The following is a 72089-nucleotide window of genomic DNA, read 5'->3' as shown; positions in this document are numbered from 1 at the left end:
GCCGTTGCCAGGCGAAGATGCCTGGTGTGTCTCCCACCGGCCGGTTGTAGGCGCACCGGCGTTGTCACGAGTCCACGAGCGAGAACTGGACGACACGGCATGCGCCTGCTGCATGTTGGTCGCCTCGACGAGAAGACGGATGCGGTCCACCTGCGCCTCGCAAGCCAAACCATCGAGCTCGCTCAGCTCGGCGATTGCGGCCTGTGCAGCCCGCATGTTTTGGACAGGGGTGTCGTCGAGGGGGCGGCCTCCTGCCAGCTCCTGGCCAACGATGGCCCCACAATGTGTCATGAAGGCGATCCGGCTCGGCCCAGGGTTGACCGGCGTGATGCATTGGGCGGCAGTAAACTCGCGCCGCGTGGCCTTGAAGCCGTGCTGGGTTGCCTCCAGCGCCTCCGCCTCGCGAAGTAGTTGCTGATGGTGTTTGTCGAGCTCTTGGGTGGCGACCGTCGGGTCGTCCACCTACAGCACACGGGTTTGGAGCGACTCGACGACCGCACGGATCAGGTTCCCATGGCCTGACGCCCCAGCTGCCGAAGCAGTAGTGAGCTCCTCAACACGATGGCAGAGGTCGTCGACGTCGCTGGAGAGGCTGTTGTGGCCTACCGGTGGTAGCGCATCGTCGCTGGCCACGTCAGCAGGGTAGTGCTCCTCCACAACCGCAACGTAGACGCGGTGTGAGCCGAAAGAGATGATGGAGTCGTCGATGGGGAATCGCGTCCTCCAGACGACAGGCGTTGTCATTGACCCAGTCAAATGCACCGTAGCGCACAACAAAGCCGTGTAGGGTCCCTCCCGGAACGTCACTTCGGCTGGCGTCGCTGTCGGCCCCATGGTGGGCGGCAATTGTCGTGGTATTTCGGGGACAGGTGCCATAGGGTGGCTTATCTCATGGTTTGGGGCCGATGGGCGCATGCGGCATCTAGGAACGGGTTTGGGCGCAAGACACATGACGCTGGTGTTGCTAGGTTCAGGGCCCTCCGATGGGTCACAGTACAATGGCGCTCCTGGAGCTGTATCGGTGTAATATACGTGTGTGCTAATGCGAAGGGAACCAACCTCTCTCTCAGGGGCCTGGGGGCTTTATAGTGCAGCCAGAGGGGTACAGTGTTGATGATAAGATTGCCGGTGGGACCCGTCCGTCGGCCTCTAGCCGGCCTGGGGGACCCACCGGCAGCCGGATCTTGTCATAGAGCCCGCTGGCCTACACTACCAGCGGTTTATGTGCCCGACCGCCATGACGCGTGACGGGAGGTACGAGGGCTACAGAGTCGCGCCGTCTAGCCAGCATCCGGGTCGTTTATGGCCCCTGTAGCTATGCTGACTACACCATCATCCCGCTACGGCCTAGCCTGCACCACGGGTACTGTTGCCATGCGGTGTGGTCTTGTCGGCATACCACTGTACGACTCGATGGGACGGAGCAGTCCGTCCGGCTAGCTACCGGCCAGCCGACCGGCCGTACTGCATCCCACCGTTAGAGGAGGGGGCGGCTACCGCCAGCCGGCCGTACGTATGACTCGAAGGGACCGACTACCTCCAGCCGGTCATGTGGATGGGTTGGCTGTCGCCAGCCGTCCCGGGGGGCAGGCGCCCCCCTAATTGTCCTGGAGAGTGATAATCTCCGCCTTTGGTACCCCGGGGTAGTATCCCGGAAACCCCCTACAAGTATCCTACCTTCTCTATTTATAGCGGAGGCCTGGGTCTTCTTCCCTCATAGCTTCGGCGGGAAGGGATCCAACAGCGGCCAATTTTGAAGGGGAGCAAGGGAACATGCCCCCCTGCCCAAAGGTGGTCTTCGCCTGCAAAGTAACTGTCTGCGCCGCAGATACGAGCCCGTGGCTGACGTTTACCCTACTGGTGGGAGGTTGCGGCTTTGTTGCACCAGAAGAGAAACCTTTGGAACATGCCTTTGGGGAACATGTACGCTCTTGCCTCCTTTGCACCAAAGGGGAAACTTCCCCGTCCTACCATGTGCTGCTCGCCTGTCCTTTCCTGGCATCACCCTTGACTCCTGAGGCTCGTCCTTGCCTCGGAATATCTACCGCTCCGGAGGGTCCTGAGGAGGCCCCCTACGGGTCTTGACGCTCCTCCTCCTCGTGAGTCTTGTCCCATCACGATGGCCTTTCCTTGAGTTGTGTTGGGCCCATTGGTTTTCTCTGATGAGGCGGGACCGCCCTGGGCCACACGCAGGAAGGTCTGGGTACCCCCAATCCTAGAACGCCGACAACAACTTTTTAGGTTAGGCTCCTTCCCCTTCTACTTTACTTTAGGTTACCGATACAACCATGTACTTATTGTAATATACTTTTATTAAAGGTTTGTGGCTGTGGGGGGCTTTGCCCTTGTAGTGTTCCATAAAAAAAATCCTTCTAATGATTTCAGTTGGCTTGAGATCATGTAGTTTGGAATCGTTTGGATTAATGTGCACACGGTGTCGTATCTTCCATCCAAGGCTCTAAGTATCTTCGTGATGATGAATTTGTTGGTCATCTCTTCGCTTCCTAAGCCGGCAATCTCATTTGTGATGAGAGCTAGCCTAGAGTACATCTCACCAACTCCTTCACCATCCTTCATCGTGAACTTGTCAAGCTAACTTTGACGCATATGCAACTTAGATTTCCCTGACAGAAGCAGTACCTTCGTGCATATCAATCAAGGTATCCCAAATTTCCTTTGCATTCGCAAGGTGGCCGATTTTGTTGAATTCTTTGGGGCACAAGGAGTTGAACAAGATATCACGGGCTTGAGCATTGTATTGCAATATCTTCAATCCATCCGTTGTAGCATCATGATTCGGTTATCTTCCTTCTCCGAAGAAATCACCTTGCACACCAACACGAGCAACAACCCAAACGGGAGGATTATGACAAACAATATGCGTTTTCATCTTATGCTTCCAACTAGCAAAGTTTGGACCAACAAAATATGGACATCTACGTTGATAATTTCCCTCACTAGATGCCATACTCTCCTAGGTTGTGAAACTAATGCAATGGAGACCAAAGCTCTCATATCACTTGTAGGATCTGAAGTATATCTAGAGGATGTGATTAGACTACTTGACAAGTTGAAAACTTAGCCTTTTCCCAATTTTAGTTCTGGACCAGTTTTAGCAATTATGACTAGTCAAGTTCACCCTACACATGCATATCTAAGAGTGTATTAGTGAAAAGTAAACACATGCAAATGAAATGTAGAGGGTAAGGTAGGAAGATCAAATGCAAAGGTTGACGCGGAAATTTTTGGCCTGGTTCCGATAGGTGGTGCTATTGTATGTCCACGTTAGTGGAGACTTCAATGCACAGAGGGTAACGGCTGTGAGAGTCCACGGAGGGCTCCACCCACTAGGGTTCCATGAAGAAGCGGCATTGTCTATTCCACCATGGCCTACATCCACACAGGACTAGCCTCACTCATGGTAGATCTTCACGAAGTAGGCGATCTCCTTGCCCTTGCAAACTTCTTGGTTCAACTCCACAACACGAAGTAGGAGGATCTCAAGCGACACCTGACCAATCTAGGAGGCACCACCCTCTAAGAGGTAATAGATGTGGTAGTACGATGAACTCCTTGCTCTTGTGCTTGAAAAGATAGTCTCCTCAACACTCAATCACTCTCTCATATATTTGGCATGGGTAAGAGAGATTGATCTTGTGGAAAACAACTTGGGGACGCTAAAGATCAAGTTTCAAATGGTTCGATTGGAATCTCTTGATCTCAACACATGAGTAGGTGGCTCTCTCTCAAAAACTGGATCTGGCTTCCTCTACGAATGAGAGGAGGTGGAGGGGTTCATATAGGTAACCCCCAAAATCCAACCATTACAACTTTATAGCCAAACTCGGTGACACCGAATTGAATCTCGATGGTACCAAGTTGCACTAAATGTGGCAACTTTTGTATTCTCGGTGAGACCAATATATGAATCTCGGTGGTACTGCTACGATGACCTAGAGAGGTTTCCAAATCTCAGTGAGACCGATTAAAATCTCGGAAATTCATATTCTTGGAATTAACTCAACAGAAAGTTGGTCACTGATCTCGGTGGCATCGATATAGAATGTTGGTTGTACTGAGATCGTAGGGTTTGTCATAGGATCTGTCTGGTGGAAAATCGGTAAGGTCGAGTGGAAAAAGTTGGTGGCACCGATTTTAGTGGTTTAGCTTTGGACAGAGATTTTTTGTGGGAGAATGAGTGAATATATTTGGTGACTATCTCTAAGCACTTGAGCAACCAATTCATCATAATACCTCACTCCATTTTAATAGTATTGGCTTTCCTATGGACTCAAAAGTGATTTCCCACAAATGTAAAATATAGAGTCTTCTATCTTGAAGCTTGAGCCAAGCCTATTCCTTTCCTTTGTCAAGGGGTTTATCCTCACAATCATATGGCCAAGACATATTTGAATTTTTGTGAAATATACTTGGATAAGGTCATTAGTCCAATAATGCACATGTTGTGATCAATTATCAAAACCACCTTAGGGAACAATTGTGCTTTCTCTCCCTCTCTCTCTCTCTCCCTCTCTCTCTCTCTCTCTCCCTCTCTCTCAGCCCAGATCCCATGTTTTCCTCTGTCTTCATTTGTTGTTTCCAATCAGCTCCGGCCATCTCCACTGGCGCCAAGCACACTTCAGTGATGCGTCGATTCTCTCTCTTACCAACTAGAATGAATCATTGATTGTCTCCTTACCACATTGTATCATCTAACCCTACTTCCCTATGTACATGCAGATGTGATGGTGCTCCGATCCAGGTATATGTGAGTGCAACGGCGGATGTCGGTCCATGCTGGTAATGATGCTCCAGTGGTGGCACCAAGGTCACGTACAACATGCTCGACCCGGGAGCGCCTGCCTCGTATAGGTGGAGAGGCGGAAGGGCGGACGAAGGCGACGACGGGAGGTGGATCCCACATGCACGGTGGCGTTGCTAACCTACATGTTGGTTTCCTCCATTCTAGCCGCCCAAGCTTGGGAAGGGTCGCCGCTACACCGTCGAGAGGTCCATCCTATTTTTTGATTTCTAAAATCACACCAGTAGCATGCAGGAAAACAATACCACCACATGTGACGGAGCTAACTCTTGAAGATCTCAGGTAGGGGGCCCCGAGCTGGTATTCTTGGCTAGATGGTAGTAGGATGAAAGCGAGAGACATGACCTTTACACATGTTCAGGCCCTGTTGAAGAGTTAAAGGCCTACGTCATGCTTAGTTATATTGATTGTGTTGGAGGAGAAAGTACATGATGATGTACCTCGAGATCGTATGTTAGTACCTAACTTAAGTCTATGAACTAAACCCCTCTAACTAGATAAGGTTCTAGGTTACCTAGGATTACAGGATGTCTGTTACATTTAGGGGTAAACTTGCAGATGAATTCAATATGTCTTGAAATATGCGCCAAGTCTTCTGAGGATTCCATCTTGAGAACGTCGGGGACCATGATAAACATGGCCCATTTTTCAGTTGTCACGGGGGTACTCGGCCAAGCCCATGACCGACTGGCTGACGTAGCTAGCACCCCTTAATCCAGGACACCGTCAACATGTACGTATCCCAGCTAGTTCTAGATGAATATTGACGCCCGACATTTATAGTGTGTGTTGTCAATGGCGGGAAACTCAATAAAATCCACCCTTTGTAAAAAAATTGAGCCTAGTTGTGAAGAGAAGGAAAGAAGATAAGCCACAAAGAATTAGAGCATTTTTATTTTGAAATAGAGGCGAACGTTTTGCCCCGTTTATTAATTAAGGAGATAATAGAATTTATTTGTTTTACAAGACATGTGTTAAGTAAAAGTTTTACTTGAGAAAGATAGGTGGTGGCGAGCTTTTTATCAAAAGACAAGGGCAATCCTTTTGTTACATATAGTCCAACAAATGAACATAGCGAGAGATGTCATGGATTTTCTATTGGGGATGTTAGTGCCGAAGAGATTCACCCACCATTTCTTGATAGATTGCTCGTGATGGAGTAGATGTGTGAAAGTTTTTGAGTTGAAGGCACTCGTGTGTCAAATTCCATAGGTAGGGTGTAACAACACTTAAAGAAAAGAAGAGGTGTATTTTGCACTGTTGCTCCCACTTGCAAAGGGAGGAAAGATCGCAATTTGACCAATCACACCTTTTCAATCTACAGGTGTGATTGGTGTGATTGGTCAAATTACAATCTTTCCTCCCTTTGAGATCTTTGATTTCACTTGCAAAGGCAGGAGTATATATGATGAATATATTAATATTGATTTTGTATTATTTTTCTTAATAATTTTATGTACATTTTGTCAACATAGAAAGCATTGTCTTTTTTACTTATTTTATACGCCATGTATTCCATGACATAGGAAGTATATAATATGCCAGACAAAGTATGTTATTAGAAACTTCATTTGATAACAAATATGAAGGTGTACTTTTTTGTAAAATATAATACATACATGCTTCGATAGTTAAATTAAAGCCTTAAAGATTCATGCCTAACCTATATACCTAACCGGAGGGAAGTTCACTCTCTTTACCTAGAAAGGATTTCCCCCGCTTTCTATTCCGAAGCAACCAACACCGATACATAGCATTGCTCGGACAAGCAGTACATCAAGACCAAAATAAAAAGAAGAAGAAATAAATGCTAACAACGACAGCTAACAAAGAGCGGATGACATGCCAGCACTGCGTCCTCCAAAGACAAACCACCAGAGCCAGAGGCTCCGATCCACCGAGTATCAAGCAGCACCTCCAAGAAGGGATGCGACGCCGATGATGCTTCTGCCCGAACAAGACCTAGGGTTTCCCCCGGGACACGGAGGCAAGTAGGGGATGGATACCCTAATAACCTCCACGAAGGAATGGTGGCACCTGCCGGTGTCACCACATCGGAGCCGGACGAACCGACAAGGATTTCTCCCGCACACGAAACCCCACCGCCCAGCCGGAGCCGACCAGCGAGACCACCGCCCATCCTCATGCGCCACCGTGGTAGCGCCGCCACACAGCTTGTCACACTATGAACACCAACACAAGGCCAAGAAGTCCGAAGAGAAGTGCCAAGAGACATAGCAGCAACACTGAAACCAAGCGGGAGGGAACAACCTCCATCGCCGTCGTTCGTGATGTCCATGCCTCCGACACCATCGCCATCGCCGTCCGGACAAGGCAGCAGGGAAATAAAAGGCCCCCTGGGCCTAGCCATGCAAGAAACGAGCCCCCTAAGCCCCGCCGGCCAAGCTACAGCAGGCAGGCGTCGGTGCCGCCAACACCCATCAGCTCGTCTTCGCTCGCATGCCTCCCAGAAGTCCCACCGCAGGCCCGCACTGTCGTCGGCCCGCCCAAGCCCAGATGGGCCCCAAAGGGACCACATCTAGGCCGAGTGGCTACAGCCAGGTCATGCCACAGCGACACCTCGCCGCCAATGGCGATGCCGCTGTCCAGCCGTCCGCACGCGACCCTTGTCGCCCCATGAACCGTCGCCGACTAAGAGCAGCCCAGTTATAACGCCCAAGATGCGACCCTATCCTTATTTTGGCACGAGGGCCTCGACAGGGATAGAAACGCATCTCGTCATTTCGCAAAAATGGATATCGTTAAAAGTACATATACTGAAAAGATGAGTATAAGGAGCTGGCTTACACTCACCACAAGCTACATCAATATCACATCAATATAGAAGTATACAGTCACCATAAAGAAGAGCGGGGTCCGACTATGGAGAAAAGAAAGATAAAAGAACGACGTCCATCCTTGCTATCCCAGGATGCCGGCCTAGAACCCATCCCAGATCGATGATGAAGAAGAAGAAGAACTCCAAATAGCACAATCAGCGCGCTCACGTCAAAGTAACTCTTTAACTGTACCTGGAACTAGTGTTGTAGTAATCTGTGAGCCATAGGGGACTCAGCAATCTCATTTCCAAAGGTATCAAGACTAGCAAAGCTTAATGGGTGATGTATGGTGAAGTGGTGAGACTGCAGCAAGCGGCTAAGCATTTATTTGAGGTGGCTAACTTACGAGTACAAGAATAAGAGGGGGGATGATCTACGCATAGTGGATGTGAACTACTGATCATCAAATGAACGATCCTGAACACCTACTTACGTCAGACATAACCCCATCGTGTCCTCGATCTAAGAAGGAGCTCACGAAAGAGACAGTCACGGTTACGCAATCAGTTGACAAGTTTTTAATTAAGTTACTTCAAGTTATCTAGAACCGAATGTTAAACAAAGTTTCCACGTTGCCACATAACCACGGGCACGGCTTTCCGAAAGATTTAACCCTGCAAGGGTGCTCCAACTAATCCATCACAAACTACCACATGCTGCGACAGAATAACCTTGATCAGGGAAACCCGTGATCTCCTCAGGTCCCTATTGGAAAACCTCAACTTCAAGATAGCCCAAAGTATCATTGGAATCCCTCGCACAAGTTGCTCGAGAAAGGTAAAACAAGTCAAGCAAGGGCGACCGGCGTGTAGACGACCCCGATAGGAGCCGCGTATCTCATTCTCAGGACACGACGGATGAGCTAAGCATACAATAATTGAAATCCCGGGTTGCCCCAGGTAGCCCGCACGGTGCTCAAGTTTGGGACCAACACCATCAGCACTGGCACGCCCTGTATTATGTTTAATTACTCCTCAGTTTCATGATGCCCTATGTTTTCAGTATTAACAGAAGTATTATGTTGGGCAAATATAATACCAATGTTGGGACTTTCTAAACAAGTTTTATCCCAAAACGAGAATCTAGGGGGTCCCCATAACAACCCCAAGCATGTTAGGAGCGCTCATTTATAGAACATAACACCGGTAGCCGAAACTTAGGCGACAAAGGTGGAACAAAACACCAGGCTAGAAGGCCAAGCCTTCCACCTTTTGCCCATTATATAGGTGCATTTATTTAAATAGGGTTAATATGGTGATATAACAAGGAACCCATGTTAGCACATGGAAGCAACTGCACCTGCAACTAGCAACGCTATCAAAAGGCTGAGTAAGCGGTAACATAGTCAAAAAGGTTTGCTAGGTAGTGGACAGTTTAGATGTTTTCATAGCAATGTTGGGAGGCTAATATTTAATAGGTGGTAGGCAGCGAGACATAGCGAAAGACATGAGACAACTAGTATGGCAATGATAGTAATGGTATCTAGGGAAATGAGCATCTTGCGTGTGATCCCGCTTGGAAGAATAAAGACTCCGTGAAGCAGACGAACCGACGTAGTCGAACGGATCCTCACATTCCGACACGCTTGCGGAACTCTATCGTGAAGAAGCAAACGGGAAACAAGAATCAACACACAATATTCACCACGACACATGCACTATATGATGCACAACCTAATATGATGCATGCCCATTTCAAATATGCAAGGCATGGCATGGCAATCACAACAATCGAACACTACACTTTAAGTGAGGCTCAATATGCAACGAATTGCATATTGACGAAACTCCACAAACAAATTATTTAGTTCACTCCCGATTAGGTACACGGTAATGTTAAATTTTGTTGAAACATGGCAAGATGTTTAGCACAAATAAACTACATATCTAGACATTTTAAATGAGGCCGGAAAGGACATATAGCATTTCCGAAACGACCCCACACATTAACTTCAAATTCTGTCCAAATCTGTCCTAAACTCATTTGATGTTTGTTAAACGACAAAATAAAGTTGTTCACGTAAAACTACGCGTCATTCTAGTCGGTTTACATATATTGCTCATCTCCAACGGAGCTACGGTTAACTAGCTACGAATCAAACCGTCTTTATCACGTTATTATGCAAATCAATGCAAACAACACGTTTAACAGTTTTAAATATGCATGGGAGTTGGAAGATATTAACCTATGCAAAAATCTGGTCATTTTCCATATACAACTTGTTGCGATCACGTGCACGGTTTATAAGTTACGGACGATTTAAAATTATGCATCCTTCTCAAATTGAAGAAAATCGCACGTGTTAAAAAAATACTCGGGCTGAATCTGGCTAATGGGACGAATCCAACCACGAGCGCAACATAGTAAGCAGGGCCTAGGGCGCGAAGTAGAGAGGCTCGGGATGGCTCACCTTGGGCCGGGCCCGGCTGGAGAGGAAGGAGTTGGAGATGGGCCGAAGGGGCGCTGGCTAGTGGCTCGGTCGCTAGGCCGACTCACGCAGCCCACGAGGCGAGGCGCTAGCGCAGCCCGCCTCACACTGGTCAACGACGAGCGAGAGGAGTTGATCTCCTCGAGATCCCGTGCTGGAGGCGGGTTGCAGGCGGCGGCACGAGGCACCAAAGTGGCCGGCATGGCATGGGGGCAACGGGAGATAGCGGATCCAGGCTCGAGGATCTCAGATCCGACGATGGAAGACGCCTCGGACGGCCATGGTAGGGACACCTGTGGGAGAGAGAGTAAATGGAGCGAGAGAGAGAAATGGGGCGAGGAGGAAAAGTGAGTGAGAGAGAGAGGAGCAGGGGAAGCTCCGCCTGGTGGTCTGGCGGCAGTCCTGCGTGGTACAGCTCCGATGACCGCATCGCGGCTGGGCTCAGGGCGCCGGCAGGAGGGAGCCATGAAAGACACACGAGGGGGAGATTTGGGGCGCTCGGGCACCATGCGCGGGGCAAGGCCGAGGGAGCGGGAGGCGTGGCGTACGGGCCGGGGCTTGCTGCTTGATCTCGGCCAGAGAGGGCCGGATCTGGGCCTCGCGGGCATGCTCCCGGCTGGGAGAAAGTGAGAGAGAGAGGGCGCTCACTGCTGGCTGCGGGGGCGCGGAGTTCGAGGGGGATTAGGGTTTTTGTCTATTTAAAGACAAGGGGTTAGGTTTAGGGTTTGTAACTCCGATATCGAGCGTAGGATCGCAATCGGACAGTCTCGGCTGCACCTTGGGGCTAGGTGGGCTTAGTGGTTGTGCAGAGTGGTGGTGGGCTAAGAAGAGAGGGAGGCTTGCGGCCCGGGAACGAGATTGTAAACACCAAAAAATGTCTCACGATAAAACGAAAATCATGCCGCTACAATCACCAGTTCGGGTATCAAACGAACTCCGATTGCGACAAAATTTGGCACGCGGCCTACCTACACTATATTAAGACCGCACGCAAAGTTTCAAGCCAATTCGAGAATATTTTATACACACTTTAAAAAACAATATTTTAATGATGTCGCGGGCGTGTGCATGTGTGGTTGGTCTCGAAACAGTCAACGACAACTAATTACGGATGCAGGTTTTGAAAACTGGCGGCAATGGAGTGCCGATGCAATGCAGATGATGCGCATGATGCAAAGATGAGTGCGACAAACGATCTAATCACATGGCTGTAATGTAAAAGGAGAATCTTCTGTAGCATCGGTCTCGGACTGTTACAACTCTCCTACACTAACAAGAGATCTCGCCCCAAGATCTAAGAATGAAGGGGGAAGAGGAAGAAGAAGAAGAGGTAAAATTTAGTTGCTTCTTTGGCAAACGAGTGAAACCAACGATCCTTGAAGGTTGCAACGAGATGAAGAATGATATGACAAAAAAGCAAGAATTCACACACAAATTCAGCAGCACTTCGGTAGGAATTTGAGGACAAAAATGTATAAGATGGAAAGATCTTGACAAGATTCACAACAAACCAACTAAATTAATAAGCAAGGAAAGAACATGATCTTGACACAAAGATATGATTGACTCAAAAGAGCAACATCACAATGCCTCCGGAATAAAGAATAGAAACTAGATCACTTGGAAGAAGGAATGAAGAAGAGAATGACAACTACTATCACAATTGAATTTGACAAGCATCCTTGCAAGAAGAATTGAACAGAGTTGTTGGCAAATCAACAACGGAAAGAACAAGCTTCTAGTGGACTTATGAAAACCATCTCAACAATGAGGTGACAACCAGCCACAATTGAAAAACAATTGATTCATTGGAAGAAACAAGATATGAAAACTTCTTACACCAAGAGGAAACATTGAAAACTTGGATTAATGGCAACACCATAATAGCAACAATCCTTAGACAAAGCTTTAGGTGAAGTCTAGACCAAGATAGCTCAATGAGGAAATCATGGGTTGAAAATATCTCATGATTGAAGGAATTGGTGGGTTTAATTATCTCATTCTTGAAACAAACTCTCTTCGAGGCTCCTCCACTAACAAGAATGTTATAACACCACTTCAAAGGATAAATGAGTGAGAATTGAACTTCGGAATGCAAGAGAAGAATACTTGAGGTTCTCCAACAAGAATCTTGAAGAAAAGATTGAGAAGGAATTGAAACCTTGAAGAACCACCATGAAAACCACTTGAAGAACACCGGAATGAAAGGATGAAAGAATAATATGAAAGGCCTTGCAATGATTTAGATGAAGCTTCACGAAGAGAAACTTGAGAAAACTTGGAACTCCGGAAAAGAAAAGATAAGAACACTTGGAACAAATAATCTGATATCATGAACAAGAATTGAAATCAGCTTGATGGAACAGGAATAAGAATTTATGTTATGCTTATCCATGTGGGTACTTCGACTTACGAGTCGAGATCGCTGAATGAACGTGCTCAGTGATCCCAGAGATCACTGTTCACCGAACACACAGAAACTGAATAACAAGAGTCTTACATCCATACATATCGTTTGATACAATAAATGACCATTGCGGTCAAGTCTTACATATATAGGGCCTTGGATGCTAGCACATCAAACTTGACCAATAGCGGAGATATTGGTCGAAAGCATGAACTCATGCCATCAGCCTTAACCTATATGCATTCTGATTGGGAAGCGTACTAGCTCCCAGGAACGTCACCAAGTTACTCTTCACCATTTCCTGTTCTCTCATACCTGGTCAATGAAATAATTACGAGTGGCAAGCCAATGAGTACTTTGAATGTACTCGCAAATAGTCCATGATATGGATAATGCAGTTGGTACGATAACAAGTAATATGCAGCCTTTATGGAAAACAGGTTTTGATTGTAAATAAGCATGATGAAATACTTGTATGGACATGCATCATAACTGGATGGTATTGATAATAACATGTCACATATATCAACATATCTGCTGGTGGTTGAACACCACCGGTTCACCCTATATGCCAAGTCACCGAACTTGTCGTATCATCTTTCTCACACAACACCTTCAAACACACACACACACTCACACTTGGATTATGTGGACTGGACGTAGTTTAAGCAGGATTACCCAACTGTCCTTGACCATGGACACGGCTATTCGAATAGTTTTACACTCTGCAGAGGTTGTACGGTGTACCCAAGAGATCCGGGAAACTTCCGTGTCATCCAAGACTCGCGGTATATAACTACCCAAGGTAAGTACCCGATCATTGCCTTTCCCCTAACGACACTAGACAAAGAGTCCACTCAATTGGTACCCAGCCCACATGATGTACGTCTTACGAGAACCAACTCTTGACCGTATCATCCATGCGGGGACCAACGATATGCCCAGAACACATAAGAACGACATAGTCGACCTACCTGGTACGACCGTGTCACGAGATGACCACATATCACTCCCTCCACTAGTAATGTGGCCTCTTTGCTAGCACCGACCAAAGTAGTCAACAAAGCCCTGTCCCATAAAAGGGTATCGTGGTCATACATGTAAGGTTGGGACGGTCGACACATCATAAATCTAATCCCATTTCCAAAACCACTCACGCAAAACCTTTCCAGTGCACCACTTCCTTCACAAGTGGTCACCCTCAGGCATTAGTGGCACCAGACGGGGTTTTCGTAAAACCTTTGATATCAACCCTGTGTTAGCATCATCATGCACATGCTCTTTCTATGCATAGCACTACTGTCTACTTGTCAACATATTATCAGCGTGACCATCATATATGGTATGGTCATGCTCAATGCAAATGCTCTGGAGGAGCCATCGATAACACCATGCTGGGGTGCACCGGATAACCTTAACTATATGCATCAGAATAAAGTATTCAACTTGGCATGCATGAAAATGTTTTCTCAAACATGGTCAAAGGGTTTCTTGCCTTTGCTCACATATGTCCTCGGGGTCTTTGAGGTCTTCCGGTCCAACTCCGAGTACTCCATCTACTCCGTCAACTATCGTCGGAAACAAACACCGTAAGCCATTGTGTCAAAAATGAGTGGAGGCACTCAATAAACAAAACATGATTTTAGAAATATTTAGGAAGTTATTTCACTGGATTTGGAGTTGATATGAATATTCTAGGGATTTCCTAATATTGGGTAAATAGCAAAAGGAATTTATTTATTTACTGCAATAGAATCATGCCAGATAAAAATGTTGACTAAGGCTTCAAAAAATAGTGCACGATATAAGAAGGCTTTGGAAATTGGAATCACTCCATTTGGAGTTAATTTGGACCCCATAGGATTTTTGCAAGGTGGGCTAAATATATTCAAATTTGCATTTGAATGTTAATACCACAGAAATTTGCTATGGAAAAAAATATTTCATGCACATATATGGATAGTACTTGATTTTACGGACCTGCAGAAATTTGAGTCATCAAATTTGGGGCTCATATGTATTTACTATAGATTTTTGATTAAATCAGAAAAGAAAAAGGGAGGAAATACTAAGGCGGACTTGGCTAGATAGCTCCCTACATGGTGCGTAGAGGCTGGGCCGGCCCAATTGCACAACTGTGCATGCGAGGGCCACGCTGGAGGCGCCTTCCGCTAAGTACGCCTTCACTACGGGGTTGCGCAGCCTGGCAGGACCCGTGTCCACTTATGCGGCTGGGCCCGGGGTGGTGGGAGGCTTACCAGGGGGGGCGCCAGTCGGGTCCTTCCCCTTCCTCCCGCTCGATCTGAGAGAAGGCAAGGGAGGCATGGCCAGCCGATGCAGGCGTTGGCTCCGGCGGCTCCAGCCACTCATCGACGGCGCTCCGGACACCAGAGGCTCGAGGGGGGGGTCCCGCACCTGACTAGGGGTCAGCTACGCAGGAGAGCTGCTGGGGCGAGGGGGCCCTTGGCCATGGCAGTGTTCGGCGTCGGTAGACGCGGCAGGGGCGCTCCGGCCACCGCGAGAAGGAAGAAAGCAGCGGGGCAGCTTCGCGGTGGTGCAAAGCCACTCTTGAGGAGGTTGGGGAGAAAGAGGAGAGGCCGACTGCCTCAATTTGAGCCGAGGCCGAGGCGATGCCATGGCGGCTAGAGGAGGAAGAGGAGGGCGTGGGTGCTCCAATGGGGGTTCGTGGAGGCAGCTAGGAGGGAGGAGGAACTGAGGGGGAGCCAGAGAGGGCTCGAGGTGAGGAGATAAGAGAGGAGGTGACACGGAGAGCTCGGGATCTCTCGGGTGCTCTCTGGCATGGGGGGGGCATGCGCCATAGAATGTGATTGGAGGCAAGATGGTGCTGGGAAGGGGTTGGAATTGTCAAGGGAGACCCCATGGCGCACTGAGACGAGTTGGAATGGCCGAACACGGCTTGGAAGATGAAGACAAGGTGCAGAGCACCGTTCTTGACTGCCATTAAGTTTGCAGCAACAAACTTAAGGTTGGAAATGAGGGCACTTACTGGATAGATGATGGGGTGAAACCATGTCTAGCAGACTTAGGCATGGAAGGACTACACTCGTGCCAATTTTCAGCTGAGGGGAAGGAGTTTAGCTAGCAACTGTAGTTCAAAGCTATATTTCAGCCAGACATCAAGTTTCACATGTGTTGCTCATATTTCCCACATGAGCATGCTATATCTTGGTTTGAAATTGTGCATAAGCATGCTAGAGATGCCCTGGAATAATGTGGGGTTTTTGGATTAAGCAGAAGTGTAGGAAGAGGGGTAAAAATGGTGATCTAAGGGTAAAAATGAGAGGTAGCTACATGGAGTCTCCCTCCAATAATTGACCAGAGGCCATGGCAAAGCTACTGGAGGTAAATTGTAACTATATATAGTTGTGGTAAAAATTTAAGCTCAAGGGTAACAGTGGAAGGGGCCAAAGCAGCAACTTTGGTGAATGCACACAAGGTGTTTGATTAACGTTAGGGCTACCAAATGGATTCCAATTGGTATGAAACTTAACAGGATCACATAATAGATGAAAATAAGCTGGGACACCAAATTTGGGATTTGGTGGAGATGGTTTCCAATGTACACTTGGAAAACCCATGAAATGGGAAGAAATGCCTTTCTCCTTACAAAACAATGCAAATAAATTCCCACAAATCCAATATTTGGCGTGGTGGCGTTATTTGAGAATTACAGAATGTACAAAAAGTTTTGGGTCAACTGGATAAACTTTATAATGTAACATTTGCACTACTAGGGAAGACCCTACCAGTAGCGCTGGAAATATGTGTATCAGTAGCGCTGGGTCGAGCGCTACTGCTATCGCGCTACAGCTAAATCCTAGTAGTAGCGCAGGTACGGGCAACGCTACTGGTAAGTAGTATTAGCAGTAGCGCTTGCGTGCCCAGCGCTGCTGCTAACTATAGTAATAGCGTGTGCCCCTATAAAGCCCTGCTGCTAAGCAGCGCTACTGGTAAGTATTTACGAGCGCTAGTGCTAAATTTTGCAGCTTTCACAACTTTATACCCTCTACGTATTTTTGATGTATTTATACAGATTCTATACAATAGGTTCATCCATCATATTAAACATACACCATTCTCACATATCATAGACACACAATAGTCTCATCATACCATCTTCATCATCATCATACAACACAAAATATAATCACATAATCTCGAAAGTAGTGATACATAAGTGCGATCATGTCATGTCTCGAATAAGTGCAACTGTATGGTCATGGCACACCCACAAGTTTCATCATCTCTATCTATAACATGATGTACAAGAGAAGAGCAACCAGCATGAGGAAGAGCGCGACTATGTAGTATCGACGGTCCCGCCCCTGCTCATGCTAGAGTGTCGACCTGAAGTAACTACTTTCCACTTCGGCTCTGGTGTCGAACCCTCTGTGGGTAGCACCCGGGTACCTGTGCACCTAGGCCTGAGCGGCTAGCCAGTGGTCGTAGACTCTTGAAACCCTCCCAACGTACACGACGTAGTAGTGCTTCGCCATCTCTCATCTAGGTACCTACATCGTGAGTTGTTAATTTGAACAATAATATGCAACATAATGTGCATCAGAAAACAAAGAGGCATGGTTAGCAAAATAAAAGAAACAAATAGTAAACATAAATGATGAAGTTACTCATACCCAAACTAACTAACTAGAACGATCTACGCTAGTTCACGACCACGATTTAGTTACATCACATAGTTTCAAAGTTTTGCCATAGAAAGACAGTAGTGATAAGGCACGCTAGTTCAGGACCACGATTTAGTTCATCACATTGTCATTGACAATCAATCGTTCAGGTCCTCGTCCCAATCTTCATAGTCAGCGAGGACGCACCCGAGCTTCGTGAAAGGATTCATGTCCAGACGCTGAGCGACTAGAAGTGCTCGGACATCAACCCGCATGATTGCCCCATTGTAGAACATCCCCGTTGGTTCGAGGACTTACTTCATGATCGCTTGGGCTAATTCACACTGTACGTGATAAAACTCAGCTCGGATTCGATGATCCGGTGTCGGTCCTATGCTTGTGGCCCAGCTGACAATCTCGCCATCTTCGGTAGCAGATGACATGCGAAGGTGTTGATTATACCATTTGAACTCTATCAGGTGATGCATGAGGTAGAATCCATCAGCCGTACTGTTGTTCGGTTGCTGGATGCAGCAGAAGTCGGTCTTATGGTCGAAAGCCGGTGCTTTATTCCTGGTCTTTTTCACCTTGATATATCCACCAGTCAGGTTGAAGGTCCACAGGGAAGAGTCGAAAACACTCTTTACGTGCGTGTAATCCTTTTTCTTGAGGTTCTTCGACGAGTCCAAGTAGATAGCATGGGAGTATTCCGGGTACAGAACGATGAGGACGGCGCCGCCCCCACTCTGCAAATTAAGTACACCTCAAATTAGCCTCCATGCTTGCAAAGGAATGAAACATGTACGAAAGGATATGCGCGGATGACTTACGAGGATTGATAAGGCAGGAGAATCGCTTCCTTGTCCTTATTAGCGATCATGAAATCGCCGAGGTACTTGCTCGCATAGTCACGGTGCTCTTTGCAAACTCCCAGGAAGTCCCCGTGCATATAGTATGGGTCCGCGACGTAGATATATTTGATGCTCTCCATATTGATTATTGAGTTGAGATACAACGCATACATGCAGATGAACTGAAAAACTAGCTTGGTCATGTGGAACATGTTGTAGATGTAGTCAAATCGTAGGAGGACCTGATTTGCGGGCCTGGTGTTGACGTACATCTTCCCACCCGGCACATGAGCCGCATAAAGCGGGTATCCTGGATGTTTCGCGGCGAGAAGGTTTTTCTCTCTGGCCAACACATCTTCATGGAGTCTCTTTAGATCATTGTTGAGTACGTAATCTAGCGCTTTGGCAGGTAGGGTCGGCTCGCCGACGATGTGGACACGCGGCTTACCTTTGACAGGTATTCTGTCTACCACGAGGAGTTCCAGAGGCGGCTGGCTGCTTGAAGCACCTATGGAGCCTTTAGGTCTCTTGGTCGGTCTCTTCCTTTGCTTCTTGGGGGTGGCGGTAGTGATCCCACCATAACTTCCCTAACCACCACCCCAAGTGTCCTCGAGCTAAACAGTGGACGGGCCTCGGGGGGTTGCTGGGTAGAGGCGGCATTTGGAGGCGTCTCCTGCGAGGATGGCTTGAAGAGAGACTTTTTGCATTCCGCCTTAGGACGTTCCGGCTCCGGCAAATCGGGCAGCATCAACTCATGATCTCCACGGTCATAGCCCGAGTCTTCGGCGTCCTGAGCCATCAATCCATCGTAGGCGGTATTGAAATACTGGTTCGGGTCCTCATCATCATCCTTTGTGTCATCATCAACATTTGATTCTTCAACAGCGGGGGCGACATGATCTAGCACTAATGGAGGCTCTCCCTCGCGTCGTACGCTACCATCATCCTCCACGACACGTGCCCGTAATTTGGTAGGTGGGGTGGTTTTCATACCTTCTTGAGAACTTGGTGTTGGTGTGATACTCGGCTCCTCGAGACGAATAAGAGACTTCGGCCAAGTCAAGAACCAGTTATTGCATCCACCAATAAGCGTAGGGGTCTCGTCTTCACCGTCTGGTATAGGAGGAGGCAAATCCTCGAAGCCCGCTAAGACACTGGCCACGTTGACCTTGAAGACGCCATCGGGAATCTGTCGGTTGTGGAACATGCGGTCCTTCGGCTTCATGATGGTTGCCTTTCCCACAGCCACCTTCTGGCCTTTGATGTCGTAGAGTAGGGTGCACGGGGTGTTGTCGGCCTACGAAGGAGACATGTCTGCGACATCAAACATCTGAAAGGAAACTGAAACGGAAGACCATAGACATGCTGGTGAAAGGGTATGACACGTAATTATCCTGAGGGCGTCGAGCTCAGCCAGCGAGGAAGGCTCGCCGAGCATGCCAGAGATGGAGGTCGGCTGCTATGAATAGGAACGGGACCGTTTGCGGTTGCTTGGGCAGGTGTTGGTGCTTTGGTGTTCGTCGAGTTGCTCGCGCCAAAGCTGGGAATTGGGTAGTCCTCCGGCTGTGCATTTGGATTGCTCTTTGACCAACTGAAAATTGCTGGAATCAAGCTGGCCACCGCGTCAGTGCCCAACCCACTTACTACGTCGACCAACTCTTCTTTGGTCTCAGCATTGGTCTTATTGACCGCAATCGCGACCTTGTCGTCGATGCTCTCCTGAGTGACGACCAACTGTCTCTTCCTTCTATCCTCTGGCCCCTCGAGGTAGCACGTCTTCCACAAGGCACCATCTCCGACACCGTGCACCCGTCCATAGGATGGCGTCTTGTCCAGCGGGACTTTTCAGTATGTTCAGGGCCCGGTTGATTGGGGTGTCCCACTTGGGCCTCGCCGACGACTATGATGACTCGTCGCTTTCGGCTACCTTTTGGTGCTGCTCTTTCTGCAAAAGGAACGTGGATGGTTTACTAACGTGACAAAACTTCTAGTCAAATTGATTAGAAGCTAATATGATAATGTGCTAATATAACAATTATGAGAAGTCTCATGAACTCCCTCGTGTTCGGTTTCGTGTAAAAGATCTTTTTGACTTTTTCCAACTTGTACCGGGCCCTGATCCAGTCATGCTCCAGCGGGTCGGTGAACTCCGCCAAGGGGTCTGGGATCCCGAGACTTCCACGTTCGGCCTCCTCCTTGGCCCATATGTGCCTCTTCCCCTCGTAACCATGGCTTCTGAGGCGATGGGGAGGCATGTTCCTGGCCTGGAGCACCTTCATTTTCTCCGACTTTGCCTTGACCTCTTCTTTTTCGCAATTCAAAAGGAATTTTGCAAAGTCCTCTTCCGTTATTGTCGGATTATCAGCATGAATCTTGGACAACGGTTCATTCTTCCCAACCGCTTTTTTCACCCAAACTTTCCAGGAGGACAAGTCATTGGTGAACGTCACCATCGCCTTCTCATTTATCTTTGTCATGTCGGGGTCGTTCCACGGGTCTTTATATTCCTTTTCATTTCGGCCGGGGAACATGAACCTATTGTGCAATTTCTTTAGGAGCATGTGCTCCATATGTGGTATCTGCTTCAACCTCTCGTCGTTGATGTTGGCAGTTTCCCTGAGGATGCATCCAAGTTGATTTCCCCAACACTTGTGTGCTTCCTCTAGCATCGTTGGCTCTAACTTCAAGGGGTGAATCTCCATGACCACAATTTGTCCGATGCCAAGCTCGTTTGGTTTTCGTCTCCTCTTCTTCTTCGGAGCTTTACCGGCTACGACCTCATCGTTGTCGGTCTTAGGGCGGTGTCGGTGCTGGTGCCGGTGTCGGCGCTGGGGTCGAGATTGGGACCACTTCCGCCACCATGCAACCCCATCTGGTGTTTGTCCAGGTATTCGAAAAAATGATGTGCTGCCTCACGGAGTGTGCGGAGTGAGCCGAACCACCCACGACTTCGGCGTCAATAGACATGTTTCCTATGCAACAATTGTAAATAAAAGATATCATGAAGAGAAAAAGGGGCCTATATTTGGTCGGTATGTTGATTCATTCCCCTTCTAGCAAATCTCGGGTACCCCATATGTCCTAGTTTCTAGCACAAGTCATGACGAAAACTTCGGCATGACCTTTGCTAAAAAGTGGACATATGGAGCGCGTGAAATTTGCCAGAACGGAAATGAATCAACATTCCGGGAAAACATAGGCCACTTGGATACCATGAGGATAATAAATGGAATTCTCTTGACACCATCACAAGATTAATTATACAAATATAAACAGAAAATAATAAATGGAATTCTCTTGACACCATCACAAGTACTAGCAAAGGGATGCAATGACCTACGCCGAATCTACACTAGTTCAAAACACTATCCATACTAGTTCAAAACACTATCTACACTAGTTCAAAACACTATCTACTTGTTAAAAAAATTCCATCAAGGACTATCTACACTAGTTCCATCAAGCACTATCTACACTAGTTAAAAAACACTAGTTAAAAAAATTCCATCAAACACTATCTACACATCAGCCATATGCATGCATACCAAAGCAAAACATTTCAAGTTCAGCAAGCTTTGGACCTTGCTGGGGGGGTGGGTGGGGGCGTCGGGTACCTGCTGCCGAAGAGCACCTTGCTGGGGGGGTACCTGCTGTCGAAGAGCACTGTCAGAGAGAGAGAGAGAGAGAGAGAGAGAGAGGGAGAGGGAGAGAGAGAGAGAAGGTGGGGGGTCGGGTACCTGCCGGGGCCTCACCTCAACCCTAGCCGACAGGGAGGGGCGGTGCCGCTAATGGGAGAGCTCAGGGCGGCGATGGCGACGTTGGGTGAAGTCAGGCCGGCGGCACGAGGAGTAGTCAGGGCGGCGCGGGGAGGAGTCAGGGGCGGCGGTGGGGGTGACGGCGATGTTGGGTGGACACGGACGGTGGGGGAGGAATTGGGGAAGAAACACAGGCGGCAGGGAGGAATTGGGGACTTAGCGCGCACGGCGGTAGCTCAAACTAGCGGTAGCACTTTTTTAGTTTCAGCGCTACTGCTATAGCCGTTAGCAGGGCTACTGCTACTTAGGAAGAGCGCTTCTACCAACCCAGTGCTACTGCTAACTTTATTTTCTTTATTACTTTCTTTTTATTATGTTTCTTTATTACTTTATTTTTATTATGTTTCTTTATTACTTTCTTTTTATTAATTTTCTTTTCTTTTTATTATTTTTCTTTCGTTTTCCGTTTACTTTTCTTTTCTTTTTATTATTTGTTTTTCTCCCGACGACGACGGCGTTTCCCTCTCCCCAATGCGCTAATATCACCGGAACCATGCATGTGGTAACATATCATTTGACTGATAACAGTTACTTAAGTGCGTACAAAATAGATACAAATATATACATGTAGGTTTCTAATCAGCTGCGTCGACGATGTTCCACATTGAGCTTATTCCCTTTCATGTTTGTTGTCGAGTAATTGAGCCCCTCCTTGTGACTTTTCTGGAGCCATGGAGTATGATCTTTCCGCCGCCATGTAGTCTTGATTCTTCTTTTCACGTATGCTTCATCGTCATCGTCATCTTCCCTCATCGGGTTGCCGTATTGGTCGTAGTCTTCCTCGTTAGCGACTCCATCCATTCCGACGAGGCTCCTTTTGGATCTCCTCATGACAACACGGCTGGGATTGGCGGGGTCGGTTATGAAGAAGCATTGTGTCACGTGTTTACCATGCACCCATGGCTCATTTTTGGCGATGATGTTAACGTTCATGGGAGTGCTCTTCGCGTCGGGTATAGACATGGTGGTGAAATACTTGTTTTCCCTTACGACGTCCTTGGCCCATCTGACGAGGAACATTGTTGCATCGTGCATTCTAGCATAGTCAAGCTCCCAAATCTATTTGACCCTTCCGTAGAATCTTTCAGTTGTGTCGTTGGCGTCCGTCACGCATTGAATTGTCACCCCGGAGTTCTGGTAATCACTGTCCATGTCTTTGGCCTCCATGTAGAACGTGTACCCATTGATACCATAGGACTGATAGGTCGCGAGCTTGGGCGCAGGGCCATGTGCTAAGGCGTGTATGAGCAATCCGTCCGAACTGCCCTCTTCCGGGGAATTTTCAAGAACTTGATCTTTGAACCAACGCAAGAAAGTAGTGTTGTGCTCTACAGTAACTTCGTCGTCCGTCTTAAGCATCCCATTATCACGGTACTTCTTTGCGATGCTTTCTTTGTGTCATGCCACACAATCATCTACCACATCTAGGTGTTGTAGCACTACTAAGTTAGCCCTGTCAAACTCGTTCCGTCGTTCCGAGTAGTCCACGTGCAATTCCCTCCGGCCGTTGTTGTGACCATCTCCTTCGAGCTTCCCATCGTGCTTCTTGACGGGCAAACCAACAACAGGGTCTCCGACGCTTATATAATTCTCGCAAAAGGAGACACACTCATGCGTCAGATACCCCTGGATGATGCTCCCTTCAGGACGGGACTTGTTACGAACGAATCCTTTGATGACCCCATTCATCCTCTCGAACGGCATCATGTTGTGAAGGAATGTCGGCCCGAGATCGATGATGTCGTCCACGATGTGGACACACAGATGCACCATGACATTAAAGAACGCGGGCGGGAAGTACATCTCAAACTCACATAGTATGACAATGATCTCTTCCTGTAGCCTTCGGAGCTGCTTAACACTTATGGACTTTCAAGAGATAACGTCGAAGAAGTTGCAGAGACCAATAAGCGTGTCACGGACGTGCTTGTCCATTATCCCTCTAATGGGAACCGGGAGTATCTGCGTCATCATCACATGACAGTCATGAGACATTATCCCGCTGAACCTTTTCTTCTTGGGGTCTAGAAATCTGCTTATCTTCCCACAGTAACCGGAACTGACATTGATTCCCATAAGGCACTTGATGAATTGATCGATCTCCTTCGGACATAAGGTGAAGCAGGAAGGGGGGCAATAATTCTCCTCCTTCTTCTTGACTTTTCTGCCCCTTTCCTCTCCTGTGTCTCGGTCTCCGTCTCCTCCATCAACTTTTTACGGTGGATGTCTTTCCTGATCTTCAAATCTGACAAGTCTTTCCTTGCCTTCGGCCCATCCTTGGTCTTCTCCGGCAGGTTCATCAGTGTGCCAAGCAAGCTTTCGAGGACATTCTTCATGATATGCATTTGATCAAGTCAATGAGGCATGTCGTGATTGGGCCAGTACTCCAAGTCTGAGAAAAAAGACCTCGTTTTCCATACCTTCAGCAGCGGCTCTGGCGCCTTTTTGATCTTTCCCGACGCGGGGCATTGTTCCCAGTTTCTCAACAGCTCGTCGATTTCGGCACCGCTCCTCTTACTGTTGGAAATCTGCCCTATAGGAAATAATAAATTAGTTATTATTATATTTCCTTGTTCATAATAATCGTTTATTATCCATGCTAGAATTGTATTGATTGGAAACTCAAATACATGTGTGGATACATAGACAACACACTGTCCCTAGTGAGCCTCTAGTTGACTAGTTCGTTGATCAAAGATGGTCAAGGTTTCCTGGCCATAGGCAAGTGTTGTCACTTGATAACGGGATCACATCATTAGGAGAATCATGTGATGGACAAGACCCAAATTATATACGTAGCATATTGATCGTGTCAAGTATTTATTCCTATGACCATGAGATCATATAACTCACTAGCACCGGAGGAATACCTTGTGTGTATGAAACATCGCAACATAACTGGGTGACTATAAAGGTGCCCTACAGGATCTCCGAAGGTGTCCATTCAGTTAGTATGGATCAAGACTGGGATTTGTCACTCCATGTGACGGAGAGGTATCTCGGGGCCCACTCGGTAATACAACATCACAAACAAGCCTTGCAAGCAATGTGACTAAGTGTAAGTCACGGGATCTTGCATTACGGAACGAGTAAATAGACTTGGCGGTAACGATATTGAAATAGGTATGCGGATACAGACGACTGAATCTCGGGCAATTAACATACCGAAGGACAAAGGGAATGACCTACGGGATTATATGAATCCTTGACACTGAGGTTCAACCAATAAGATCTTCGGAGAATATGTAGGATCCAATATGGGCATCCAGGTCCCGCTATTGGATATTGACCGAAGAGTGCCTCACGGCATGTCTACATAAATCTCGAACCCGCAGGGTCTGCACACTTAAGGTTCAATGATGTTTTAGTATAGTTGAGTTATATGTGTGGTTACTGATTGTTTTTCGGAGTCCCAGATGATATCACGGACATCACGAGGGTTTCCGGAGTGGTCCGAAAATGAAGATTGATATATAGGATCGTTTCATTTGGTCACCGGAAAGTTTCGGCCAATTCCGACAGTGTACCGGGAGTGACGAATGGGTTCCGGGAGTTCACCAGGAGGGGCCCACCCACCCGGGAGTGAGCCCAAGGCACTAGGGTGGCGCCACAAGTCCTTAGTGGGCTGGTGGAGTCAGCCCAAGGGGCCCATGGCGCCACATAAGAAAATACCAAAAGAAAATAAAAAGAAAAAGGGAAATAGGGAGGTGGGAAGGAAGAGGAGGACTCCTCCTTCCCAAACTGAATTGGAGGAGGAGTCCTCCTCCTCCTCCCCTTGGCCGGTGCACCTTGATGGCTTGTCCCTCAAGGCTAGCCCTCCCCTTCCCTCCTATATAGTGGTGTTTTAGGGCTGATTTGAGACAACTTTTGCCACGTGCAACTCAACCCTAGACCACATAGTTTTACCTCTAGATCGGATTTCTGCGGAGCTCGGGCGGAGCCCTGCAGGAGTAGATCATCACCACCACCGGAACACCGTCATGCTGCCGGAGAACTCATCTACTTCTCCATCTTGCTTGCTGGATCAAGAAGGCCGAGATCATCGTCGAGCTGTACGTGTGCTGAACGCGAGGGTGTCGTCCGTTCGGCGCTAGATCGAAACGGATCGTGGGACGGATCGCGGGAAGGTTCGCGGGACGGTTCGAGGGACGTGAAGACATTCCACTACATCAACCACATTTCTTAACGCTTCATGTTCTGCGATCTACAATGGTACATAGATCCGAATCTCCTCTCGTAGATGGACATCACCTTGATAGGTCTTCGTGTGCGTAGGAAATATTTTGTTTCTCATGCAACGTTCCCCAACAGTGGCATCATGACCTACGTTCATGCGTAGATGTTATCTCGAGTAGAACACAAAAGGTTTTGTGGATGGTGATATTAGATTTGCTGGCCTCCTTAGTCTTTTCTCAATTCGGCGGTATAGTTGGATTGAAGCGCCCCGGACCGACATAACTCGTACGCTTAAGAGAGACTGGTTTCATCGATTGACATGCAACCTCGTTGCATAAAGATGACTGGCGGGTGTCAGTTTCTTCAACTTTAGTTGAATTGGTTTTAACCAAGGCGGTCCTTGGAGAGGTTAAATAGCAATTTGCACATCTTCGTTGTGGTTTTTGCATAAGTAAGATGAGATCATACTAGATACCCATAGCAGCCATGCAAAACATGCAACAACAAATTAGAGGACGTCTAACTTGTTTTTGTAGGGTATGCTTGTGATATGATATGGCCAATGACGTGATGTGATATATTGGATGTATGAGATGATCATGTTGTAATATTTAATATCGACTTGAACGTCGATGCTACGGCAACCGACAGGAGCCATAGGGTTGTCTTTAAACTAACGTTTGTGTTTGCGGATGTGTTTACTATATTGCTAGGTCGTAGCTTTAGTAGTAATAGCACATATAACACAACAACCTCGATGGCAACACGTTGATGGAGATCATGATGATGGAGATCATGGTGTGGCTCCTGTCACAAGAAGATCATGCCAGTGCTTGAGTGATGGAGATCAAAAAGCACAAGATGATGGCCATATCATGTCACTTATGAATTGCATGTGATGTTAATCCTTTTTTGCACCTTATTTTCCTTAGAACGACGGTAGCATTATAAGATGATCTCTCACTAAAATTTCAAGACAAAATTGTGTTCTCCCCGAGTGTGCACCGTTGCGATAGTTCGTCGTTTCGAGACACCACGTGATGATCGGGTGTGATAGACTCAACGTTCACATACAACGGGTGCAAAATAGTTGCACGTGCGGAACACTCGGGTTAAACTTGACGAGCCTAGCATGAGTAGACATGGCCTCGGAACACATGAGATCGTATAGTTGATATGATTAGTATAGGGATGCTTACCACTCAAACTATTCTCAACTCACGTAATGATCAGACTTAAGTTAGTGAATTTGGATCATGTACCACTCAAATGACTAGACAGATGAACTTTTTGAGTGGGAATTCTTAAGTAATATGATTAATTGAACTAATTATCATGAACATAGTCAAAAGGTCTTTGCGAATTACGATGTAGCTTGCACTATAGCTCTACTGTTTTTATATGTTCCTAGAGAAAATCTAGTTGAAAGATGAAAGTAGCAACTTTGCGGACTGAGTCCGTAAAACTGAGGATTGTCCTCATTGTTCCGCACAAGGCTTATGTTCTTAATGCACCACTCGATGTGCTGCACCTCGAGCGTTGTTTGTGGATGTTGCGAACATCTGACATACACGTTTTTGATGACTACGTGATAGTTCAGTGCGCAATACTTAATTGCTTAGAAGCAAGGCACCGAAGACGTTTTGAAATGTCGCGGAACATAAGAGATGTTCTAAGGAATGAAATTGATATTTCATGCTCGTGCCCTTGTTGACAGGTATGAGACCTCCAACAAGATTCTTTGACTACAAAGAAAAAGGGAAAAGCTCAATCGTTGAGCATGTGCTCAGATTGTCTGAGTACAACAATCGCTTGAATCAAGTGGGAGTTAATCTTCCAGATGAGATAGTGATGGTTTTCCAAAAGCCACTGCCACCAAGCTACTAGAGCTTCGTGATGAACTATAACATATCAAGGATACATATGATGATCCTTGAGCGATTCATAATGTTTGACACTGCGAAAGTAGAAATCAAGAAGGAGCATCAATTGTTAATGGTTAGTAAAACCACTAGTTTCAAGAAGGGCAAGGGCTAGAAGGGACACTTCATTAAACGGCAAACCAGTTGCTGCTCTAAAAGAAGAAACTCAAGATTGAACCCAAACCCGAGACTAAGTGCTTCTGTTATGAGTGCAACAGTCACTGAGGCGGAGCTACCCTAGATGCTTGGTACATAAGAAGGCTGGCAAAGTCAACAGAAGTATATTTGATATATATGATATTGATGTGTACTTTACTAGTACGCCTAATAACACGAGGGTATTGGATGCCGGTTTGGGTTCTAAGTGATTAGTAACTCGAAATGAAAGCTACGGAATAAACGGAGACTAGCTAAAGGCGAGGTGACGATATGTGTTGGAAGTGTTTCCAAGGTTGATCTGATCAAAACATCGCACACTCCCTCTACCATCGGGATTGGTGTTAAACCTAAATAATTTTTATTTAGTGTTTGCGTTGAGCAGGAACATGATTGGATCATGTTTTTTGCAATACGATTATTCATTTAAACGAATAATAGTTGTTCTATTTGCTTGAATTATTACCGTCAATGGTCTATTGAATCTCGATTGTAGTGTTACACATGTTCATAATATTGGTGCCAAAAGATACAAAGTAGTAATGATAGTACCACTTACTTGTGGCGCTGCCGCTTGAGTCATGTCGGTATAAAATGCATGAAGAAGCTACATAGTGATGGATCTTTGTACTCACTCATTTTTGAAACGTTTGAGACATGCAAACCATGCCTATTGGTATAAACGCATGAAGGAACTCCATGCAGATGGATCATTTGGACTCACTTGATTTTAAATCACTTGAGACATGCAAATCATACCACACGAAACAAGAAAGTAACTTGTTGGAAGTAATACATTTTTGATGTGTGCAGTCCAATGAGTGCTGAGGCATGCAGTGGATATCGTTATGTTCTTACTTCACTAACAATTTGAGTAGACACAGGAGTATTTACTTGATGAATCACAAGTCTGAAATATTGAAAAGTTCAAAGCTATTTCAGAGTGAAGATCGTTGTGACAAGAGGATAAACTGTCTACGATATGATCATAGAGATGAATATCTGAGTTGCAAGTTTTTGGTACACAGTTAAGACAATGTGGAAATTGTTTTGCAATTCATGCCACCTAGAACACCGTAGTGTGATGGTGTGTCCGAACGTCATAGCCGCGCCCTATTTGATATGGTGCATACTATGATGTCTCTTATCGTATTCCCACTATCGTTTATGGGTTATGCATTACAAACAACCGCATTCACTTTAAATCGGGCACCGCGTATTTCCATTGAGATGACACAGTATAGACTATTGTTTGGAGAAACCTAAGCTGTCGTTTCTTAAAAGTTTGGGGCTGCGGCGCTTATGTGAAAAAGTTTCAGTCTGATAAGCTCGAACGCAAATCGGATAAATGCATTTTCATAGGATATCCAAAACAGTTGGATACATCTCCTATCTCAGATCCGGAAGCAAAGTGTTTGTTTCTAGAAACGGGTCCTTTCTCGAGGAAAGTTTTATCTCGAAAGAATTTAGTGGGAGGGCGGTGGAACTTGATGAGGTTATTGAACCATCACTTCAACCAGTGTGTAGCACGGCGCAGGAAGTTGTTCTTGTGGCGCCTACACCAATTTAAGTGAAAACTGATGACGGTGATCATTGAGCTTCGGATCAAGTTAATACAAACCTCGTAAGTCGATAAGGTCGCGCACTACTACAGAGTGGTACGGTAACCCTGTCTTGGAGGTCATGTTATTGAACAACAATGAACTTACGAGTTATGGAGAAGCTATGGTGGGCCCGGATTCCGACAAATGGCTGGAGGCCATAAAATCCGAGAGAGGATCCATGTATGAAAACAAAGTGTAGACTTTGGAAGAACTACTTGATGGTAGTAAGACTATTAAGTAAAGATGGATCTTTAAAATGAAGATAGACGATGATGGCGATTTGTCGCAAAGATGTTTCTGACAAGTTCAAAGAGTTGACTATGATGAGACATTCTCAATCATAGCGATGCTAAAAGTATGTTGGAATTATGTTAGCAGTTGATGCATTATTTATGAAATATTGCACATAGGATGTCAAAACATTGTTTCCTCGAAGGTTTCCTTGAGGAAAGGTTGTATGTGATACAACCAGAAGGTTTTGTCGATCCTAAGGATGCTAACAAGTATGCAAGCTCCAGCGAACCTTCTATGGACTGGTACAAGCATCTCGGAGTTGGAATATACGCTTGATGAGATGATCAAAGCTTTTGGGTTTGTACAAGGTTTATGAGAAACTTCTATTTCCAAAGAAGTGAGTGGGAGCACTATAGAATTTCTGATAAGTATATGTGGTTGACATATTGTTGATCGGAAATAATGTATAATTTCTGTAAAGCCTAAAGGTTGTTTGAAAGGGGTTTTTCAAAGGAAGACCTGGATAGAGCTACTTGAACATTGAGCATCAAGATCTATGGAGATAGATCAAAATGCTAAATAGAACTTTCAAATGAAATGCATGCTTTGACAAGTTTTTGAAGGAGTTCAAAATAGATCAGCAAAGAAAGAGTTATTGGCTGTGTTGTAAGGTGTGAATTTGAGTAAGACTCAAAAGGCCGACCACGGAAGAAGAAAGAGAAAGCACGAATGTCGTCCCCTATGCCTTAGCCGTAGACTCTCCAGTATGCCATGTTGTGTACCGCACCAGATGTGTGCCTTGCCACATGTCTGTTAAGAGGTACAGAGAGAGATCCAGGATTGAATCACTGAATAGCGGTCAAAGTTATCCTTCGTAACTAATAGACTAAGGAAATTTTCTCGAATATGGAGGTGGTCAAAGAGTTCGGCGTAAAGGGTTACGTTGATGCAAGCTTTGACACTAATCAGAATAACTATGAGTAGTAAAACGGATTCGTATAGTAGTGTAAATATTTGGAGTATTTTCAAATAGCATGTAGTAGCAGCATCTATAAGATGACATAAAGATTTGTAAAACACACACGGATCTCAAAGATTCAGAACCGTTGACTAAAACCTCTCTCACGAGCAAGACATGATCAAACCCTAGAACTATATGGGTGTTAGATTCGTTACAATCACATGGTGATGTGAACTAGATTATTGACTCTAGTGCAAGTGGGAGACTGTTGGAAATATGCCGTAGAGGCAATAATAAATTAGTTATTATTATATTTCCTTGTTCATAATAATCATTTATTATCCATGCTAGAATTGTATTGATTGGAAACTCAAATACATGTGTGGATACATAGACAACACACTGTCCCTAGTGAGCCTCTAGTTGACTAGTTCGTTGATCAAAGATGGTCAAGGTTTCCTGGCCATAGGCAAGTGTTGTCACTTGATAATGGGATCACATCATTTGGAGAATCATGTGATGGACAAGACCCAAATTATATAAGTAGCATATTGATCGTGTCATTTTATTGCTATTGTTTTCTCCGTGTCAAGTATTTATTCCTATGACCATGAGATCATAGAACTCACTGGCACCGGAGGAATACCTTGTGTCTATCAAATGTCGCAACGTAACTGGGTGACAATAAAGGTGCTATACAGATGTCTCCGAAGGTGTACGTTGAGTTAGTATGGTTCAAGACTGGGATTTTTCACTCCGTGGGACGGAGAGATATCTCGGGGCCCACTCGGTAATACAACACCAAAAACAAGCCTTGCAAGCAAAATGACTAAGTGTAAGTCACGGGATCTTCTGTTATGGAACGAGTAATGAGACTTGCCGGTAACGAGATTGAAATAGGTATGCGGATACCGACAATCGAATCTCGGGCAAGTAACATACCGAAGGACAAAGGGAATGACATACGCGATTATATGAATCCTTGACACTGAGGTTCAACGATAAGATCTTCGGAGAATATGTAGGATCCAATATGGGCATCTAGGTCCCGCTATTGGATATTGACTAAGGAGTGCCTCGGGGCATGTCTACATAGTTCTCGAACCCGCCGGGTCTGCACACTTAAGGTTCGATGATGTTTTAGTATTGTTGAGTTATATGTGTGGTTACCTAATGTTGTTCAGAGTCCCGGATGAGATCACGGACATCACGTTGGTTTCCGGAGTGTTCTGAAAACAAATATTGATATTGAGGATGGTTTCATTTGGTCACCGGAAAGTTTCGGGCTATTCCGGCACTGTACCAGGAGTGACGAATGCGTTCCGGGAGTTCACCAGGAGGGGCCCACCCACCCGGGAGTGAGCCCAAGGCACTAGGGTGGCGCCACAAGTCCTTAGTGGGCTCGTGGAGTCAGCCCAAGGGGCCCATGGCGCTACATAAGAAAATACCAAAAGAAAATAAAAAGAAAAAGGGAAATAGGGAGGTTGGAAGGAAGAGGATGACTCCTCCTTCCCAAACCAAATTGGAGGAGGAGTCCTCCTCCTCCTCCCCTTGGCCGGCGCACCTTGAGGGCTTGTCCCTCAAGGCTAGCCCTCCCCCTCCCTCCTATATATAGTGGTGTTTTAGGGCTGATTTGAGACAACTTTTGCCACGTGCAACTCAACCCTAGACCACATAGTTTTACCTCTAGATCGGATTTCTGCGGAGCTCGGGCGGAGCCCTGCAGGAGTAGATCATCACCACCACTGGAGCCCCGTCACGCTGTCGGAGAACTCATCTACTTCTCCATCTTTTTTTGCTGGATCAAGAAGGCCGAGATCATCGTTGAACTGTACGTGTGCTGAACGCGGAGGTGTCGTCCGTTCGGTGCTGGATCGGAACGGATCATGGGACGGATCATGGGACGGTTCATGGGATGGTTCGAGGGACGTGAATACGTTCCACTACATCAACCACGTTTCTTAATGCTTCCTGTTGTGCGATCTACAAGGGTACATATATCCAAATCTCCTCTCGTAGATGGACATCACCATGATAGGTCTTCGTGTGCGTAGGAAATTTTTTGTTTCCCATGCAACGTTCCCCAACACTTACGTGGAGGTGCTCGAAGCTCAGCCAACCCCTTGAATAGTTCTCCACGCTTTCTCCACGGGTCATCCTTCTCGAGCCATCTACGATGCCCCATGTAAACGATTTTCCCAGACCCTCCATCTCTCGTTGATGTAAGCTGCTGAGGCGTTGTATCATCCATGCACCTCGTGCATCCGCAGTATCCATGGCACACCTGGCCTGAGGTGTACCCGTAACCGAGATAGTCGTGCACCGTCGTCATCAGCGCAGATCTCATATGGAAATACTCTCATTTGCTGGCGTCCCATGTCCATGCCGGTGATTTCCATAACGTGTTTAGCTCCTCTTGCAGAAGCCCCATATACAGGTTAATACTATTTCCCAGTTGTTTAGGCGCTTGAATCAGCATGCACATGTGTATGTACTTTGTCTTCACGCACTTCCATGCGGGGGAGGTTGTACATACATACAAACACGGGCCATATGCTGTGGTTGGTGTTTTGGTTTCCAAATGGATTCATGCCATCGATACTCGCACCAAGCATGATGTTTCTTGGATCTCCTTTAGCAAATCCATATACGGTGTTGAATGCTCTCCACTGGCTACCATCTACGAGGTGTCTCAACCTCGGATCATCTACATCGTCGGGCTTCTTCCTCTACACGTGCCAGCGCATGAGCATTGCTTCCTTAGGATCTACGAAATACCGCTGTAGACAGGGAGTGATCGAAAAGTACCATACAACTTTCGGAGGAGCTTTCTTTCGTGCCTTCTTGTATGGAGAAGCATTGCACATTGGACAATTGGTTTTTTCCATGTGCCCCCCCCCCGATAAATGATGCAATCTTGGATGCATGTGTGGTACCTAATGTGTGGGAAATCAAAAGGGCAAACGATTTTCTTGGCCTCCTCGACACTACTAGGACACAGGTTCCCCCCGGAAGAACTTTATAATGTAGATACTTCAAATGCTCATCGAGGATTTTGTCTGTCCATTTGTTTTTGGCCTTCGTCTTTAGAAGTTCTAGCGTGAAACTCAACAGGGTCATCTTGGGATCGCAACCGTCATATAATGGAGTCCTCGAGTCCACTTCAAGTTGAGCCAGCTTGGCCTCCTCTCTAGAAGCAGCTCCCTCGGTAGTCGTACTCTTGCGAAGGAGGTCTTGAACATGAGGGTCTTGCATGACTGCACTTAGTAGCATCGAAGACTGCGGCGTGACCACCGCTTCTTCTCCGCCATGTCTGGACTCTTCTTCGCCGTGTATGGAATATTCTCTGCCGCCGTCATTTCCGGACTCTTCCCCGCCGCCATGTCCGGCACCGTCGTCTTCGTGTCGATTAGTCACCTCTTCGTCTAGCCCCATGTCGTTATTCCCTTCCATTTGGACGTCCTCATCATCATCATCGTCTTCTTCACTTATCCACCAAGTATAGCCATCCATGAAACCATTCATCAGTAGGTGCACCTTCAAAGTGCCACGATCAAAAGGGTCAAAAAGGACTCTTTCCTTGCATCTTGCACACGGACATGGAATCCTATTCCGATTATTTGCATGCATGTCCATCACCGCGGATTGCATGTACCGCTCCACCTGCCATCCACTAACCTTCATGACTGACTTCACAATATAACAAGCAAAAGGGTTATAAAATAAATAATGCATGCATGCTTCAAAATCATATAAAATTTTGGCATGACCTTGCCTAAAAATAGGACATATTGAGTTTGCTCGAAATTCACCGAAACGGAAATAAATCGGCATTTCGGCAACACATAAGCAACTCGATCGGATGGCATGTCACACTCGCACAAATCTCTCCATATATATATATATATATATATATATATATATATATATATATATATATATCCCAAACACACATATTCCCATTCACACTCATATTCCCATTCTTTAAGTGAACAACTTTTTACTCACCTATATATATCTCCCGAGAGAAACCGATCGAGTGAGATGATGAGAGAGACCGATCGAAAGAGCACGTGTGGATGGCTAAATAGCTAGCAAGATATATTTGTTGGGGAGGAGAGGTTAATCTAGCTATCTAACTAATGGAGAGGGAGTTATGGTGGAGGGGGGGAATTAATATAATGGAGAGGGAGTTATGGTGGGGAGGAGATGTGAGAGAAGTCATTTATGAAGGAGAGTTATGGTGGAGGGGGATATTAATGAGGAGAGAAGAGAGGTAGGAGGAAGAGAGAAGAAGAGAAAGAATGGTGTGGAAAGTGTGGAGAGGGGAGAGGAGGGGGAGAGAGGTGAAAGTGGGGAGAGGAGGGGGAGGGGAGGGGGGTAAAAAGGTGGCAGCCGCAACTAGTAGTAGCTGTGGATATCAGTGAGCGTTGCTACTATTTTATTAGTAGTAGCATTGCGTCAGAGAGAGCGCTACTGCTAAGTGTGGTCAACTAGCAGCAGTGGTGCTACAAAACAAAGCGCTACCGCTAAACACTTAGCAGTAGCGCTGGATTTTGGGCAACGCTGCTACTACAACTACCATCGGTGGCATAGTCTGGTCCCACATAGTAGTAGCGTGTTTTCACAAAGAAGCGCTACTGCTAAGGTGTTAGTAGTAGCGATTAGCTGGAGACGCGCTACTGCTAATTAGCAGCACAGTTTTTTGTTTTCCAGCGCTACTACTGAGGTCCTGCCTATAAGGTTTTTCCTAGTAGTGTTCCCAAAGTCAGAAATTAACAAAGAGGGTTTTGAGGGGGTTGGAACAAGTTCTTCTATTCTCCACTTGGTGTGGATGTATTATTGTAGAGTCAGAACATGTCCACAAAATTTGAGCACAATTGGAGACACTTAGCATTGTAGAGTTGCTTACATTTGGATCTGGACAGATAGGGTTTTAGAACAACTAGATGACTTAAATCAACTTGGATTGATACGAAACTTGGCAATATCTTCACATAGATCATATGTGACATGCTATAATTTTACAGTAATTTATTGAGAATATTTCCTATCGAAATATTTCAAAAGCTTGAAATAGGCAGGAAGGGTTTCGAAGGGTTTTGCCCAATATATTGAACATGACCATGTGTTGAAACTCCCATATATGGAATATATTTGTCCACCGAGTTTCCCTATTTTTTCTCAAATATTTGAAAGCAATAAAAACAACTTTCCTTAATAAGGGACCATTTCTGGCATCTCAAAAAGGTTTTTAAATAAAATAATAAAATAACTATTAAAATAATAATATTGTGGTTTTGGGAATACATTTTGATAATGGGTTTTAAATAAAATAATTTGTGCAAAATAACTTACCTAATTTGAGGACTTGTAGTACAAATCCCAACTCACGGGTTTTTGAAAGCTTAAATCAAGGAAATGCTTTTTGGTGAAAATAATATTTGGAAAAATAGTTTCTGGTCCGATACGCATTGCATGATCATTAGGCAAGGATTTGGGTCAAAGAGATGAGTTTGGAGAGTAGCAGGAACATTGGATTCAAACACAAGCAATAGGCAAGCAAGCAACCATCACATCAAGCATCACAAGCATTCACAAAAATTTTAATTGGTCCTGATTTTTGAAATGAGTTAATTTAGTCAGGAAAGTTAAACACAGGGTATTACAATCCTTCATCAAGATAAATTGATGGGAAGCAACGGATTTAGCATAGCACTTATTTTTCTTAAAAGATTGAGGAGACATATGATCACAAACTTGAAGAAGTCTTGAAAGAAACACTGGTAAGAATTTGGAATGAAAGAGGATAATACAAATGAGCTAGGCTACATGAGGACAAAGCTAGCACGATTCAAATGGAGAATGCTTGAGCAAGCCACCGGTAAGAATTCACAAATGAATGGGAATACCATGAATGAAGGAAGATACATGACACCAAAGAGATCATGATCAACCTGAAGAATTTAGAACAAACTGGGATATTAGAATTGAATGGAAAACATGAGAACGAAGATATCTTGAGCTGCCCAGCAGAAAACTTGAATGAGGCACCAGAATAAATGAGATACGAGCGAAGAGACAACAATTGAGAAGAATTTGAGAATGAAAGCTAAAAGTTGAGAACAAATAAATCTTCTGAAATGATGGCCTTTGGAGGATCGAGAAATGAAAACAACACTGAAATGCATCGGATAGATATGGACAATTTCTCATGATTGGAAACAAATGAGAGGATAACACGAAGCTGCGATGACAATCTTCAGAATAATGGAGCAAGATTTTGAGAGAAACTCTCCTTCGGTCTTCAAGCTGATAAGGATCACGCGAAACAACACCATGAACTACTGAGACACTCCGGAATGATGAATAAGGAAAGGTTGAGCCAATGATGAGGATTAATTCAAAATGATCCTGGAGAAGGAATATGACTGATGGAATCATTCTTATGTCACACTTGAAAAGTTTAAGAGACCTCCGGAAAATATTAGAATAGCCAGCTAAGATCCTGGGAAAAACTTGTGGGTTAAGACCCACTCAAAATAAACCACCGTTGAAACAATTGATTAGGAAGAGAGATATTGCACCGATATAAAGAAAACTTGATGCGGTGAGAACCTCAAAATAACTGAAAGGATTGAAAACAAGAAACTTCTGAGAATCTTCAACACACCGGATAGAATAAAGAGAGATGAAAAACAAAAAAGACTTGATAAGAATTTCCAACATGGGAAAGAATTTAAAGGATGAAAAGGATATGATGAACATGGAGAGCTTGAATTGAATTCACTAGAAAAGATAACAAGAATGAAAAATGATGAACTTAGAACTCCTGAAAATCTTCACAATGAATCATAAGATACAATTAGAACGAAGAGATAGGAGAAGCATCACTGAAAAGAAGAGACTCGTATGATAATTGGATCATTGAAGAAAAGGGAGGGAGGGAGGGGGGAAACAAAGACAACTTGGGACATATGAGACGAACTCCAACAAGAAATGAGAGATTGATATTGCAAATATTGGAGAGGAATGAATTACTTGAAGATAAGAACATCGGATGGAAAATATTGACATGATGACTCCGGCTAAGAAGAATTAAAAAGACAACTTGATTGAGCAAAAGAATTTGCATTCCCATAAAAATATGAGATTACCTCTTGGAAAGTTATGAATTCACCACTTGACATCGAAGCAACTCGAATTACCATACTCGAACAAAACAAAGGATGAGGCTTACGAAACAAGCGAGAACAAGTTCATGAGAGAGATTCCATCCGATATTTTCGTGGATAGGATCGCACGGGCTCTATCCTATAGTAGCCATCATGTACAAGGCAGTGCACACGACATACGAAGCGTCCCCGAGTCGTAGCAAGATACAAGGACTCTTTAAGACACAACGAGAACCGCTGTAAAACGATCGTGAATAACCGAATCCACTAGATGTCGAACCCCAAAATCACATCATGCATCTGTTGGAAGATTGTCCTATAAGTAACTACTTGAATTCCCACCTAAGAACTCCCGAAATTTTCTGGTCATGCAGTCGGGTCCACGGATACAAGGAGTAAAATCCATCACTCAACTCCTAGCAATAACACTAACTCGTCCAGTGTATCACATCCGTTAACACATAACCAGAATCTCGGAAGATCATCTATCTCAAACCCTCGTAATCACAACAATACCAAATATGGCGGTACCCCCGAATTCTCTACACTAGTACTGGGGATGCCGGGCTTATCTCGCCACTACTAGTATTGAAGCAATTTCGAACATCCTCCGTCGTGAGATACTAAGAAATCTGAATGATAACGATGTGTTCAAGAATCTCCTCGAGCTCAACTCCTAGGAATAAAATCAACACAACAGGAGGAACCAAGTCCAAATCCCGTCACATCCACATCTTATAGATTCCAAAAATATCCACGTGATTCTAATTTTTTTAGTGAGAAGAGGACTAGAATTAAAATTATTACGTCATGATTCCTCACCAGAGCATAGAAGAGGAGAAAAAAGAATCCTACTCTCCAATATATAACTAGACTCAAAGCAGTTTTTCACTAGACTCAACTCGGCCAAGTTCGATCAATCAGGGGGCTCCTAGGTCGGTACTGCTCTGATACTAACTTGTAATGCCCAAGATGCGGCCCTATCCTTATTTTGGCGCGACGTATCGACAGGGATATACACGCATCTCGTTGTTTCGCAAGAATGTATATCGTTACAAGTACATGTACTGAAAAGATGAGTATAAGGAGTTGGCTTACACTCGCCACAAGCTACATCAATATCACATCAATACAACAGTATACAGTCATCATGAAGAAGAGCAGGGTCCGACTATGGATGAAAACAAACGATAAAATAATGACATCGATTCTTGCTATCCCAGGCTGCCGGAATGAAACCCATCCTAGACGATGAAGAAGAAGAAGAATAACTCCAAATAACACAATCAGCGCGCTCACATCGAAGTAACTCTTTACCTGTACCAGCAACTGGTGTTATAGTAATCTGTGAGCCACAAGGGACTCAACAATCTCATTTCCAAAGGTATCAAGACTAGCAAAGTTTAATGGGTGAGGTATGGTTAAGTGGTGAGGCTGCAGCAAGCGACTAAGCATTTATTTGAGGTGGCTAACTTACGAGTACATGAATAAAGGGGGGATGATCTACGCATAGCGGACATGTACTACTGATGATCAAATGAATTATCCCAAACACCTACTTACGTCAGACATAACCCCACCGTGTCCTCGATCGGAGAAGGAGCTCGCAAAAGAGACAGTCACGGTTACGCACTCAGTTGACAAGTTTTTAAATTAAGTTTACTTCAAGTTATCTAGAACCGGATGTTAAACAAAGTTTCCACGTTGCCACATAACCGCGGACACGACTTTCCAAAAGATTTAACCCTGCAGGGGTGCTCCAATTAGTCCATCACAAACTACCACACGCTGCGACGGAATGACCTCGATTAGGGAAACCCGTGATCTCCTCGGGTTCCTATTGGAAAACCTCAACCTCGATATAGCCCAAAGTATCCTCGGAATCCCTCGCAAAAGTTTCTCAAGAAATGTAAAACAAGTCTAACAAGGCCGCCCGGCGTGTCGATGATAACGATAGGAGCCGCGTATCTCTTCTTAGGACATGACAGATGAGCTAAGCATAGAGTAACTGAAGTCCCGGGTTGCCCCAGGTAGCCCGCACGATGCTCTAGTTTGGGACCAACACCATCAGCACCGCCCCCTGTGTATTACGTTGAATTACTCCTCGGGTTCATGACGCCCTATGTTTTGAGTCTTAACAAATTATTATATTGGGAAAATATATTACCAATGTTGGGCATTGCTAGACGAGTTTTATCCCAAAACGAGAATCTAGGGGGTCCCTTAACAACCCCAAGCATGTTAGGAGCGCTCATTTATGGAACATAACACCGTTAACCGAAACTAAGGCGACAAAGGTGGAACAAAACACCAGGCTAGAAGGCCAAGCATCCACCGTTTACCAAGTATATAGGTGCATTAACTTAAATAGCATTAATATGGTGATATAACAGGGAACCCATGTTAGCACATGGAAGCAAGTGCACCTGCAACTAGCAACGCTATCAAAAGGCTGAGCAAGCGGTAACATAGCCAAACAAGGTTTAATGGGTAGTGGAAAGATTAGAGGTTTTCATGGCAATGTTGGGAGGCTGATATTTAATAGGTGGTAAGCAGCGAGACATAGCAAAAGAAACGAGACAACTAGCATGGCAATGATAGTAATGGTATCTAGGGAAATGATCATCTTGTCTGTGATCCTGCTTGGAGGAAGAACGACTCCATGAACCAGACAAACCGACGTAGTCGAACGGATCCTCACATTCCAACACGCTTGCGGAACTTTATCATGAAGAAGCAAACCAGAAACAAGAATCAACACACAATATTCACCACGACACATGCACGATATGATGCACAACCTAATATGATGCATGTCCATTTCAAATATGCAAGACATGGCATGACAATAACAACAATCAAACACTACACATTAAGTGAAGCTCAATATGCAACGAATTGCATATTGACGAAACTCCACATACGAATTATTTAGTTCACTCCCGATTAGGTAGACAACAATGTTAAATGTTGTTTAAACATGGCAAGAGGTGAATCACAAATAAACTACCTATCTAGACATTTTAAATGAGCCTCGAAACAACATATAGCATTTCCTAAATGACCCCACACGTTAACTTCGAATTCTGTCTAAATTTGTCCTAAACTCATTTTATGTTTGTTAAACGACAAACAAAGTGGTTCACGTAAAACTACGTGTCATTCTAGTCGGTTTACATATATAGCTCATCTCCAATGGAGCTACGGTTAACTAGCTACGAATCAAACCGTTTTTATCACGTTATCACACAAATCAATGCAAACAACACGTTTAACAGTTTTAAATATGCATGGGAGTTGGAAAATATTAACCTTCACGAAAATTTGGTCATTTTCCGTATACAACTTGTTTTGAAAGTTACGAACGTTTTTAAATTATGCATGCTTCTCGAATTAAAGAAAATTGCAGGCGTTAAAAATACTACTCGGGTTGAATCTGGCTAATGGGCCGAATCCAACCACGGGCACAACATACTAAGCAGTGCCTCGGGCGCAAAATAGAGAGGCTCGGGGTGGCTCACCTTGGGTCGGGGCCAGGGTGGAGAGGAGGGAGATAGAGATGGGCCGAAGGGGCACTGTCCTGGTGGCTCGGTCGCTGGGCCAGCTCACGCGGCCCACGAGAAGAGGCGCTAGCACAGCCCGCCTGGCGCTGGTCAACAACGAGCGGGAGGAGTCGATCTCCTCGTGCTCTCGTGCCGGAGGCGAGTTGCAGGCGGCGGCATGAGGCACCACGATGGCCGGAACGGCATGGGCCGATGGGGAACGGCGGATCCAGGCTCGAGGATCTCAGATCCGGCAACGACAGAAGCCTCGGGAGGCCATGACAGGGACACGTGCGGGAGAGAGAGTAAGCGGGGTGAGAGAGAGAGAGAAATGGGGGGAGGAGGAAAAGAGAGAGAGAGAGAGGAGCAGGGCAAGCTCCGCCCGGTGGTTTGGCGTCGGTCCAGCACGGTGCAGCTCCAGCAACCGCATCGCGGCTGGGCTCCGGGCGCCGACAGGAGGCACCCATGGGAGCGAGAGCAAGAGGAGATTCGGGGTGCTCACGCGCCATGCGCGGGGCAAGGCTGAGGGAGCAGTAGGCGCGGCGTACGTGCGGCGGCTTGCGGCTCGATCCAGGCCTAAGAGGGCCGGATCTAGGCCTGGCAAGCCCGCTTGCGGCTGGGAGAAGGTGGGAGAGAGAGGGCGCTCGCTCCTGGCTGCGGGGGCGCGGAGTTCGAGGGGGTTAGGGTTTGTTGTCTATTTAAAGACATGGGTTAGGTTTAGGGTTTGTAACTCCGATTTCAACCGTAGGATCGTAATCGGACGGTCTCGGCTGCTCCCTAGGGTTAGGTGGGCTTAGTGGTTGTGTAGAGTGGTGGTGGGCTAAGAAGAGAAGGAGGTTTGCGGCCCGGAAACGAGATTTTAAACACCGAAAAACGTTCGACGATAAACCAAAGACGGTGCCTCTCCGGTCGCCCGTTCGGGTATCAAACGAACTCCGATTGCGATGAAATTTGGCATGCGACCTACCTACACTATATTAAGACCGCACGCCAAGTTTCACCCAATCCAAGAATATTTTATACACACTTTTAAAAACAATATTTTAATGATGCTGCAGACGTGTGCGTGTGTGGTTGGTCCCGAAACGGTCAACGACGATAACGGAGAGAACCGGCAACTAGTAACAGATGCATGTTTTGAAAACGGGCGGCAACGGAGTGTCGATGCAATGCAGATGATGCGCACGATGCGACGATGAGTGCGACAAACAATCTAATCACATGACGACAGCGGAATAAAAGGAGAATCTTCTTGAGCGTCAGTCTCGGGCTATTACACCGGTGTAACTCCGCCCCGCGTCGGATAGCCATTGGGAGGGGAAGGTTAGGGGTCGCCACCACCAGCGTGGGCCGGGACGACCACGGGCGCCAGCGACGGCGGCAGGGAGGAGGGGGAGAGGGGGGCTAGAGGAGGCGGAGGCTGGGACGCGGCCGGTCGCCCACGGGGACGACGCGGTCCAGGGAGGAGGGGCAGAGTTCACTCTCTTTCTTCTTTAATAATAGTGTCACAAGTATATTTTCCTATAATAACGTGATAAGAGGCAAGCATTGTACTTTAGATTTTTAATTCTAGAGTAGGAGAAAGCATAATAAAATGATGTAGGTGGATTGTAAGATATTAAATAATATATTTTACTGAGTTTGATGGGAGAAAAGGAAAACGGACTGCATATTAACAGCCAACCGCAATAGGTGCTCCTAGAGACTTTATGAAAAGTGGGATGAGTCATGTATCAAAAGAGTAATACATATTTATATCTACCTATTATACTTACCCGTTATAGATAATGTCGTAATATCATAGCCAGCTGGCTATAGTATTAACCATGTTCCAAGTGCCCTGAAAGGTCTAACCTTTGAAGATCAACATGAATTTTTGTACATCATTAATAGTACTGCAGTAAAACCTAAGATCCTCTTTGAGGGTTTGTGTTCTAAAAAAAGTACTCTAGATGGTACTGGTGCAATTCGTTTGTTCTATATATGCGTGTGCATGAAATGTTAAACATCAAGTATTACTCATATATTTTTTCCCGCAAAAAAAATGAGTAATACTGGATTGTTTCCGGCTTGTTCAAGTTCCAGCAGGATAAATATTAGTTTTAGTTATATGTGATATTTCAAAGAGCACTAAAATTAAAACACATGGAGCGATGATAAAAGGGCTACGACCTGTAACAAACTCCATCGATCGACGAGTTACGCACAAAAAGGACAGTGTTAGGAATAACCACGGCGTCCTAGGATTAGTTTCCGTGTACGAGTCCGTGTAAGTTTCCACGTCAATCACCGAGTAGAATTAGGATTAGTTGGCAGCCTAGCTAGCTAATATATATACTCATGTATACCCCTGTACTTTGACCAAGAAGAAAAAGTAATACAAACACATAGGACCGACACGGTCCTATTAGCCATCAATCTCGTGTTCTCGTGTGTGTATCGATCGAACGTCGCCGGCTGGTTCTTTTGTGCATGCATGTGGTAGTACGTGGAAATCCATCCACCTCCTAGCCTGCTTGCTAGCTCATCGTCCATCTCTATAGCTGGTTAGCTCAGTAAGCTCGGAATTACTCGAGCTAGTCTTGTACGCGTGTCCCGTCGGAAAGTACACGACGGATCGCAGCGTCGAGGTCGGGCCTGTGCCAACAATTGGTATCAGAGCTTGGTTTATTGGCGTGATCTTCGAAAAGCAATCGAAGGATCATGTCGACCCCCGGCAAGGAGATCGTTGTGGTAGGAGCGGGAGCACCGATGCGGATGGTGGGGGTGTCGCAATTCCCCCGGTTGGATCGAGAGGACTACGCACTATGGGCGATGAACATGGAGGTCGCGATGGAGGGAGCGGAGTTTTGGGAAGCTGTCGACCCCGGCGGCGCCGAGTACGCGAAGGGCGCGGCGAAGTACCGAACGGATCGTCAGGCGTTAACGGCGATCTACTCCGCCATGCCGAAGGATGTGCTGCAGCACCTCGTCGGAAAGAAAACGGCGAAGGAGGCATGGGAGACCATCAAGATCCTGCACCAGGGTCATGAACGTGTCAAGGAAGCACACCTTCAGTCCTTGATGAGAAGCTACGAATGCCTGAAGATGGAGGAAAGCGAGACGGTTGATCAGTTTGCCTCCCGTCTTAAGACCCTCGTCAATGGCATACGGGGTTATGGTTCAACCTTAGAAGAAGTTGCGATCGTTCGACGATTTTTGCGCGCCGCGCCGGCGCGCTACATCCAGATCGTCACATCGATCGAGCAATGTCTCGACCTAAAGACTCTCACGGTCGAGGATCTTGTCGGAAGGTTCAAAGCCCACGACGAGAGAATTCGTCTCAGTTTCGATGACACGGAGGCGAGTGAGCACCTGATGCTAACAAAGGCGCAATGGATTGCCCTGTCAAAAGAACAGCAGGGCGGATCCACGAGCAACAGCAAGAAGAAGGGGAAGGGGAAGCAGCACTCGGCGAGAAAGAACTTCACCGACTCGGATGACGAGGATGCGCCTGCACCACCGAGGAGGAAGTTTGACATCAGAAAAGTGAGATGTCATAAGTGTGGCCTCCTCGGTCACTTCAAGGCTGACTGCGAGGAAGCACCGAAGCAACAGGCGCTCATGGCTGAGGAAGGAGACGACGGGGATATGATTCTGATGTGCGAACTAGTGGACGAAGATGATCCAGATGATCATGATCTGGACATGAGTCCGGTGAGTGCACCCACATCAGTACACCCAGGTGAAGTCGTGGCACCAGAAGTCCATGACACAAGACGTGATGGTGTGGTCGCGCAAGAAAGCGAAGACATGGCGCCTGAAGACCATGACACGGGGCGTGATGGTGTGGTCACGCTAGAAACAGGTGACGTTATGACGCCAGAATACCATAACATAAGGTGTGGCAGTGTGATCACGCTGGAAGACGGCGAAGATGTGTCGCTAGAAGAACACGGCGTGGGATGTGATGGAGTCGTCGCGATAGAACATGAAATGCGGCGACCTTCACTTAGCCCACACGAACTTGGCACATACGTGATGTTGGAAAATGCAACTTCGTGTTGTGCGGACATCCTGAGCACGGACGTATCTATTGCATTAGAAGATCGACCGGACGAGGAGAGCCCATGTGGACAGCATGCCCGAGCGCACGGAGCCGACGTTGTGCCGAACGAGCAAGTTGATGCGGCTATTGGTCGAGCATCGAACAGAGGTGGGAGCAACCCAAGTTGTGCAGGCACGAAAGCGGCTGATTTGCTCACTAGCTTGTGCTGCACAGTGGAGAAGCCAGATGGTGTTGGCCAGTACGAGCTGTATACAGCAGCTCCAGGGCTAGGGCTAGAAGGGGAGCAAATCCTAGAAATTTTGCAAGGGGCACTCAGCCTAGAAAGCAGCGTTGGAGGAGGGGCAAGTGTGTTCTCTGAAAGTCTTGAAACGCCAGAAATTATAACTTTGGCAAGTTTAAAAGAATATGTGGCTTCTCCAATAGCACATGAACGACGCGTATTTAATCTTTATCCAGAGGAAGCGCTTCAAATAAATTCGGTGAAGATGAAAAGTAAAGGGCAACGATGCTTGCACATCGAGGAACCGGAAATTTTTGAAGAAGCAATCATGGAAGAGTGTTGGCGTCATGCTATGGATGAAGAGTTGAGGTCGATCCGAGACAACAAAGTATGTGAGCTCGTGGATCTTCCCAACGGACATAGTGCCATAGAGCTCAAGTGGGTGTACAAAGTCAAGAAGGATGCCAAAGGGAACTTGGTGAAGCATAAAGCAAGGCTCGTGGCTAAAGCAAACGTGCAAGAGCAAGGTGTGGAAATCAAAGAAGTGTTTTCTCCGGTTGCAAGGATGGACTCGGTGATGCTACTTATTGCTCTCGCGGCTCAAGAATGTTGGACGATACATCACATGGATGTGAACTTCACGTTTTTGGCTGGGGAGTTAGAAGAAGAATTGTATGTGAAGCAACCACCGGGATATATCAAAGAAGGAGAGCAACACAAGGTATTGAAGCTACACAAGGCGTTGTACGGGCTACGACAAGCTTATCAGGCATGGAGCATCAAGCTTGACAGTACATTGATTTCTCTAGGTTTTGAGAAGAGTCCACTCGAGCATACGATGTATAAGCGAGGTAATGGAAAGGATCGTCTCTTAGTGGGCATCTATGTGGATGATCTGTTGATAACTGGAGCTGACGAAGAGGTGATTGCAAACTTCAAGCTACAAATGAAGGAGCTATTCAAGATGACTGATCTAGGGCTCTTGCGTTACTACCTTGGGATCGAGGTACAACAAAAGCCGGACGAGATCACACTATGCCAGCACGCATATACAAAGAAGATACTTGAAAGCAGTAGCATGGAAGATTGCAACCCAAGTTATGTTCCAATGAAGCCTCGTCTTATACTAAGCAAGAAAAGTGAAGCACTTGCGGTTGATGCAACGGAGTATAGAAGTGTGGTCCGAAAGTTGAGGTATCTCACAAATACAAGACCGGACTTGGCCTATTCTGTTGACATAATGAGTCGCTTCATGGAAGCACCCATGACGAAACAATGGGCAACTGTGGAAAATATACTCAGGTACATCAAAGAGACAACAAACTTCGGTTGTGTCTATTTGAGAGAGAAGAAGAAGGAGATGATGAATCTACTGGGCTACAGTGATAGTGACATGTCAGGAGATGTGGACGACCGTAAAAGTACCTCGGGCGTGGTATATTTCTTGGGAGGAAATATAGTGAGTTCGCTATCACAAAAGCACAAAGTGGTCGCATTATCCTGCCATGAAGAAGAGTATATTGCAGCTGCAACCGCGGTGTGTCAAGGTGTGTGCCTAGGAAGACTACTCGGTGACCTCACAAGTAAGGAACGGAAACCAGTGGTGCTCAATGTTGACGACAAGTCTACAATCTCTCTGTGGAAGAATCCAGTGTGTCATGATAGACGCAAAGACATCGATACGAGGTATCGGTACCTACGGGAGTGCGTGGAAGAAAGCAAGATTGATGTCAACTATGTTTGCACCGACGATCAGCTTGCAGATATCCTAACCAGATCTTTGGGACGACAGAAGTTCATGAAGATGCGACGAAGGATTGGTGTCGAAGCTGTGAAGTGAGGACATCGTGTTTAGGGGGGTGATTGTTAGGAATAACCACGGCGTCCTAGGATTAGTTTCCGTGTACGAGTCCGTGTAAGTTTCCACGTCAATCACCGAGTAGAATTAGGATTAGTTGGCAGCCTAGCTAGCTAATATATATACTCATGTATACCCCTGTACTTTGACCAAGAAGAAAAAGTAATACAAACACATAGGACCGACACGGTCCTATTAGCCATCAATCTCGTGTTCTCGTGTGTGTATCGATCGAACGTCGCCGGCTGGTTCTTTTGTGCATGCATGTGGTAGTACGTGGAAATCCATCCACCTCCTAGCCTGCTTGCTAGCTCATCGTCCATCTCTATAGCTGGTTAGCTCAGTAAGCTCGGAATTACTCGAGCTAGTCTTGTACGCGTGTCCCGTCGGAAAGTACACGACGGATCGCAGCGTCGAGGTCGGGCCTGTGCCAACAGACAGTAGTGGAACGAAGGACAGATGTAGCTCATGAAATGACACCATTGAATCGAATTGAAGTGAAGTTTGAGAGAGACGCAGTAGAGATGACATAGTACTGCGTGGCATGGACTTAAGAGCCGATATTCTACTATAGTTTTGCTCATTCTGGGAATGCATGCACACCATCTGGGGAGAGGCATCGCAAAGATTCCAAAACAGTCATGTCATGCCTTCAGAAAGAAAGTCGCTTCAAAAGAAATACCAGTACTAGTTAGTTAATCAATCATAGTTCGGCGCATCCATCATTTAGGTACTACTCCTATTCTAAACAGAAGACCTATACATTTTGTCTAATGTCAAACTGTACAAAATTAACCAAATTTGTAGAAAAGCTATAAACAACTACAATTCCAAATTAATATCACTAAATACACGACAAAATATATTTACATATTTATTTATTATTAGTACTATGATTATCAATAATTTTCCTGCAAACTTGGTCAAACTTTACACCATTTGATTTTAGACAAAGAATTATACACTTTATTTTGGAGTAGGAGGGGGTACTTTGCTGTGAGGTGAGCAATGAAAAATAACGAGTCTAGAAAAGCTCCTTAGGCATGTGCCAATGCAAGTCTATTAACACGATTTCATAGACATTTTATTTATGTGGCACTGTATTTAATGAAGAGAGATAGTAAGGTTGTATCTTAGCTAACATACAACCTTGTAAGTGACCATATGTAAAAAAGAGGTGATAATCCAATCACATGCATGCATGAGCCACAAATCATTAAATTTAGATACAATACATAACAGACAATGCATTATACTGGTTGTATTTTTATGTTTTTATTACCATATGATTAGGTGATAAGAGACGAGAAGCGCTTCTGTGTGGAGTGGTGGACAACATAAAGGTTGTTGTCGCCGGCCCGGGTTTGAGTCTTCTCATCTCCTATAAGAATAAGACAGGGGGAGTCTCCTCTTTGCTCTCATTATTTGATTACGTGATAAGAGACGATGCATTGGCACATACCTTAGATAAGCTCAATTCATGCCCACGTGAATCTAGTAGCTATAGAAAACCTAATAAATGTATATGATGTTATGCGGATTGAATATTATAATGTAACATCATACATTTATTATATTATGTACTGCCCACTTAATATGATTGGATATTATATTAGGCTGGTCATAGTGGGAGTAACTAAGATAGTATCATGTACTCGGGAATAGCAAACATGCTGATGTGGCAGACAATTAAAAAAGAAAGAGAGGGTTATAGTAACATAGATAGATACCGTAACATGTAAAATGCTATGCTACTACTCCCTCATTTTCGGTTTATAGGTCTCAAATCTGAAATCTCATCAACGAAGGTGAATTGTGAGTGGATGACACTAGTTTTAACTAGCCAATGAAATATTTCTCACATATTTAATTTCTGAGGCAATAAATGTAGCATCCTCTTTTTATTGGACTTGTATGGTGGATGTAAAAAATGATGCATGCATAGCCATTCATTTCCTTTCTCTAAACTATATGAATTAAATATGGTGCGGTATTTAAAGCACTTTAACTCAATTAGACTCAAAATAAGCCTAATATAATGGAAATCTGAAATGTTTGAGATGAGCCTTATAAACCGGAAAGGAGGGAGTATGTGTCATGCATGTCAATAAATAAGGTCATCTATGATGCTACTTTATGATACTATGCACTATGAAGATAGTATCATACAATAGTATCATATGCATGATACTACTATATGTTACTCCCCACTATGACCAGCCTTAGGCTGGCCATAGTGGGAGTAACTTAGGCAGTATCATATACTTGGGACTAACAAACATGCTGATGTGGCAGACAATTAAAAAAGAGAGAGAGGGTTAGAGTAACATAGATAGATACCGTAACATGTTAAATGCAATGCTACTATGTGTCTTGCATGTCAATAAATGAGGTCATGTATGATACTACTTTATGCTACTATGCATTATAGGGGTAGTATCATACAATAGTATCATATGCATGATACTTTTATATGATACTCCCCACTATGGCAAGCCTTATAATATTCAATCCTCACTTTCTCATTTAATTGTATGTCACCTTCCCTAAATTGTTGAGCCAAAGTGTTCGAGACTAAGATGTGTTACGATCGTAACTAAATATCCTACAGTCATAAGCCTTCCATATTTATGTCATAAGTGCTAAATAACCATAAATTCATACAAACTATATGGTTATTTTGTTTTCCTTACTGGTTTCCTTTTTGTAGATTTAAGGACAAGAAAAAGAGTCAGGGGATTATCAAGCATTACAATATGACTGCAACTATGTGCTCCATTAATTGGATATATGCCCCCTCCCACCTAAGCTAGTTTACATGTTCATGATGTTTAGATAGAGAGGAGTGCATGCATACATGAACTAATTAAACCTTTTCTTCCTTCTTTTCACACTTGATTAGCTAATCTAGCTGTAACCTAATACCTTTCTTTTGAGAGAAATCAAGTTTAAACTGCCAAAAAAGATGTGATGTTCTACCCGAGTTAGCTCTTTCCCCAGTCTATCGAAAACATGAATTAAGTGAGAAAAAAAATCTTTTCTTTTGCTTCGGGCATACTTGATCAATACTAACTCTATCATGCATTGTTTTCTCCAACCCATCAATTGATATATGCTTGGTTAACTTGAAGATACGGAGTATAAGGAAATAATTAAACTGGGACTCATTGTAGAAACACACCTGAGACCATTATCATTGTAAACATCTAGAAGATAGCAATCATTAATCTCAGTCAACAATTAACAGGAAAACTTTCTAATAAAAAAAATTAACAGGAAACCAAGTACAAGAATTAAGAAGCAAAAAACTCATCCCAAGTGAATAGATAGTAGCAAATGGCATCCAATTGACGGATGTAGCTGCTTGTATATGTTCAATGAAATCAAACAAATAAAGTAAAAAAAGAATGAGCTTGTCCTTATAGCACTAAAAAACAAGAATATTGAGCTTGCCGTTGGCACTATAAGAACGATCATGTGATGCAGCGTCACGCGAAAAATTAACTCATCATGAAACCATTCAAAGAATGAACAACAATACTAATTTAAATTGGTGAATTTATGAGTGCACGTTCTCACAACATATGCCAATTAAACAAACACGGATCAGCAATAAACACCAACCAAATATATATCAGGTTAACGCAAAAAAACATCAGGAGATTTCCTTCACAATGAACAAGATAGAATCGATCGACCGTGATAAGAAAGAAGTAGAGGCCAACTGTTGTTTTACACGTCCGTATCCTCGGACATACCTGCTGTCCTCACCGCCGGCCAAGATCCGTTACGAGAACGGCGGCCTCTCGACCCCACCGGCAGCACCCGGCCAGCTGTTGTGCACGTCCATGGGCATTGGCGGCAAGCCCATCGGCAGGTTGAAGAACGGGAGCCCAGCTGCTGCCGAGCCTCCTGACGGATCAACACCGAACGGCATGCCATTGCCGGCCTGGTCGCTCTCGCTCCCCCCAGGTGGCTGTGTAGGCACCACCTCGTCGCCGTCCTCGAGCGGCAGTCTCTCGTAGGCCACGTTGCTGAACGACGAGGCAACAACAACCACCGGCCCGGCCGCGACGAGCGCGCCGGCAACGCTGCCACCGACAACCTGACCCTGCCCTCCGGCTAGGAAGGCCGAGAGGCTGGTGGCCCCTGGTGGCGCCGGTGGCGGGAGGAAAGAGCCGGCGAGGGAGAGTATCTCGAACCTTCCGTGGAGCGTGGCCACCGCCGGCGAACCTGGCCCACTCTGGGCAGACTGTGGCTGCCGGAGAGTCACGTTCGTGACGGCCCCCGCCGCGGATAGCACACAGACGCCGCGCTGCCGACGGCGTGCGTAGGCGGTGAGCGCCTCGAAGACATCGCACCCCGCGGCGACCTCGAGGATGTGCGCCCTGAGAGCGTTGGCGCTCTCCCTGGTGATGATCACTGGCGGCTTGGGCTTGTTCTTGGATCCGGGCGGCCGGCCGCGTGGGCGGCGCCCCACGACCTCGCTGCCGCCTATCCCAGCCCCTACGGCTGCACTCCCTCCACTTCTGCCCGGCGAGAGCGCGTCCTGGCGGTCGTCGGAGCCTCCGGCACCGTCATCGTGACGGAAGTGAAGCTGCTGGTGGTGCTGGAGGTAGGAGTTGGTTCCCAAATCCAGTCCTGCCATTCTCTAGGGTAGAAGAAGAGCTAATTATAAGTAAGTAGGGAGTATAGTACCATTAAAAAGAGAAAAATAATAATGGCTAGATAACAGTACCGATAATATTAAGAAATTGGAGGTGCAAGAGAAGAATTGCTGCTTGTGATGATGATAATAGGCCGGAGGAAGAGGAAGAAGAGAGAGCGTGTGTCTGTGTAGGGTTTGTGGTGCTTGTTTTCTTGGAGGAGAGTAAAGAATGAGGTTTTGCTTTTTGGGATGTGGGGGGTGAGAGAAGAAAAAAAAGAGCTGAGGCGAGGTGTTCTTTTCCTTCCTTGTGATATTTGTGGTTGTTTATCCTTGTTGATGTTGCTTCCTCATGTGGGCTAAATATTTTAGGGAGGCGGGTACAGTGGAGGTGCAGGAGGGAGGAAGATGAGATGGAACCCAATGAGTTCAGGAGAGAGGAGATGGAAGGAGAGACCAAGTGATGGCAAAGGAAGATGAGAAAGGGATAGGCTAGGCTAGTTGTCTTTGGAGAGATGGCCGAAGAAGAAATACTATAGAACATGAGCCACCTTTCAATAAGAAAAAAAGGTGCTTGCACAGAGAGATATGGTTAACTAATTCTGTGCATACCACTCGCATATGGGGTGCAATTAGGAGCGACCACATGTCGGTTGCGTACATATACAATGCACGGAAGTGAAGCTAGAGTGCTTTTCTTCAGACAGAAGGATGATAGAACGTTGATGCTTATGCACGCAAGTGGAGGCATTAGTTTAATGATGCTTATTATACTCCGTCCAGATATATAAGCCGGACAAGTGTCTTCAGGTCTAGCGAAACATGTCTTGTATCCATAGAAATCATACATATTTACCTTCATGCCTTCATTTGTTGAATAAAGTTTCTAAACTTCCATTTTTCTTGGCATATTAGAGCAATTTCAATGGGACGATCCATTTTGTTCGTCGTCGTTTATTTGGGTCGGTGCGGACACAAAAAGCGGCCCAATGTGCCGACCCAAACGGACGCGCGTCCGGTTTTCGTCCGCGGGCAACCCATTCCCGACCCATTTTTGAGCCGAATTTGCGTCGGCGCGGACACGCGACGGACAAGCGCACACTCGCATTCTCCTGCCCCAGACCCGTTGGTCGGTGGCACATTGGCCTCGCCCCATCCGGTCCTCGCCCGCCTCCTTTGTCGCCGTCGCCGCCGCCCATTTTTGCCGGTGACTCTGCCAGCTGTCGGCGCCTCCACAACCGTCCAGCAACACCGCCCACTCCCACGTCGCCCGTCGCTGCCGTCTTGCCGCCGGGTAGCCGACTGCTTCCCACTCCCCCCCCCCACACACAGTCCGCCCTTACCAAGAAGCCGCCAGGCCGCCCGGCCAGATCTTCACCGGCACGCTCGTCGGACACGGACCTACTTGTCGGACGCCGGCAGGGCAGTTAGCTGGTCTGTGCGCGCCGCGACTCCCTTCGCCGGCCATCTCCTTCGTCGACGCCCGCAAGCTGTTCGACAGTTTGCCAAGGTACAAAATGGACTCCGTCGACGAGTTCTTTTTTCACAATTTCCTTTGCGACTCCGAAGATTCGTCATCCGATGACGAGGAGGAGATATTGGCTGCCGTGTTGGTCCATCACCACCTCAACTGCCAGCGGCCGTTGTTCCGTGGCTCCATTCCGGGCCACCTTCCGGCGTTGAATCACAACCGAGAGAGCGGGCATTTCCTTCTTTGGAAGGACTACTTGGATACAACAAACCGGTTGTTCAAACATCAAAAATTCCGCCGCCGTTTCCGTATGAGTAGACATCTTTTCAACCGTATTAGAGAGGGGTGGTCGGATATGATGACTATTTCGAGTGCAAAGAGAATGTCGTTGGCAAGATAGGTTTTTCCTCTTATCAGAAATGCACTGCCGCCATCCGAATGCTTGCATACGAAGTGCCCGGTGATCTCATTGACGAGTACGTCCGTATGAGCGAGTCTACTTGCCTAGAGTCCTTGTATAAGTTCTGCAATGTTGTTATTGTTGTGTTTGTCCCTGAGTACTTGAGAGAGGCGACTGCTGAAGATACAACCCGTTTGTTGGCGATGAATGCCAGTAGGGGTTTCCCAGGGATGCTTGGTAGCATAGACTGCATGCACTTAGAGTGGAAGAACTGCCCTTCTGCTTGGTAAGGGCAGTATAAGGGCCATGTCAAGGCTTGCAGTGTTATACTAGAGGTCATGACGTCTGAAGATCTCTGGATCTGGCACTCTTTCATTGGCATGGCCGAATCACACAATGATATCAGCGTGCTTCAGTGCTCGCCGGTGTTTGCTAGGCTTGCCGAAGGCAACAGCCCACCGGTGAACTTTACTGTCAACGGCCACAACTACAACAAAGGATTCTACCTGGGTGACGGTATCTATCCTCGGTGGACCACTATTGTGAAGACAATACCCAACCCTGTTGGAGAGAAGAGGAAAAGATTTTCCCAAGAGCAAGAGAGTGCTGGGAAGGATGTCGAGCGTGCCTTTGGTGTTTTGCAATCTCGATGGGCATCATTCGGTATCCTGCTAATACCTGGAGCATGCAGAAACTATGGGAGGTGATGACTGCTTGTGTGATCATGCATAATATGATCGTAGAAGACGAGCGTCCGGAACGTCTGTATGATCAAGGGTTTCAGTTTCAGGGTGAGAATGTTGTGCGTGAGCATGGATGAGCAACAACTTTTGAACAGTTCATCCAATTTCATGAAGAGATGCGTGATTGGGAAACTCATGTGCAACTGCAAAACAATTTGATTGAGCATATGTGGGGGGCTCATGTTGGCAACTAATAGATTTATCTTCTTTTATTTGTTTGCAAAACTATGTGAGAACTATGTTATTTTTATTCGGCTTGTAATCACTATGCTATTTTATCCGGTCCAAATTATGTTATTTTATTCAAACTATGCAAATTCATGAAATGTTGTGTTATCCTGCACAATATGATTCTTGAAGATGAGAGAGGATTGAACTTAGAATTCTTTTACGACAATGTGGGTAGCCGTGTCAAACCAGCTAGAGATCCAAACCGCATTAGAGCTTTTCTCCAGACATACAAGGAGATTGAAAATGCAACACCCACTTTCAACTTCAGGAATATCTCACTGAGCACCATTGGCAAAGGGCTGGACAATGACTTATTTTTGTATTCATTTGTATTTGTATTTGTAATACGGATGATTATTGTATTATGTTTGATTCGAATAATTCAGTTTGTTTTCGATTGTTGAATTATGTTGTATTTGATATTTGCGGGCTGATGATATGCGGGATGGAGCGGCGCAAAAAGAAGACCCCGCAAAGCCGACCCGTAAAAAAGTACATTCCGCGAATATACTTTTTTACGGATCCGTATTGGGGGTCTGCATCTGTGCCAGCCCGGGCCATCCCGCAAAAGCTATTTTGCGCGAACTGCAAACGCGTTTTGCGGGCCGGCAGGATGCGGGGTCTGCTAGAGGTTCTCTTAGTGATATATTACATTAATGCGGAAAACGCTAGTGATGGCATGTCGAAAATCACTTTGGTGATGTATTGCTCGCATGTCATCAATATAACCTTAAATCATTTTGATGAAGTATTGTTGGCATGTCATCTATATAACATCACTACTAAAATATATTGGTGACATGATACGACCCACAGGATCCATAAAAACACTGATGGTGTGTAAGGTGAGTATTCCACAATACTTTCTATAGGAGTGGTGTGTCGAATACCTAAGCTGAATAGCAACACATATCTAATGCATTCCACCATAGTTCATAATTGTATATATGTACGTGCATATAAAGGGAGAGGCGCTCATCCAAACCGAGTAAAAAAATCAATCGTATTCATCACCAACATAGTACACAATGTTGCAATTTGAACTACGTCCAAAATCTACCATTCTAGAGTAATTTGAACAAGTGTATATGACTAAACTATGAAAAGGGAGAGGATCTCATGTACTGGCCAGATCGAGCGCCGATGCGAGTGGGTTGCTAGATGCGAGTAGGCAACGAGGGGGTGGTCTAAAACGAGGAGGGCGAGGTCGGCGGAGTTGAGGAGTGAGGAGGAGCGAGATCACCGGGCCTCGAGGTCACGGGATGGCCCGAGTAGAAGGTCGTAGACGAGGATGGCGAGGTCACATGGGCCAAGGTGCAAGGAGTTTGAGGTCACTCTATGCAAGAGGAGGTGGGACTAGGCGCGAATGAAATTCCTTATTCGCACAAAATTTATAAGTGTTAATGTTGTGTATTATAGGTGAAGTGGCTGACATCGGCAACACCCCAATAGTTTACATTAGCAATTTTGGGGGTTAAAAATGGATAAGTGTTGACGGTTGGGGTTATTGTAGGTGGAACGTTGAGCCACATCACATTACAATAAAAGTCACTCTATAATTAAAGAGGTACACAAATCAAAAATAACACACTTAATGAATTAGATCGATACATTTAAGTTCATATTACATCAATATGGTATGGTTAAGTGCGGTCGACACAAATTAATTAAAGAGATATAAAAAATCAAGTATGTTGGCTTTTAACAATCCTATCAATGACAATTTGTGTCTTCTTGAGCTTCGTTGAATACTTATGACCCACGTTGTGACTCATTCTCAAGAAGGGGGTATGTCTCGCACAACATTGTTTTGCTCCTTTTCTGGTTGTGTACTCTTCTTCGTTGTAGTCATCTGATGAACCACAAGTATAGGGGATCAATCGTAGTCCTTTCAATAAGTAAGAATGTCGAACCCAACGAGGAGTCGGAGGAATTGATAAGTAGTTTTCAGCAAGGTATCATGAGCAAGTGTTGTAGTATAGTTTGATAGCATGATAATTGGTAACAACTAAAAAGTAAAAAAAGTAGAAAGGTGCAGAAAGTGGCCCAATCTTTATTATGCTAAGGACAAGCCGGCGATTTTTCTTATAGTGACTAAAACTCTCTTGAGGACTCGTGGAAATATAATCAAGTTATTTTCACCATGATTCATCAACTTCACATTCATTGCGTTGATAAGTGTTATGTTGGTGGACCGGATCTAAGATATTGTTCTTACTTGAAAAAGCACATACTTATGATTATACCATCCATGTAAGCATTCGTAAATACAAGAGAAGTAATTAAGATAAATCTAACCATAGTGTGAGGCATATGGATCCAATGCCTCATGCATCAATTTGTAAGCCGGGGTTTAAGTTTGAGTCACTCCCGCAACCCATCATCTACAAACTAATTCCACGACTCCTTCCTCTCAGCCCAAAGATGGCAAAGTGTCATGTAGTCAACATTCACATAATATCACTAGAGAATGAACAAGACAACATAATATGAAAAGAATGAACGGTGATCAACTTAATATGATTACTAATAACAAGACTTCTCCCATATCCTCAAGAAAAAATAGAACTACACACAAATCACCGTATTGAACTTGTTCAATGGGTATAAATATGCAATTAACTATCTGAACATAATGATTTTACTCCAAGTAAACTAACTAGCATCAAATACAAGATGTAATCAACACTACTAGTACACGTAGGTAACAATCTAAGGTTAGATACAAAGATTGAGCACAAGAGATGAACTGGTTATTTGAGATGAGATGAAGCTGGTAAATATGTTTACAAAGAAGCTGATGAGAGGAGAATTGGTGATGGTGATGGATTTAATTTTCCCTTCGCGGAGGAAAGTTTCCTGGGCAGAATCACTCCAGCAGAGAGCTAAAGCGATCAACCTCTATTTTTGCCTCGTGACTGCGGCGGTTTGCCCCGAAAGTATGCTCTTCATATTATCTAGGGTAAGTGAATTCATATAGGAGAAATAAGTTGGGAGAGGAGCTATGTGGGCCTCACAAGCCTGGGTGGCACCACTTGGGGTGGCGCCATGTGGGGACCCCGACTTATGGGTCGTGATCGCCCAATGAATGTGCTCAGTGATCCTAGAGATCAATGCTCACCGAACACACAGATACCGAATAAAAGAGTCTTACATCCAAGTACCGAATTATTACATCACATGACTGAATGGTCAGGTTCACAAGGTTGGGCCTAAGGCCAAATCATACTAATACAACTAATAGCGGAAACCATAGGGCTAAGCGGGTGCCCATGCAATCAAGCCTACACCGACAGGCATTCTGACTCGGAAGCGTCCTAGTTCGCACGGGCGTCTCCAAAGACGTACTCATCTCCAAACCCCGGACCTTCCATGTCTGGTCAATAATATAACCAGTGGCAAGAAAATGAGTACTTTTGAATGTACTCGCAAACAACCCATGATATGAACAATGAATATGCATCAAGTTAACGAATTACTTTTGAAGAACAGGTTACAGATATCCATATATCTGTTGAGGGCTGAACCATCCGGGTTCACCCTATATGCCAAGTCACCGAACTTGGTCATATCATTACTTTCATAATAACTCCTTTTCATCACAATTCACACACACTTGGTTTATGCGGAAATGACTGGACGTAGATTAAGCAGGATTACCCAACTGTCCTTGACCATGGACACGACTATTAGAATAGATTTACACTCTGCAGAGGTAGTACGCTGGACCCACAAGATCCGGGAAACTTTCGTGTCATCCACGACTCGCGGTATATAACATACCCGAGGTAAGTATCTGATCAATGCCTTTCCCTTGACGATACTAGACAAAGAGGTTCACTCGATTGGTACCCAACCCACATGTTGTACGTCTTACGAGCACCGACTCTCGACAGTATCAACCATGCGGGGACCAAATGTGTGCCTGGAAGTTTCCAATGAAGGAACATTTTTAAAATCAACCAAACAGAAGCAAAACTATTCCAATTTAGTCCTTTTTATTATTGTAAAACAGAATAGTTGCTGAAAAATCATCCAATGGTCTCATTAAATACTACCTATTTTTAGAAGAATACCAGTGGAAAAAATTATATTTTTACACTGGTTAAATATTTTTATAAAAATCTTTGAAATCAGATTTTAAAAACAAATGAAAAATGGGCTAAGTCCCGGGCCTGGCTCGGCCTGGAACTGGGCCGACCCAAGGCTAGCCGACAGCCTACCCAGGCGCACACATCGTCAGGTTTGAACCTCACATGCGGGGCCCTGCGGTCAGTGGCTGCGGGCAGCGAGGGGGAGAGAGAGCTAGGCCACCGATAGGTGGGGCACACTTGTCGGGGTCATCTCCTACCTCTTGCCAGAGAGGAGGATGAGCACGCCGGCAAGGCTACCGGCGTTCTCAAGCCCCAACGTGGACAGAATGGGTTCGGCTCGTCGACGCCTACCTGCTGGTGGTCGGAACAACGACGGAGAGGCACGGGTTCGCTGGCGACGAGGAGGCCGTGGCGGAGGAGTTTCGGGAGGTGGCCGAGGGTAGCTAGGGGCACGGAAATGCTCGAGAAAGTTGGGGGAAAGCTTCCTGGGGTCGAGGGGATCACTTTGGTGGGTCGAGGGTCGCAGGAGCCGTCGTGTAGCCGTAGATCGACCGGAGCTCCAAGGCGGAGGGGCCTCGGTCGATCTCGAGCACCGGGGCTCTGCTGGCTTGCTGGGGTGTCTAGGGAGGTACTAGTGGTCGTTGCGAAGCTGTCTGAGCAGTGCAGGAGCGAGGGGGAGGGATATTTATAGGCCCGCGACGGTGAGTCGATTCAGGAGAGGGGATGGGGTCGAAACCACGGTATCACGACGTGGTTTTGGACTTCCAGAACCATCTGCAACAGAGGGGGAGAGAGAGGAGTCAAGCATCCGTTGGATAAGTTTAGCTTTGTAAACTTGAAAACACCACCATTTGACCAAATCTGTCCCTTCCAAAGCGAGTGTGGGCAAACTAAGTCCCACAAATCCCATTTTTGGTGTGGAACCCTCATTTGAGGTATTAGACACTCCTGCAAAGTTTCAGCATCATAGGACAAACTTTGCTATATAGAGTTGCTCTAACTCCAATCTGGACAGAAGGGGTTTTAGGGTTATTTGGGGTCCTTAATCACCTTGGATCAAGGTGAAACTTTATGTGGATGCCAAATATGGCTTAGGGATACCATTGGAATTTTCTAGGATTTAATTGAGAAGATTTCCTTTGGAAATATTTCAAAAGGTCAAAACAGACAGAAATGGTTTTCAGGGTTTTACTCAAATAATTATAATATAAATAGTGGTTTAAAATCTTATGTATGGAAAATATATGTCCTTCTAATCATCTCCAAATTTAATCAGATTTTTCTAAGGCAGAAAAGTATTTTCCAAGTAGGAATACCAATTCTGGCCTCAGAAATAGACATGTAATTTAATTAGGAAAATAATTCTAAAAATAATTATCTTGTGGCTTTTAAGCACTAAAATGAAGTTAAAATTATATCACCAACATTGGGTAGAAACACTTCTTGCCATCAAGGGCATGTAGTGCAACTCAAAGTAGGGTTTTACCTTGATTAGAAACAAGTAAAGGTTTTTGGAAATAAATCAATATTGTGAAATGGATTTTTATCATCACATGATCAAACACACAAGCATACAATGAAAATCATGGCACTCACATCATTAGTTTTGAAAAAGTTTTAACAAGCTCAGATTTTTGCATTACATAGAAGTGGTAGTAAAAACAGGGTGTGACACGCCACGTGGAGTGGCCACGCCCCTTGAACTTGTTGGCCCCTTGTTTGGCTTCCTCGTTACTTCTTTGTTCTAGTATTTTATCATACATACCAAAATAAATCTGTGTAAAATTTCATTTCATTTTGAGCTCTAGAGAATTGATATCTCTTTTGTAGCTTTTCTAGGTTAGAATTCCAGCTCGGGGTATCCCTCTCCTTGGGTGTATCTTGCATTTTAAGAAAGAAAAGGCATTAAAGTTGCAACATAATATAAAATATGACTTCAAAATAATATAAATAATAGTAGTACATCATGATGCAAATTGTACATATCGACTCACCCAAGTTTAGACCCGCTTTCCCTTAAGCGAATATCGAACTCGGTAAACATGACCACAAGTTTATAGAGAGAGGTGTCGATAAAAATACGAACATGGCAACATCATGCATGATTATAATTATTGATACAACACGAGCAATAATTATTATTCATAAAACTTCTTATGTTCAAATAACAATCTATTCACAAGTTAAAGTGTATATCACAAACGCTCTTAAAATACAACAAACTATGTTCTTATTCATCCAATCAAATATAATTCATCATATTTTTGGAAGAGTCTATGTAAGTGCTTTTTTGTCTAGCAAACTTCACAAACACAACTATAATATAGTCTCTTAATGATTGCTAGCACTGAGATCATATTTTAAGAGCTATGTGTTTTAATCAAAGAGAAAGGAAGATGGGGATTAGTGTTTCACCTACCAACTTATTTACCTCTAGGATCATTATCAATAACAATAACTCATGGTCATATATATTTTACTAGATATATGTGTCTCGGTCTTTCCCCGCCACATGTTGTTTGCCAAGTGGAGAGTATTTGAGGTTAAAATGGAGAAAATATTTTAATTCTTGCATAAAAGGGGAGATTTAACAGAAAAAGTAAAAGATAGTCGCTTTGCAAAGGGAATCAGAGGTTGTCAAGTGCTTTTGAGTTGGATGTGCAAGCTATTAATTCAAAGGAACATCACTTTGTAATCCCCCTTATGATAGTGACCTTTCTTGATCAGACTGTCTCTTTTATTACTCCAACATCATAAGATCATACAAAACTTATCTCCCTTCCAATCAAAGATCATACATATTTATTGCAATTTACTTGAAGCATATTTATTGCATGCACAAGAAACAACTTACTTGAAGGATATTTCTCAATCATTAGGTAGTTATGGGGGATTCTCATGGCAAGAAACAGGTTTAAGGGTTTTTTGGATGCACTAGTAGTATATCTACTTTGTATAGAAGTTTTTGGCTAGCAAAATATTATAAGCAAAAACCACATGTTGGAGAGGATCCGTAACAGTATAACTTCTATGCAAACTTACATACAGTATCTTCCTTCTTAAGTGTCAACTACCTGATCAAGTTTGGAAATATTAATGAGAGTTCAAAATCATAAAGGATGTCTAAGATGGTATATTTGCAAAGAAAAATCTCTCTTCCTTGTACTATTCTTTCATGCACTATCAAAATGACCAATGTTATGCTCGTTAACTTCCCATGAGATTTTATTCTGTACACCCCATGTGTAGTCACTACTTCCCATGAGATAAGCATATGCCATTTATTTTGCAATGATGAGATGCATGGTAATTAAAAGCAAAAGATACCCATACTAAGATTTATTATAGAGACTCTCACACATGGTTACATTTATAGCACGGGGACAAAATAAACACATGGAAACTAATTCATACTCAAGCTTTTTGTAAATCACGAGATAACTGAAGATCAAACTAAGATATATAATAATGGTAATACAATATCGGGCACCTCCCCCAAGGGTAGTGCCATTCCCAAATACTCAAGTTTTCTTCTTCTGTGATGGTGGTCAAACCCTTTTTGCAATAATCCGAAGAAAAATACAATTCTCCACGTCAAGCATCTTGATCTTGTGATTAGGGTCCTAATTTCAGACTTCAATGTATTGGTAACTGTTAATGCTCTCATAGCTAATGATGAGATATCATTGTGTGAACTTGGGGACACGTTTTCCTACACACGACAAGAAGAATTATTTTGAACATTAATAGTTTGAACCGTGTTGAGGAATCTTGACTTCTTGGACTCGATCTCCTCCATGTATTCTGGAAGAGCTAGACGAGTGTCCTCCTCATCCTCCTCTCCCCGATGTAGATATCCTCCATAGGCTCCTTTAGTTTGGCAGCGATCTTCTCCTCCGAATACCACTCATAGTAAACTTCACTATATGGATGTTTACTAGGAGCTAGTCGGATGCGATGCTTAGTGAAAAGTTTTCAAGGGGCCATGACGATCTAGATCTCGAAACCCTAATAGAAACAACTCGAAACAAGACCAGGAGGAACACTTAAGATAGAAAGGTCAAAACATCCTCGAGTATATATAATTGTAGGACAACTATACACAACAAACACGGAGTTCGGAAAGTGCATGGGGCTCCCACAAGCCTGGGTGCCGCGGCCAGGGAGCTAGGTCATGCCCCCGATCTTGTGGAGCCTATGGGAAATCCCTCGGGTGTTTATTATTTTCCTATTTTTTATTTATTCCAAAACTAATAGAAAGTATTTGTATGAAATTTTTGGACTCGGTTTACTTACTATACCACGTAGCTACTCCTATTCCTGTTTTCTGGAGTGTTCCAGAAGGTGTCCTCTATATATTCTTATGTTGTAATTACTTGAATAACGTCTCATTCAATATTTAAGTCTATGACCATTAACTACCTTTGGTTTCTTTCCTTCCGCGTTATTTATCTTGATAACTCCAGAATGGTAAGCTTCTCTGATGACATATTCCCTTCCCATTTGGAGAGAAGTCTACTTGCAAAATGTCTATAATGTAACTTGTACAAAATATTTTTATCATATTTTTTAAAATTATTTTATCATGCCATATTTTATCCTTTTCTTAGCATTGACATAAGCTCCAATTCTCCATTCATCTAAAGAACTTATATACAATAACATCTTTTCTCTAGCAAGTTTCAAATCATAATTAATTTCTTTAATTTCCCAAAAGGCTTTATGTTCTAGCTCAAGATGTAAATAAAATGCTTTTTTATAAACCATTTTGTACGGGGACATACCCACAAGATTCTCATAAGTAGTTTTGTATGCCCAAAGTGAATCATCTAGTTTCTTAGAAATATTCTTTCTAGATTTATTAACAATCTTTTGCAAAATTAATAATATTTCTCTATTGGATAATTCAACTTTCCCATTTGAATGAGATTAATAAGTTGATGCTACTCTGAAATTTACATCATACTTAGCTAAAACTTTCATCAAAGCACTAATACGTCTCCAACGTGTCTATAATTTTTTATTGTTCCATGCTATTGTATTATCAATGTTGAATTCTTTATATGCATTTATATTATGTTTTATATCATTTTTGAGCATGAACCTATTAACCGAGTGCCAAGTGCCAATTGTTGTTTTCTACGTGTTTTTGGCTTTTTAGGAAAATAGTACCAAACGAAGCCCAATGAAACGAAACTTTTTTGCTGTTTTTTTGTATACAAAAAAAAAGACATGGAAGCTTCAGGGGAAGAACGGGGGACACACGAGGTGCCCCCATGCCAATAGGGCGTGTCCAAGGGGGCGGTCGGACCGTGTTGTCTTGGGGGAACCTCCCGGCTCCTCCTAACCTAACTCTGCCTCTATAAATCCTATTTCATGGTAAAACACCAGAGAGCCACCCAAAACACGTTTTCCACCGCCGCATGTCTTTGTTCCACTATGATCCCATCTGGAGCCCTACCGGATGGGGAATCAATCACGGAGGTCCTCTACATCAACATTGCTGCTCCCATGGTGATGTGTGAGTAGTTTACCACACACCTACAATTATGTAGTTAGTACCAAGATGGCTACCCCTCTCTATATGTTCTTCAAAATACAGATGGGATCTCGAAACCCTAATAGAAACAACTCGAAACAAGACCAGGAGGAAAACTTAAGATAGAAAGGTCAAAACATCCTCGAGTATATATAATTGTAGGACAACTATACACAACAAACACGGAGTTCGGAAAGTGCATGGGGCTCCCACAAGCTTGGGTGGCGCGGCCAGGGAGCTAGGTCATGCCCCCGATCTTGTGGAGCCTATGGGAAATCCCTCGGGTGTTTATTATTTTCCTATTTTTTATTTATTCCAAAACTAATAGAAAGTATTTGTATGAAATTTTTGGACTCGGTTTACTTACTATACCACGTAGCTACTCCTATTCCTGTTTTCTGGAGTGTTCCAGAAGGTGTCCTCTATGTATTCTGATGTTGTAATTACTTGAATAACGTCTCATTCAATATTTAAGTCTATGACCATTAACTACCTTTGGTTTCTTTCCTTCCGCGTTATTTATCTTGATAACTCCAGAATGGTAAGCTTCTCTGATGACATATTCCCTTCCCATTTGGAGAGAAGTCTACTTGCAAAATGTCTATAATGTAACTTGTACAAAATATTTTTATCATATTTTTTTAAATTATTTTATCATGCCATATTTTATCCTTTTCTTAGCATTGACATAAGCTCCAATTCTCCATTCATCTAAAGAACTTATATACAATAACATCTTTTCTCTAGCAAGTTTGAAATCATAATTAATTTATTTAATTTCCCAAAAGGCTTTATGTTCTAGCTCAAGATGTAAATGACATGCTTTTTCATAAACCATTTTGTACGGGGACATACCCACAAGATTCTCATAAGTAGTTTTGTATGCCCAAAGTGAATCATCTAGTTTCTTAGAAATATTCTTTCTAGATTTATTAACAAACTTTTGCAAAATTAATAATATTTCTCTATTGGATAATTCAACTTTACCATTTGAATGAGGATAATAAGTTGATGCTACTCTGAAATTTACATCATACTTAGCTAAAACTTACATCAAAGCACTAATACGTCTCCAACGTGTCTATAACTTTTTATTGTTCCATGCTATTGCATTATCAACGTTGAATTCTTTATATGCATTTATATTATGTTTTATATCATTTTTGAGCATGAACCTATTAACCGAGTGCCAAGTGCCAATTGTTGTTTTCTACGTGTTTTTGGCTTTTTAGGAAAATAGTACCAAACGAAGCCCAATGAAACGAAACTTTTTTGCTGTTTTTTTGCATACAAAAAAAAGACATGGAAGCTTCAGGGGAAGAACGGGGGACACACGAGGTGCCCCCAAGCCAATAGGGCGTGTCCAAGGGGGCGGTCGGACCGTGTTGTCTTGGGGCAACCTCCCGGCTCCTCCTAACCTAACTCCGCCTCTATAAATCCTATTTCATGGTAAAACACCAGAGAGCCACCCAAAACATTTTTTCCACCGCCGCATGTCTTTGTTCCACTATGATCCCATCTGGAGCCGTACCGGATGGGGAATCAATGACGGAGGTCCTCTACATCAACATTGCTACTCCCATGGTGATGTGTGAGTAGTTTACCACACACCTACAATTATGTAGTTAGTACCAAGATGGCTACCCCTCTCTATATGTTCTTCAAAATACAGATCACAGCGATTACCGCACTGATCTATCCTATGTAATCATCTTTGCGGTGTTAGTTGGGATATGATAAATTGTGGGATTATGTTCAGACTATTCACGAAAGTATATTGAATCTTTGCTGGTCATATATATGCATGATTATGACAGCTTCATATTTCTCTCTGAACTACTAGTTTGGTTTGGCCAACTAGATTGATTTATGTTCAGCTCGAGTGGTGCTACTACTTGAGGAATGCATAGCAGTGGCAGGTGGTAAAAGCCCAGCAGTGGCGCACAAGGCTCAGAGGGCCGCCCGCCACTGACCTCCCGCCACTGCTAGAACACCATCAGTGGAGGGCGCCCGCCCGCCACTACTAGGCCACAAGGAGTGAAGGGTCCTAGGTCGTGCCCGCCACAACACTCGATGTTGCCCACCATAGGATTTGTGTTGTGTTATGGCGGTCATTTTCTACCGCTCACCACTTCTATTGTTCGAAGCCGACATAATTGAATTACAACATATTGCGCCTTGATCAGATCATCATATTGCATTTGATACATAAATTCTAGTTTGAACCTTGATCCACATACACACACCACATTACAATGATTTCATATTAACTAGAAGTAGTAGTTTAAAAATATAGCAAGTGCATCACAACTCTTCTTTGTAGTTGTTATCATACTAGTTAAACAAATCTTCTAGCAACAAACTAGCAAGTGACCAAGTTATCACAAGTTAAATAACAAGCAAAGAAGGTAACAGAAGTTAGCAATACTATCCACCGCTCTCTCCTATGTAAAATAGCATACAAAAGGTGAACTCCTGCATCTCCCCATTGAAGAATATGAATCAACTTATCTCCAACTTGTGGGATGCACAAGTTATCGTCTCCAAGTGGTTCCGTGGATGCTTTTACCGTTGTGCCCCATCCTTTGATTTCCAGGGTTCCCTCACTTAGAGATATCATGTATTGACCAGGGTAACTCATCGGCATTGGCCATAATATAATCATATGTAAATCACCTTTGGTAAACATTACTTTAGGCACGGTCTTTGACGAGTACCCGTTGAAGAACATAAGTAATAATAACATAGTTAACAAACTAGTTTTCCTTAGGAAGAATGTATGAAAAAGATGGACTAGTGACACAATAGTAAAAAAGTTCTTACAAATTTGTCTGAAGTGATGTTATAATGGTTAAACTTGTGCACCAGTGGCACATATCCATGATAACTATTGACAATCATGTAATTGTTCTTATAATGCTCAACATCATGAATAAATGAGATCAGATGATTTTTCTCCAGCCAAGTAAGCTCGGAGTCATAACTATAGTAGGTCTGATCTATATTTGTCGTGTAGTTTTTGGAGCACAGAAATAAGATGATAATTGAAAATAAATAAGTGTAGTCACAATGAGTAACAAATATTTTTAAATAATCAATATAAATTACCTAACAAAATTGTTGACAAACTCGCGTGGAGGTAGAACTGGAATCAAGTGATACGCATCCACACAAATGTCGATAATATTATCATGACCTTCGTCATGGACAAGATCGAAGGTAATGTTCATGTCCTCCTCAAACCCGTATGCCTTGCAAAATGATCTCCAACAGGGCCAACCAAAATATGTTTTATCTACAACATTTTTTAAGTTAACAACAAAAGTGTAAAGGTCCGTCTTTAGGTGAGCTATCTTAGTCTCCGTACTCTCCTTCTCTTTGAAATGGAACTTGTCTAAGACATGGAGTCTTGCATGGCAGGGAACGCGCTAGTCAAATTGTACAAAAGAAAATTATAGGTTAATTAAAGCAAAAAGGAACACGTCATGCTTCGTTACAAAAAATGCATGTCGTCTTTAAATATAGTAATAATTTCAAAGTCCTTCTTTACCTTGATGGTGAAGGACATACCTTTGTCTAGGTGAGGATAACGGTCGCATATACCCCTATCGTCGGTGCACATATTGCACTTAGGGATACCCTCATCATGGGAGATTTCATGTGTTCGTGGTTCAAACATTAAAAATCAATGACAATTATACTAGGAACTATTCAACATGGGTTCACTTTCGGTCTATCGAAGCTATCATGAAAAACTCTCATATCTCATAGTGTATATGGTGCACACTCTCTCACACTAATATTGTGGTGTATGTTGGTGGACACTCACGAAGGAGGAAACGATCCCCACGACAATAGTCGGGATTCTTCTTGTGATAGTTTGACCATCGATGATGCCCGTTTCCTCTCCATCTCTCGCTCATTTTACCAAGGTATATATCGCGATAAGAGGAAGAGGGAGCGACCCCCATAACAATAGTCGGGGTTCCTCCATCAAGAACATACTGAAAGTCATACGAGGCATCTTGGATAGACTGAAAGTCAACCCAAATCATAAGTCAATTAGCATTGCATATTCCAGCAAGAATATGGCCTATGTTTTTCCGAAATTTAATCTAATTCATGTTCCGGTAAATAACAGGTGAAAGGATGTGGATGTAACCTATAGGGGGGGGGGTGAATAGGTGCTTTAAAATAATTATTGCTTAGGCTTGAACAAATGCGAAATAAAACTAGCGTTTCATTACTCAAGCACAAAACCAAAAACAACTAGGATCACCTATGTGCACCAACTACTTATGCCAAGAAACATAAACAACTAAGTGATAGCAAGATACATAACAACAAACAATATGGCTATCACCAAGTAAAGTGCATAAGTAAAGGGCTCGGGTAGAGAGGACCGAGGCACACAGAGACAACAATGTATCCCCAAGTTCACACCCTTGCGGATGCTAATCTCCGTTTAGAGTAGTGTGGAGGCACAATGCTCCCCAAGAAGCCACTAGGGCCACCATAATCTCCTCACGCGCACACACAATGCAATATGTCATGATTCCACTAAGGGACCCTTGAGCGCGGTCACCGAACCCGTAAAAATGACAACAGTTTGGGGCGGTCACCGAACGTGTACACTTTGGCAACCCTTGGGGTTGGTCTCCAAAAACCGTACAAATTTCTCGGTGCAATATCCACAACCTAATTGGATACCCCGACGCTTTCCCGGAGCTTTACACCACAATGATTGAGCTCTGAGGCACCACCAACTGTCTAGGGCGCCAAAGCACCCAAGAGTAACAAGATCTAGGGTACCAAGCACCCAAGAGTAATAAGCTTATGAACCTTTCACTTCCATGTATCATCGTGGAGAACTCAAACCAATGCAATATTGCAATGGAAAAAACACACGAAGTGGTCAAGCCCCTCACACTCAAACCCCACCACAACAACAAAAGCTATGGAGGAATATGAGAGGAGGAACAAGGAGCTCACAAAGAACTCCAAGATCTAGATCCAAGGGGTTCCCCTCACATAGAGGAGAAAATTATTGGTGGAAATGTGGATCTAGATCTCGTCTATCTTTTCCCTCAAGAACTAGCAAGAATCATTGGAGGTATTGAGAGTTAGAAAGATCGAAGAAGGTCAACATTGGGGGGGACATGAGCAAAAAGGATAAGGTCCATTGGGGAAGAACACCTCCTTTTATAGGAGGGAAAAACTACATCCGTTACCACCTCATCCCGCACACAAGTGGTACTACTGCTCATGGGAGTAGTACTACCTCTTGCGCGGCTAAGCCATCCACACAGGGCAATGACACGAGGTCACGAAGCGGTAGTGCCACCGGAATGGTACTACCGCTTAGGTTGCAATGCCACATCTCTACAAACAGAGAGGTGGTAGGAGTGTAGGTAGTTCCGCCTAAGCGGTACTACCGCTCGTGGGAGTGTTACTACTGCGCCCTACTACCGCTCGTACTTTGATGAGGGTTCAAGGCCCAAAAAGAAGGGCGGTAGTGGCATGATAGTAACAGGTGGTACTACCGCTAGAGAGGGGTACTACCTCATCATACTACCGACCAGGAACTGATCAGTCGACACAAAAATTCAAGACACCGAAGCAAGCGGTACATCACGCGGTACTTGGGCAATGGTACTACCGCCCATGAGTGGTACTATAGCTGCACAGAGCGGTACTACCGCACGTAAGAGGTAGTACTGCTGCATTACACGATACTACCGCATGGTTCCTTCTGGACTAGAACACAGGCAACGGATGAATGCAGGAACACCGAAACTGCCATAACTTTTGCAAATGAGCTCCGAATCGAGCAAACTAAAGCTTGTTGGATTCAAGATGACAAGAGCTATACAACAGTGATAAGAAGATGTTGTATAAAAATGCCAATGATATAGAGATGTGAAACCTCTATGAATGAAGAACCAGCAAAAAACTCGAACATGAAAAACATCATAGAAGATGCATATGGACTCCATATTTGATGAACTCGAAATTGTGAGGAAGATGACCATAAGCTCGAGAACCCACATAGAGAAAAACCAACCAAGAACCAAGAAAGATGATGATGCCAAGAATGCAATGGTTTGAGATCTCAACGAACGATAGGAGCAATCTAGTCACTTGAGGCCCCCCTTGATAGTACAACAATTGATCGTATAACCCAGTCTCCCAACTAACACCTTAAGACTGGTAAAATAGAAAACCTATCAAGTACAAACCTTTACCGTGCGCATAATCCACTTGAGCTAGATGATGACGATCTTGTCCTCCTCAAGATGGACCACCTTTCTTGATTGTGTCGGCTCAATGAAGACTAGTAGATTGCTCCCCCATACTCCACCATGGGTGAGCCACCCTTTGGCACATCTTCAAAAGTCCATTTCACGGCAATGGGTGCAAGCTTCAAGCATGATGCTCCACTTGAACTTGCACACCACAAACTTGATGATGATCACCACTTGATGTCATTCTCCATGGGTTGTATGAGATCTTCCTCTTGGCGCAATCCCATGGACACATACCTAACCCCACAAAGTTCATGGGTTAGTTCACAAAGCATAATGGACAATGCTTACTATCGTGGTTTTTTCACGGCAGATGTCCTCATGAACAGACTTAGTGGTGAGACCATAGTCGCGGTGTGGCAACTCGAAGGGGTTGATTGGGAAACGAGAGGCGGATTTACCCAGGTTCAGCCCCTCCGATGGAGGTAAAATCCTACGTCCTGCTTTCTGTTTGTATTGATGGGAATCTCGATTATAGGGGTGTGGAATCGCTAACCTAGCACTCGAGGGTTTCTTACTTGATCTCTTTGACTTGAGGGCTCTCCTTTATATATATAGGTACAGGCCCCAAGTTTACAATAGAGTCCAGGTCAAATAATACCCGTGACCTATTACAAATCTACCTTATCTTTCTTCCCAAGTCAGGAAAACTTCTGGCGTCTCTTGCCTTGTACGTCTTTGAGCCGCCATATTTTGGTGATGGGCTGCTTGGTGGCTTGTTGACTAAGTCCTCCGTCCCATCTTATCATGTTGTCCTTGCGGCTTGACCCGACCCATAGGGTGGGTTAAATCGTGGGGTTATATTCCCAACACTAGGCCCTAGATTGATTTGAACTTGTTCATGTCAAGCTATCTTGATAGATCAATGAGCCGGTCAAAGATATTGAGTCATTGTCCCTTCTTCGAAACTTAACATTCCCTTAGTCTTTTATCAACATGACGTCATCAAATCGATT

At 44.7% G+C, this 72089-nt stretch overlaps 1 protein-coding gene across 1 annotated transcript; it reads right to left on the bottom strand.

Annotated features, from left to right (window-relative positions):
* Nucleotides 1-51229: 51229 nt before the first annotated feature.
* LOC123410339 (AT-hook motif nuclear-localized protein 23-like) lies at nucleotides 51230-52840 on the bottom strand. The gene is made up of 2 exons (XM_045103271.1): nucleotides 52444-52840; nucleotides 51230-52356 (listed from the first exon to the last, which is right to left on the bottom strand). Exon 2 carries the CDS (start codon nucleotides 52351-52353, stop codon nucleotides 51493-51495), a length of 861 nt encoding a protein of 286 aa, XP_044959206.1. The 5' UTR covers nucleotides 52354-52356; nucleotides 52444-52840; the 3' UTR covers nucleotides 51230-51492.
* Nucleotides 52841-72089: the final 19249 nt, after the last annotated feature.

This window comes from Hordeum vulgare, chromosome 7H, assembly GCF_904849725.1.
Source record: "Hordeum vulgare subsp. vulgare chromosome 7H, MorexV3_pseudomolecules_assembly, whole genome shotgun sequence".
NCBI classification, from domain to species: Eukaryota; Viridiplantae; Streptophyta; class Magnoliopsida; order Poales; family Poaceae; genus Hordeum; species Hordeum vulgare.
This window is presented reverse-complemented; position numbering and strand designations above follow the sequence as displayed.

Coding starts and splice junctions, on each gene's coding strand:
- LOC123410339 (XM_045103271.1), bottom strand. CDS start 52,353: ATGGCAGGACTGGATTTGGGAACCAACTCCTACCTCCAGCACCACCAG.